The 69,981-nt window shown below is 38.7% G+C and overlaps 6 protein-coding genes across 10 annotated transcripts in view; 3 read left to right on the top strand and 3 right to left on the bottom strand.

The window, feature by feature from the left end:
* The window catches only part of zgc:92313 (serine protease 27), a 4,905-nt gene extending 2,199 nt beyond the window's left edge, over nt 1-2,706 (top strand). The window contains exons 5-6 of the mRNA XM_010751407.3: nt 1,203-1,363; nt 1,561-2,706. Coding sequence (XP_010749709.2) covers nt 1,203-1,363; nt 1,561-1,818 — 419 coding nt within the window. The 3' untranslated portion in view covers nt 1,819-2,706. The remainder of the gene's footprint in view (nt 1-1,202; nt 1,364-1,560) is intronic.
* mapk7 (mitogen-activated protein kinase 7) lies at nt 2,601-9,683 on the bottom strand. Of its 2 annotated transcripts, none has more exons than XM_010751406.3 (7): nt 9,570-9,683; nt 8,083-8,357; nt 7,789-7,954; nt 5,874-7,417; nt 4,669-5,783; nt 4,380-4,510; nt 2,601-2,956 (listed from the first exon to the last, which is right to left on the bottom strand). In XM_010751406.3, exons 2-7 carry the CDS (start codon nt 8,351-8,353, stop codon nt 2,809-2,811), a joined length of 3,375 nt encoding a protein of 1,124 aa, XP_010749708.2. In that variant the 5' UTR covers nt 8,354-8,357; nt 9,570-9,683; the 3' UTR covers nt 2,601-2,808. The 2 variants fall into 2 exon arrangements, with proteins under 2 accessions (XP_010749708.2, XP_027145226.1); XM_027289425.1 differs by lacking the exon at nt 9,570-9,683 and adding an exon at nt 9,455-9,541 and having other exon boundaries at nt 2,775-2,956.
* A 2,633-nt stretch (nt 9,684-12,316) lies between these two features.
* vkorc1 (vitamin K epoxide reductase complex, subunit 1) lies at nt 12,317-14,459 on the top strand. The gene is made up of 3 exons (XM_010751405.3): nt 12,317-12,648; nt 13,022-13,131; nt 13,366-14,459. The coding sequence occupies exons 1-3, from the start codon at nt 12,473-12,475 to the stop codon at nt 13,575-13,577; spliced, it is 498 nt and encodes a 165-aa protein (XP_010749707.1). The 5' UTR covers nt 12,317-12,472; the 3' UTR covers nt 13,578-14,459.
* A 3,803-nt stretch (nt 14,460-18,262) lies between these two features.
* On the top strand, nt 18,263-29,718 carry LOC104940090 (transmembrane protease serine 9). Its single transcript, XM_027289236.1, has 22 exons — nt 18,263-18,310; nt 19,649-19,669; nt 19,815-19,977; nt 20,116-20,384; nt 20,653-20,798; nt 20,877-21,201; nt 21,685-21,847; nt 21,962-22,230; nt 22,328-22,473; nt 22,549-22,870; nt 23,412-23,574; nt 23,689-23,957; nt 24,055-24,200; nt 24,279-24,600; nt 25,142-25,304; nt 25,419-25,687; nt 25,785-25,930; nt 26,009-26,423; nt 26,541-26,706; nt 26,794-27,059; nt 27,186-27,295; nt 27,523-29,718. The coding sequence occupies exons 3-22, from the start codon at nt 19,952-19,954 to the stop codon at nt 27,775-27,777; spliced, it is 4,356 nt and encodes a 1,451-aa protein (XP_027145037.1). The 5' UTR covers nt 18,263-18,310; nt 19,649-19,669; nt 19,815-19,951; the 3' UTR covers nt 27,778-29,718.
* A 150-nt stretch (nt 29,719-29,868) lies between these two features.
* On the bottom strand, nt 29,869-40,539 carry LOC113747848 (integrin alpha-M-like). Of its 2 annotated transcripts, XM_027289243.1 has the most exons (30): nt 40,261-40,539; nt 38,546-38,648; nt 38,332-38,429; nt 37,735-37,805; nt 37,505-37,619; nt 37,084-37,211; nt 36,834-36,976; nt 36,409-36,562; nt 36,107-36,257; nt 35,914-35,987; nt 35,659-35,779; nt 34,972-35,108; nt 34,696-34,842; nt 34,391-34,603; nt 34,135-34,268; nt 33,867-34,009; nt 33,626-33,780; nt 33,269-33,397; nt 32,926-32,999; nt 32,331-32,472; nt 31,878-31,973; nt 31,706-31,785; nt 31,517-31,603; nt 31,352-31,421; nt 31,175-31,273; nt 30,993-31,073; nt 30,587-30,697; nt 30,358-30,471; nt 30,163-30,273; nt 29,869-30,011 (listed from the first exon to the last, which is right to left on the bottom strand). In XM_027289243.1, exons 1-30 carry the CDS (start codon nt 40,295-40,297, stop codon nt 29,928-29,930), a joined length of 3,402 nt encoding a protein of 1,133 aa, XP_027145044.1. In that variant the 5' UTR covers nt 40,298-40,539; the 3' UTR covers nt 29,869-29,927. The 2 variants fall into 2 exon arrangements, with proteins under 2 accessions (XP_027145044.1, XP_027145045.1); XM_027289244.1 differs by lacking the exons at nt 37,505-37,619; nt 37,735-37,805 and having other exon boundaries at nt 40,261-40,533.
* A 1,786-nt stretch (nt 40,540-42,325) lies between these two features.
* Nucleotides 42,326-55,262, bottom strand: LOC109138259 (integrin alpha-M-like). 3 transcript variants are annotated; one of them, XM_027289240.1, is made up of 30 exons: nt 55,089-55,262; nt 53,638-53,740; nt 53,435-53,532; nt 52,532-52,602; nt 52,302-52,416; nt 51,918-52,045; nt 51,645-51,787; nt 51,239-51,389; nt 50,921-51,071; nt 50,728-50,801; nt 50,468-50,588; nt 49,782-49,918; nt 49,551-49,697; nt 49,246-49,458; nt 48,990-49,123; nt 48,109-48,251; nt 47,868-48,022; nt 47,511-47,639; nt 47,162-47,235; nt 46,182-46,323; nt 45,969-46,064; nt 45,797-45,876; nt 45,608-45,694; nt 45,443-45,512; nt 45,266-45,364; nt 45,084-45,164; nt 43,696-43,806; nt 43,479-43,592; nt 43,284-43,394; nt 42,326-43,133 (listed from the first exon to the last, which is right to left on the bottom strand). In XM_027289240.1, the coding sequence occupies exons 1-30, from the start codon at nt 55,123-55,125 to the stop codon at nt 43,038-43,040; spliced, it is 3,411 nt and encodes a 1,136-aa protein (XP_027145041.1). In that variant the 5' UTR covers nt 55,126-55,262; the 3' UTR covers nt 42,326-43,037. The 3 variants fall into 3 exon arrangements, with proteins under 3 accessions (XP_027145041.1, XP_027145043.1, XP_027145042.1); XM_027289242.1 differs by lacking the exon at nt 53,435-53,532 and having other exon boundaries at nt 55,089-55,244; XM_027289241.1 differs by lacking the exons at nt 52,302-52,416; nt 52,532-52,602.
* Nucleotides 55,263-69,981: the final 14,719 nt, after the last annotated feature.

Here is a 69,981-nt window from a genome sequence, read left to right as displayed (position 1 = left end):
TGCCGTTGATGTTTCGTTAACATAAACAGACAACAGTGTCTCCAGACTAGAATGTGATGATAGTACAGAAACATGGGTAATATGGGGTTATCAATGGTGAGGCCAGGAGGGAAGGAAGTATTCAGGAGCCTCTGATGTCTTATGCTGTATTATTTATTGACACTCTGCCCAACTCATCCTGGTGGATAGACTTTAAACCCCAAGATAACACTACAAATACACCCAGAATTAGCCAAAGAGAATGTGTCTTTACTCATGCAGGTGTTATTGTCAGCATATTCTAGTCTGGGGACACTGTTGTCTGTTTACGCTGATTGGAACATCAGCGCCAAGCTATCTATTATGTCTGGGAAGGCAGAAATAGGTCTCTTCGACCCTGGCCACCGCAGTGTTGAGATAGATTGGCACCTACTGTTCTCAACCAAAGCCAAACGACTAATACTGCCGAGGACCTCAAGACCCACACGTGACCCTGTGTAACCTAAGGATAGAAAATTCTAATGATTCATGTAAGTGTAGGTCCATGTGTCAGATAGGTAGTAATACATTTTTAATGATTTATTCTCTCTTTCCTATAGGTATCATTTACAGTTTTTCATCAGTAGAGTGTAGAACAGATGGGTTATAGAAGCCAGTCCTTTACAAGGGAGTAATATCCTGAAGTCATTGTGGCTGGGTTATAATTAAATAATTTGCCTTTTGACTTTCGGTGGAGTCATATCATGATATGATCAGACTGTTATGAAATGTTGTTGTCAAATTAATTATTCCAGCCAGGTTTTTTTTTGTACACGTGAACAGTTTTGTCTGATGTTATGCATGACAGTGGAACACTCGTACTGTAATTGCCCTGAACATCAACTTGTTATTTTACATGTATTATAGCATACATTTGCCATAAAGTAATACATTAATAACATTACTATATTTATTTTTGCACCTAGAAATTTTTAATCCAGAACAAATGCATTTATCTAAGGCCCAGTGTATGCAGCAATATTTACATATTTGCAAAATTATACACAAAACACAATGTGAAGAACAACCATTAGCATGAAACACAGTCAATTGAAGCGTTATTATTACAAAAATGTACACATGTTTTGGTAGCAAACAAAAAGCTTATTGGCCACCTGTTCAGTTGCAGAAATGTAAGTCTCACAGTCCTTTTGTTCTTCCATCTGTCCTCGTATTCCCCTCAGTCCCTCTGCCAGGAATTGGGACTCTGCAGCAAGTGCAGGTGCCAATCATCTCCCAGAGTTCATGTCAGGAGATGTACCAGACGGACCCGTCCAACCAGGTGGACATCTTGTATGACATGATCTGCGCTGGATACCAGGAAGGCGGCAAGGACTCCTGCCAGGTATTGTTGGATCATCCATGCTAAGGTTCACAAACACGCCCTTGCAAAACAAGAATCTGCACTGAAAAAAAACAAACTCTGATCGCTACTTTTCTGTAGTCACCCACTGTCTAGTTTGTAAGAGCTTCCTTTTGAGCACTGATACCTCCCCAGTGGTGAACGCTGAATGCTTTGTGTGTTTGTGTCGTCTTTTAAAGGGTGATTCGGGAGGGCCCCTCGTCTGCCAGATGCTAAATGGGACCTGGGTGCAGGCTGGGGTGGTGAGTTTTGGACATGGCTGTGCTCAGCGAAACCAGCCAGGTGTGTATGCCAGAATGACCAGCTTCTCAAGCTTCATCACCAACAAGATACCAGAGATCCGGCTGTATGGTCAAGCTAATCAGAACTGGTGTGGGAGGACTGCTATGTTGGTCACCTGTCTGTCCATTCTACTGATTCTGGTTCAGACACTTTGAAAACTGTATTTCTGGAAAGTAGCATGCACACCAGGCCAAATGAAGGAGGTGATTAATGATATGTCTGAATAATGAAACTAGAAAACTGTACCTGCCATGCACATGGAGCCATATTGAACATGAAATGTAATATAATCTTATCATTTTTAGAACTACAACCTTGCATTATGATCTTTGATTCAAAGTAGTTTGGATAGGTTTTGTATTTTAAATCACAATTATGTGCTAAATAAATTATGTTCTGTATTTGAAATAAATTCTTAATTTGATTCCTAAAATCAGGTCACTGCTCAGTTCAACTTCTGATAGCTACGTTTGGAAATGTTGTATGTTGTATACGGACCGAAGCTTCAGTAATGCACTTTGAAAGCTTTCTTAAAAGACCAGTGTGTAGAATTTAGTGGAATCTTGTGGGGTAGCTGTTCCAGATTGCAATACTCTTTGTTTCATCCTCCACAGAATCGGTAGATATAAGACTCATTCTAAGGTAACAAAAACATGACAATTATGTTCAGGTGATTATACACTAATGAAAACATAGTTCTACATATTAAATTCCATTACTGCAATCCCACACACTGTTTTTTAAAAAATATTTTCATATCTACTTCTACATCCGCTGACATCTCTAAATACTAAAGCAGTCGCTTTTTGAAATAACCTTTAAAAGTCTCTTTGAATTGCTTCAAAGTAATTTTGAAATGGCCTGCCTCACTGAAAACCAACTTAATCTCCATTGAATTGAACACTTAATTCATTGTAGTTCACAGACAGGTGATGACTTTGATGTTTTCTTTATTATAAAGAAGGCACAGCATGTCATAATAGTAAAAAATAAAATAAAATTAAAAAAAAGGCTGCCTGGTAGTGCCTATTTAAAAAAAAAAAGCTAGCTTTTAAATTAATTTGATCAGTCTTTACTTGAGGTTTCCATGCTAAATCAATATCTAACATTTACACAAATCAGAGTGTGTTTTAGGAAGGGGAAAGTCAGGCATCAGGGGGAATGGTATCAGAGAGGATCATGGGAGAGCCGAGCTGCAACTCCTGCTGCAGTGACTCCAGATCAGCTGGCGTCATGCGGTGAACCTCGCTCCAATCAGATAACAGGGAGGCGGAGAGAGGGGCTGAATCGTAACTGATGGAGGAGAAGAAAAGTATAGAAAGCATTCAGAGTGACTTCTTTTATTATCAAAAGTACCTAGAACAAAACAGAGCGCCACCAGTAAAAGTCACAACTGTCCACTGAAAACTACATGTATGTATGTTTGCAGTCCCCTTCAACTTAAATGCTTCATGTCATTTCCCTCAGATGTTCGACCTTCACTGTGTAGATTATTATTATAGAGGCTGTTTTCACATTCATCTGCTGAAACAGGAACATTAAATCTAAAAAACAAACGCTGAGCATGGACTTCAGTGAAGTAGGAGATATTTGTGTCAAGTAGTTCCATTTTTGATAAAAAAAAAAATTTGTAGTTATTTTAAATGAACAAGCCATTTAGGGTGTAGCTTACTGTGGAAGTAACTGCTGACATAAACAAATACCATAGAAGGAAAAACATTAACAAGTTTGAGAAACACTGATCACACTATAATTAAAGAATGACAGAGATCCAGTATTTCCACTTGACTACTGTAACTTGATTCAGATTTTTTCAGGTCAATTGTAAAGCTATGTTGACACAACTGTAGAGAATGATTTAGTTTAAACAGTTGTCAGAGAAAGTACTAGTTTCTGATTTTGAACATTAACAGTGAACATTGTTCTATATCTCATTGTTGAGACTGTTAAACTAAATAGAGCTAAAACAATTAATAGAGTATCTGATTGACAAACTATTTGATAAACAACTGATTCAGGGTTTTAGTAAATTTTCAAGAAATAATGTCATAATTTCACTGATGCTAGCTTCTCAAATTTGACATTTGCATTCTTTTGTGTCATAATAAACTGGATATAATTTGGTTTGGGGCTTTTGGTCAGACACAGCCCAAGATGAATCTTTTAACTTTGGGTAATTGTGATGGGCATTTGTTGCTCAAATGAAAATAATTGTGTATTGCAGTCCTCAAGCTAAATACTCTTGGTATTTGGGCATTGGTAGATGACCATGGTATAACTGTAATAAAACACTTGCATCACATTGTATCTTGATGTAAATATACCTTGCAATCATGACAAGCAGGAATCTGGTACTAAAAAGACTGCCGTGGCAACGTATTAGCTACGACCGGATTGGACAAGAATTCATTATATGTCCCACATCTCCAGGATGGAGACCTGGCATGCGAGTACTTGAAAACATGTGAACCTGTTTTCTTTGAGTTAACTATTTCTGCTGCACCCATCATGATGAATCTGGTGTGAAAAACATCACACGAGACAGCAGTTGTACAAGGCTGAATAAAAATTTCAGAGCCACGTTTGCCTAAACAACAACTACCAGATATACACAGATAACAGTCTGATATAAATAAGTGTTTTTTGTTTTTTTCCCCCCCCAGGCATCAGATGCTGGATTTGTTTTAAACCAAGCTCACACTGTGTTAAACCTTACCTGTCTCGGTCACAGTGTTGCAGGTCTGTGAGAGACTGGTTGAGAAGGTCATCCAGGTCAAAGCCCACGCCATACCCAGCCCCGCTGCCTTTAGGGGTGACTGAGAACACAGGGGGTAAAACATCCTCTACCTGACAACAGAAAAGGGGTAAACATTGGGTCATCGGAACTTTGTATTCTTAAGATCAGTTCAAGGCAAGCAGAAGATTGTGACATTTAAAATACAGTATATGTATTGCAAAAGGCAATAAAATATTTTACAATAAAACAGAAGAAACCAGAGGCACACCTGGGACTTTGAGAGCTGCAGTGTTACTGTATGGATGTCAGGGGCAATGGACGGCCCTTGCTGTCCAGTATCCGTGAATCCTAAGCTGGGATGAGGTTGTGATGGGACCCCTAAAGCCCCACAGAGAGGGTTTGTGGTCTGTGGCCCGGATTTCTCGCCTACAGAGGGACACAGCTTCTCCATTGGACCTCCATTTGCTGTCGGGGGGTTAGTGTGGGAGTTGGGGTTATTTTGGCTTCCGATATCCACGTTCCCATTTGTCTCTCTGGTCGTCAGTGTTGGAGCTTTGGTCAAAAAACTCTCCAGAGGAAGCAGTTGTGACTGAGGTTGAGGCTCAGGCTGGGTTTGAGGTTGGAGCTGGGGCTGGAGAAAGCCCGATGGTGGAGGCTGCGGTTTCCTGTTCGGTTGTGGCTGTTGCGGTGGCCTCGTCTCTAATTGCTGCCCGCTCCAGTTCCTCAAACAGTTGAAACCACTTTGTCCATTGCTCTCAGTGTGAGGTTTGACCGTGTTGTTCTTACCAAAGCCACCAGTGACAGACATTATATCTATTCCTCCGCTTACAGCAACAACTATATCTGCTGTAGGTTTCCTCTGGCTCATGGAGAAAAGTAATGGTGGTTGCTGGGTGCTGGGAGGCTGAAACATGCCTTGCTGGTTAGGTTTAACTTGAGAGATTAACTGTTCATGAGACTGAACCTTCCTTGCCTCCTTGTCTGTCTTATTGTTCAGTGCTCCTTGAGTGTTATCGTTGATAGCTGCACACCGGTGCAAGCTCACATTACAGTCCTTATTATTTGTTCCATCGTTATTGGGAGTCTGAGATTTCTCACTGCGTCTGTCCATCATCTTTGTCCAACGTTGCAAAAGGCTTTTGTCATTGTCACTCAGTAGAACCCCACCCAGCGAGTCCCCTTGCTTTCCCTCTCTTCTCTCCTTTTCCTTCATTTTCCTCTCCCTCTCTCTTGCCCGTTCCTGCCTCTTCCTCCGTTTCTCTTCTCGTTCTCGTTGACGCTCCTGTGCTGTGACAGGCCGACGCGACTCCGCTACGGAAGACAGGGAGGACGATACACCACCTCCTGCACCAGTGTCGATGCCCAGAGCAGAAGTACTTCCATCTGCAATGAAGATGTCAAATTCAGATAAAGGTGGTCGAAAAAATATGACATGTCAATGATTTTAAATGAATACATTGAAAACAAACTCACCACCCCTGGCTTTATTTCTTAGAGCTGATTTCAGTAAAGCTGCCTTCAGTGCATTTTTAGTATCCTCTGAAATAGCTCCTTCTTTTCTGGTTGCCTCTACGGCACCTGGAGGAGGCCTGGCATTCTTGGACAGTGACTGTGAAAGAGACTGGGACAGTGACTGGGCCTGTGCCACAGAGAGAGAAAGGGAAGGCACAGTGGTGGGTAGAGGTGTTATTGTCTGTGCTGGCGTTGCAGGAATGGAAGTGGGAGCCTGGGTCATGGACTGGCTCTGGGTGGTCTGAGTCAGAGGAGCCTGACTGCTGGTTAGCTGCTCCTGTACCTCACTGTCCCTCATTGTTTCTGATGGAGTGTCCTGACTAGACACTGGTGTCGTTAAATCTATGGTCTCTGGCTGGCCGCTGTCTGAGTTGGCACTGGGCATGTCCACATCAACTGGGCCGCTTTCGCTTTTAGAGAGGAGAGGCAAATTATGGGTCACATGAGGCGGGACAACTTCTAAAAGGGAGGGAGGCTTAATAAAGGCTTGCATCTGATTTGTAAATGTGTGGTTCACTTCTGCTGGTGTGTGGTCTTGTTGCTGTTGAGATTTAACTTGCTGTTGCTGTATCTGTGCTGCTTGTGAGTGCTGTGCCATCGGAACCAGTGTTGGTTTGCTCAATTTAGCAGTCGAGGGCTGAGCAGTGCACTGGTTACCGCCTTGTGCTGCAGCTCTGTTGTTCACTCTCGCCAAGGGCTTGAACTGCAGTCTCTGACGACAGGTTTGTTTATTTTGATGGAAGTCCTGGATCTCCATCAGAATCGCCTCTTTAATTTGTTCCTTGTTCATTGGCAGCTTGTCGAATTCAAAGTCAAAAGCTGGCACACAAACTGGCTCATCATCTGTATCGTGGTACTTGGCAAGGTAAGGATGTTCCAGTGCTTGTGTCACGCTGATTCTCTCACGAGGGTCAAACTGCAACATGTCTGCCAGCAGGTCCAAAGCCTCTGGTTCAGCTTGTGGGTAAAGTTTGGCCAAAGGCACAGCGGACCGTGATGGGAGACTTTGAACGTAGGATCGTACTCTGTCAGCCCTAATTGCACCAATTAACCCATCAGGAGGAGTGCCTAACACGGACAAAATGAGCTGGAGCTGGTGAACGTAGTGCTTTCCAGGAAAAAGCTGTTTGCGGCCCAACATTTCTGCAAAGATGCACCCCACAGACCACAAGTCAATGGCCAAACTATAGTGATTCAGAGAAAGCAGGAGTTCAGGGGCACGGTACCATCGAGTTGCCACATATTCAGTCATAAAGGAATGAGACTCCTCAGGGTGTGAACTTAGACCCCTCGCCATGCCGAAGTCACCGATTTTTAGCTCACAGTTCTCGTTCACCAACAGGTTGGAGGGTTTGAGGTCACGGTGGATGACGTTGGCAGAGTGCACGTACTTAAGGCCACGGAGGAGCTGGTACAGAAAGTAACGTGTGTGTTCTGAGGTGAGCGTCTGAGCAGAGTGTATGATCTGGTGCAAATCACTCTCCATGAGGTCCAGCACCACGTACCTGCACGCGTGGGAAGATGGAAAAGTGTGATGAGCTCACAGCAGTCTCACAGTCTGTTCATTTCTCAGTTTACCTTATTTAAAAGAGAAGTCAACTTGATTAGAAGTGGCTGAACTGTGGCCATGAGAAAAAATATTCTAGTTGTAAAGCGTTGCAGTGGATCGTCATCAAGACTTCAAACAACTAATTACTTTGTATGAGTTCCAAAATTCCCCTTAACCCAGTACATCTCCCATCAACTTTAATCTTCTGGACAAACGCCATTCCTTTGTAAAGGGCAGTGTTTGTTAAGGCCTATGGTCTGATACTTTATCAATAAACTTAAGAATATGCCACCAAACTTACAATGGAAAATTTAAAAAAGTACATACACAGACTTGAAGGCAGAGTGAGGAAGGTTAGGCTGTAAGATGTCTTTGATAGCGATAATGTTGTCATGTTTGAAGTGCTTGAGAATCTTCAGCTCTCGCAACGTCCGCTTGGCATTTGTCACCACTTCAAAAGCATTGGAGATCTTCTTTATCGCCACCTGCTGGCCTGTGAGACGTAAACACAGGAGTTTTTAAGTCTTAATATTAAGTGATAACGAATTTCCACATTAAACGTTGAACACTGTAGTGCACACAGAATGAATTGTGTGATTTCATCATGAAAATAGCCCGTACCATTGTCCCTTCTCCTTGCAGATGAAACAACGCCATAGGCCCCCGTGCCGATGGTTTCTATAACATCATACTCCTCTCCGACGTCGAACTTCACGTCCAGAGAGTGTGCTTTAAGCAAGGCCAGGTTTTTTGCTGTTGTGCTCGTGTCCGTGGCGCCTTCTGCTGCTTCACGCTGGTTCTGGTTTTCTCTGCCTTTGTCAGTGGCCATCCTTTCAGGTGACATGGCCACAGGTTGACCATTTTTCCTTTCTCCACTCTCCTTAGTTGACATTTTTCTGCAAAGAATCACATACAAGAAAAATGAGACAGAAGTATTGTCGGTATAATCTTACAGGTTCTGCAATGGTAGAGACATAAAGCACTGCTTGTACTTGAGGTTGAGTAAAATAAATCGGCATGTCCAGAACGTCAGCACACTGTCACTATTGGATACATTAAAAAAAAAAAAAACACTGCATTTGTGCAAGGTATGATATCGTTAATGATGATACTCTTTTTATAATAAAAAAAAAAAATCAGATCCTGATAATGGCAGTATTCGGACAACAAGCATAGTCCTGAATATAATACAAAATGTATAAAAGTTTGAAGAACTATAACAAAAAATGAATCGCAGCAACTATTTTGATAACTTAAAAATGCCAGACCATTGTTTCAACATTTCAAACATTAGTGTTTGTTGTTTTCCTTTGTCCTATAGGACAGTAAACTGCATATCTTTATATGTTTTGGACTGTTGGTCATATTTTTTTTGACACTTTGATAAAATTATTCAACAAAATAATAATCAGATTCATTAATAATAAAAATAATTGTTAGTGGCAGCACTAAATAAACGTGTTGTGAATCAAACATGAAATACTTTAGTTGTGCTTAAGTTGACCTCCACAGAAAAGCTGTTTGTCTCCCTGCCAGAGCCGAGAGGCCCCCAGGAGCCACTTCAGGACTCAGGAAAAGGGTCAGTCAGTCAGTCACTGATAGACAAGACACATTTCAATAAATCAAGATAATGATTGGGCAATTGTTTAGTTACTGCACTGATTAAACGCGTGCGCCTTTATGTTTGAGTGCTGCACGAGAAGATTGTGAACATTAAAATCAGCTGATCAACACTGGCCAGCAACTTCACACACACACACACACTCACACACACACACACACACACTAGGCCTGTCAGTCAAATGGCCAAAACCTGTAGCTCTCAATCAAACGACGTCTCCAGATTACGCACGGAGTCTGAGGACTAACCGACGAGAAGCTGCGTTTGAAGGCCAGCTTGTTTTTGTACCACACCGCGGTTGAAACAACATTAATTACAGATAAAGACACACAGCCGTACACACTCTTTGACGCAGGGGCGTAGGCTAGTTACCTGAAGCTCAGGCTTTCTAGGAACGTATACCGTTAAATAATGTCTTTTTTCGGTTGTATAACCAAGCCGGACAACACAGAGACGTGTTTCTAACTACCAAAATAAAGACCGTCACCTTGTGAGCCAACCACGACATCCGTAGTTGTGTTTTTAATCCCGTAGTAACGCGGTTATCTCTTGTTTTTGTCTGCCGCTTCCTCGTACGGTTCCGTGTTGGGTTTTGAGTGTCATGTCGCGGACCAATAAGGCGAAGCGACGTCCGAATGACCGTCCAATAGGAGCTGAGAGAGTGGTGGGAGGCGGGACTTAGGGGCAGACAGAAGGGTCTCTGTTTTTGGTGACGCTGTTTTCCAGACTTTAATTATTTAGGAGGGGCCACATTGAGACAAAATTACCTCCATTTAAACACTAAACACCACAAAAGCTAGTTTAATTACTACAACAACACTGGAGCATTGATGTGATGTGATCCAATGACTCACATTAAGTGCTACATTTGATTTTTCCTTCCACATTCCCCCGAATGGATGATCTTAGCTGTCATGTTTTCTGGCATCATGCTGGATGGAAGTTTGATTAAACCCAACTTTATGTAGGAATATGCAGCATGTGAGCACAGTATAAACTAACATTTAAAACGTTAAAAAGTAGAGTTTGACTCTTTGCAATGCAAAGCACAAATATTGGGTAATAAAGCAGCTTAGTAACTAAGTGAACTCTATCTTGACCAACTGCAATATTAAATTCCTGCTTAAAATAAGCCAGTCATATAATGTAATGAGTACTTTTGATTTTTAATACTTATAAACATTTTGCCAACAAAACCATACCATAAGATTTTAAATGCAGTATACACAATACCATCACTTTTGCTGTCTTTACATTATAACCTATTCTCATTTGCTTTGTCAGACGCTCACACTGCAATAAGGGGTTAGCCTACAGTATGTAAACAGTGTGAATCTCACAATTTCCTTTGGAGAAAGAGGAGTGAAAAATAAAATAAATAACGGTTAGAGCTTAATGGTTAGACATGGATGACAATAAGGAAAAAATAGCAGTGTCCTCATTTAGGATCCTAGTGGTCTTAAGGTATAAACACTTCCTGAGCCTATCAGTGCTGGTTTGGTTTGTCCAGAACATTCTCCTAGCCTAATCTTTGCAGCATCTGTTATAGTCGTCTTTTAAGCAGGGTATAGCACAATGTATCTTCGACTGAACTAACTACTCTTTGCAGGGCCTTGCGGTCTTGTTTGGTGCTCTTTCTGTACCTGACAGTGACGTTCCTGTCAGGTTGCTCTCAGTGGTGCCTGGGTCAAAATTCCTCAGCATTTGATGGGATACCTGGAATGTCCTCAAGCGTCTGAGGTGAAACAATCTCTGCTTTGTCTTTCTCACCGTAGTCAGTATGCAGCATCCAGGTCAGGCCCTCAGAGATGTGAACACTATACTTTAAGCTGACCACTCTCATGTTTTTCTTAGGTTGTTGTAACCTAAGCTCAATGACAGGAATCTTCAAGAAAGTTTGTTAATCATACACAATACCATTACAACATGACTACTGTGTGTAGGATGGTTCAAACTCTTCCTGTCTGCTTCTTTAATCTGGTGTCAGTTTAAGACTGTTACACAGACAGAGCTCTGCAAGTAACATGCTGATGTTTCAGATTATAATATGGATGACTGTTTCTTTTCTTCTTTTTTTTTTATGTTGCACACATTTTAATGCATATTTAAAATCTGGGCAAACTGAGACTTGCCTGGTGAAGACTGAATGCAGTTTATCAAGATCTGACACTGGAGATAACCTCTGGCACCACCCTGAAGCCAGACTTTATGATTATTACATCCTTACATCCATGGGCGGACTGGGACAAACAATAATACCGCTTGTTTCAAACATCGCTTAAAACTTGAAGTCTGCTTTCCTCCTCCTTAAATTGTGTGTTTTTTTTTTTTATGATTTAGGATTTGCCATGTCTAGTAAGTCACCCTAAAATTGACTAGAATGCAGGAAATTGCATCTAAGAAATACAAAATTTTCTGGGGGAGGACCCCCAAGCCCCCCTGCTGGAAAATATGTCACATAAATGAAACATTTCACCACCACCTTTGCAGATTCAATTTAATACCAGATATAATCAACTAAACAATGAAGATGTAAGATTACGCCTATAGATTAAGTCAAATTTATTGCGGTAAATTCACAAGCTATCCGGCAGATAAACAAAACCACCATTACCAGCTGCAGCATTAAAGTGATGTAAACATAATGCATAAATAATTATAATCCAGTATTATATATTATTCTGAAACGTGCCATTCTGTATAATGAGAGTTATTGTAAGTATATTTTGTGTCTTTACTTGAGTAAATGTTTGAATGCATGACTTTTAGGCTGCTTGTCACAGAGTATTTCTACACTGTGGTATTGCTACTTTGAGTTAAGATCTGATCATCTGAGTACTTCTCCCACCTCTGCTGAACACTAAACCTCTAATCAGAGTCACTTTAGACTATTGGCAGTGTGCAAAACTGCAGCTGATGACAAACCTGTATCACATATAGGAATCTCATATAAACATGTAAGTTCTTGTCATTGTTTTTAGGTTAGAAAACTGATAGAAAGCTGATAAAGCTGCACAGAATGTAAACAGTGTGATGTCACAGAATTCTTGTATGACTGTGCAGACTGTAAATGGCTGCAGTGGCATGAACAGTGAGGTCTCTTCTTCTTCACATTTCCCAATCAGACTCACGGTCAGAAGTCCACATTTACACAGTAAACACCCCCTCTGGCTGCTTTAACATCTGGACCCGGCTGTCCAATAAAAAGGCACAGACTAAAACCCACTAGACCAATCAAAAGCGAGAGTCTGACTTTTAACACGTCGCCTCAAGTTGGAGGATTATTTGGTGAAGTTTTAAAGCGGATGGAGGCGTTTTTCCTCATCCTTTAGCCCACAGGAGTAATTTAAATTTAACTTTAGAGTATCAGCGAAGTGTCCTGAACTAACCATGGCGTTGGCGATGCCGAAATGGGAGAGACAAACCCGCATATTTCTCTGCGTTTTTGGGTTGGTTTTGTCTGTTTATGCGCTTCACGTCGAGCTGTCCCGAGAAAGAAACCCAAATTATAGGGCGATGTGTGACCTGGGGGAGTCTGTGAGCTGCTCCAAAGTTTTTACCTCCAGGTATGTTTTTTACTTATTTATTTATCTGTATCAACTCGCGTACATGCGTTGCTTTGCAGAGTTATGAATGAGACCTCGACTTCTGGTATTTCAGGTTCTAAATTTATCTCGTAGAATCTGAATATTTCATGGCAGGTCCAACCCCCTTCGCTGCCACGTGTTAAAATCCTCTGCAAATACCTCACATCACCTTTTATTTTTTTTAAACTTTATGTTAATAACTCTTTTTATATTTCCTGTCCAAATGTCATTTATTAAATAATCTGTACGCCTGGTAAGTTTTCTAGGAGTTATGAATAATTTTAGAGGCTATCTTTTCTCTCTCTTTTTTATAATGTGTGTTTCTGACTGTGTCTTCTTTCATTTTTGGCAGATGGGGACGTGGATTTGGCTTGGTCCAGTTCTTTGTTGCCAAAGACAGCCCTCTGAACCAGCCCAACAGCGTGCTTGGCATCATATTTTACACTCTGCAGATGGGCCTTGGTTAGTCTGTCATTGTCTCCTGCAAATTACAGAGAAGTGCTGAATCGGAGGCAAAATAGCTACTGTTTACAGTCCAGCATGTCCATGAACCATATCTGGGCCTGCTTTTCAGCTAAATTCAATACTGCATATGCATATAGGCATATAATATAATAAGATATAACATTGTATTAAGTGCTTATTTAATATGTTTCATTGCCTGACTGAACTCATCTGTGTTTGTCTTCATCGCAGGACTGTCACTGTCCAAAAAAGCAGCAATGTTTTTGGTCTTCTCTTCCTGGGTGTCGGTGGCCGGCTCGCTCTATCTCGCATCTATTCTCTTCTTTGTTCTGGAAGATTTCTGTATGGTCTGTGTGTCAACATACATGATCAACTTTGGGTTGCTCTTCACCAACCTGCAACGAAAGAGAGCAATTGAAGGAATGAAGGAAAAGGCTGGATAGAAGGACTCACTTGTGAAATTCAACACCGCCTTCTTTTTTTCTGCTGAACTGAAGTCTCACTGGATCTGAAAACCAAATTGTAGGCTACACTATTTCTGCATTGTTTATACCTCTTAAGACTTTTCAGAGAAATAGGACTGAAGATGCCTTTCAGAAGATCTATAAGATGTTTTTGAGTACAGAAACTTGATAAAGCAGTGGCCATTTTTAGATGACAATGTGCATTTTTGATGCTGATTACACGTTTGAACACTACCTCTGGTTCTGGTCTCATGTGTTTTAGGCCTGGTTTGTAAAGTCAACAAAAATAAAAGTAGATATACACTACAGTCTACAGTAAAATACAAGGTGGTAAATGATACAGACCCTTGTAATTATTCAGTCCAACCAGTAGATGGCACTAAAGGCCCAGAGTTGTCATTGCATGATCAATGTGGAGACAGGTCAAGTTTAATGCTGTATTTCAGGAACACAGGAGCTACAGTGTTACAAGTATGACTGAATAGCAAAGATAATGTCCAAACTTGTCCCCACTTAATTTTGTCAGCTTTATACCCAAATTATAATTTAAGACATGCTTAAACTGCCTTTAATCTAAACCTACATACGCCCTTACTTCAAGATGAAAATCACACTTGCACACAAATCATGTTTTCAGTTTTAATGAGATGTAAGACCAGTTGGTCACCTGCACACAACTGTAGGTGCCTGCAGGTCTAAATCACTGCTGCTGTAACAGTTTTGTCTGTATTTATGTAGAGCTTATATCCAAAGAACCTTTATACATCCACACATCAACACACATATAGCAAGCTACTGTTCAAGGTGCTCAAGGACACTTTAATTTAAAAATAAATAAAGGATGAGTTAGATATCAAAGCACCAACCCTGTGATGAGTGGATGTTTTAACCCACCTGTTGAGCCACTGCAACCCACAGGTGGTGTTGTTTGCATAGGACTGAGTCTAAAACTGCTGCCAACTCTGCTGGATGTTGGCTGGGCTTGATTTTGGGTGCTTTATATAGTATACTACTATACGAATACAAATTCATCCCAATTGAATTAGACTCTTACAGCATCATATTAGCTTGGAGTGCCTGAGTCAAATACTATGAATTTAGAAACACTAGATAGAAAGCTGAAGCTGCGTGACAAGTATAACAAGTATAAAGCCAAGGACCTGCGGTCAGTCCACTCCCTGTGAGTGTTAAATATCAGCAGGCAGACTCAAAGGCCTACAGTTTTATGGTTGAAAAGTATTGAATTCATCAAACATACCATACAACTACTACTCTATTTATATATACATGCAATATATATATATACTTTGTTGCATTTTTTGCACTTCTTCAAATCATGTCGCCACAAGTTTCATTTGCATTAGTTAGTAATAAATAATATTAGTAATAATATCCGTAATAATTAATCACAATGTACACTTGAGCTGAGAACATAGTCCAACAATACACAAACATGTGAATGACTCACTGCTTTGCTAGGAAATAGATTTAACCTCTAACAAGATAAATTGCAATGGAAAAAATGATGTGAACTTTGACCTGGAAATGTGACTCTTTACTTGCGAAATATTCTTCTACAATTTGTTGTTACGTTGCAAAGAAACACTGTAGAGGAAGTCAGAGAGTCGAGGAGTACACCACGTTGAAAGATCTGCAGCATCTTTTCTTTGCTGTCAATTGATTGCAGTGTTAACAGATGGCACTGTGAAAGATGGTCCACAAACAAAGACTTTGTTACTACAGAACCAAACTTACATTCTTGTCTAATTTTAGCTTCTTTTCTTATTGTCATCATGACGTCAACCCCTTTCTTTTACACCCCCTCCACAAAGTTTGCTTCCTTATAAGGTGAGTTAATTTCTTACTCGGGTTTGATCCATCAGTAACCATGACAAAGTTGTTTTTCCTCTTATGACAAACAGAGACAGTAATTGCCAAAATAAAAATAATTTTGATTTTAGCATCAGACAGTGGTCTAACCTGGACCTAGTATCTGTAAGTATCTGTATACAATAAAAGTATAAATTTAGCAAGTCGCTCAGGATGAATTCCACAAAAAGATATATAGGTCTATCTTCTCCATTTCGGATAAGTAAGAGAGATTGTACTTTTGCTCTTAATAAATTATGCATTAACAATAACTAACTAACTAATGTTTAAAGGCTCTTCTCAGGTATATTTGAGCATGCATTCATTCCAGGAAGTGAGAGAGCATTAAAACGGGTGGGTGGCTTTTTAAAGTTTCCCAATACTGGCCTGCTGAAAGTTTAAAGTACTGGAAAAACTTTGTGAGGACAACGTGCATACGTCATCAATATTTATTAATAATAAAGGATATAACTCCCCTTGTGACAATATTTACCAGCTTTTGATTCTTTGAATTGCTCTGGGTTCCTCTTTGAATAAAGCAACAACCACAAAATACATAATTAAAGTCAATTTGTTTTCAATATCTGCTTATCCTTATCAGGGTCTGTCTCGCCCATCCTCACAGCTAGAAGGTTCCTGGTTCGACTCCCCCACTCTGGGGCCATTGTTCTCCCCATGTCTGCATGAGTTTTCTCCTGGCACACTCCAAAGACATGCAAGTTAACTGGTGAAAAATCTGCACTACCCCTCACTGTAAATGATGTACTCACCTACACTTTCTGTCCAACATACCCCAATAAACCCCATCTTATTATTGTAGTATTATTATTATTATCTTAAATCATGATTACTGATGGCAGTGATTTATGTTGTGAGTTAAGAATAAACATCTTTGGATTACTCAGCAAACTTACTCACTAATTAAATCAGCTGAAATCATACTGTATGATATGCCATGATTAGTATTTAATCTGTTAAACAACATTAGTAATGTATTTACTTTTGATTACTATGACAGTAGTAGTCTGAATAATAGATCCTGTCACAGCCACATGATAACTAATCTGCTCAACACCAGTGACATAACCAGGAGAAATTCTGTTTGTGGAATACTATTTTTTTCTTTTGTTATACCAACAATGGCAGCAGACGTAACTCTTTCAGCCATGTCTTGCAAAAATATTCCATTGTTGGGGTTGTTTCTCAAACATGTGACCTGGTTGATATTTGCACTTTGTCATTCTGTGTTTGCAAAGATCTTATACTGTATGTGACTGCTTTGTCCATGTCTTTGTTATGGGCCTTGAGAAAATGAAGGACGGCCTCATTATTTATGCAACAATATAGCTCTATTGAGTGAGTTCTTTGTCATTAAAACCACATCAACAAAAAATCTCTGTCTTTTTAGCCGGCTAGCCTCACCACACCTTTATCTGCTTATCTTGTCTGTCTCGCCCATCCTCACAGCTAGACGGTTCCTGGTTTGACTCCCCCTTTCTGGGGCCTTTCTCTGTGGAGTTTGCATGTTCTCCCCATGTCTGCATGGGTTTTTTTCCTGGCACACTCCAAAGACATGCAAGTTAACTGGTGACTCGTAATTGCCCATATTTAAAAGTATTATTCATTTTCTTTCATTAACACTTTTTTTTCTAAATGTAACATGTTTTAATCAGAACAAGGGCACAAAAATATTAACCAAGAGTGCAGAATGCTAATGTAGTATGATGTAACATGTTATGTAAGTATCTTTATGTCGTAGCCATAGCATGAGTGCACAGGTACCTGTGTAATATTGTTTTTGTGTCAACAACATGTTAGCAAGAGATATTCATTATTTCTTCACCTTTTGTAAAGGTGCATTTTCTTTGTATCTGCACTACAGGCAGGTGCAGTAGTTATCTTCACAGTGATGATAGCGTACAGGTAGCATAGAGGTGCTGGTGGAAATAACGTACTGTAAATGACATACTCATCTACACTTTCTGTCCAACAAACCCCAATAAAACCCTATCTTGTTATTGTATTATTATCTTAAATCATGATTACTAAAGGCAGTGATTTATGTCATGAGTTAAGAATAAACATCTTTGGATTACTCAGCAAACTTACTAACTAATTAAATCAGCTGACATCATACTGTATGATATGCCATGATTTGTATTTAATCTGATAAACATTAGTAATGTATTTACTTTTGATTACTATGACAGTAGTAGTCTGAATATTAGATCCTGTCACAGCCACATAATAACTAATCTGCTCAACATCAGTGACATAACCAGGAGAAATTTTGTTAGTGAAATACTAGTTTTAATAGTGGAATACTGTTGCAATACACAATTGTTATACCAACAATGACAGCAGATGTAACTCTTTCAGCCTTGTCTTGCAAAAATATTCCTTTGTTGGTTGTTTCTCAACCATGTGACTTGGTTGGTATTTTGTCATTCTGTGTTTGCAAAGATCTTATATGTGACAGCTTTTTCCATGTCTTTGTTGTGGACCAACAAAGACAAAAAATGTCTGTCTTTTTAGCCAGATAGCCTTACCACACCTGTAATTCTTATTTTAAACAGGCTTTACAGGAAGGACAGTGACATCTAAGCTGTGTAGCCTACATATGAAATATTACTGGATTACTGGACTATTAATGAATCAACGGGAAAAAGGAAATGATACAACTTATTGGATATTATGAGGAGTTCCACTTAGGGGAGGCACTTCATGACAGATAACAGTTCACAGCAGGTATAAAAACAGTGAAAACCAAGAACTGTGCAGTCTCACAATGGCACTCAGGAAGTGGCTCTTCATTTTCACTCTGGTAAGCCTGCAATTTACAGGTAAGTCAAAACTTAGATTGTATCTTTGTTGATGCTGGTATTTAGTTTATACAAGGGTATTATTGTGAATTGTAAAGCTTTCTGATTTTGGCTTCACTGAGTATGATACATTTATCTGTTTGATAATAATCCAAACAAGTGATGGTAAACTGGTCATTTTAAAGGTTATTTATTTACTTCTAATAAAAATGTGAACCTCTCACATACCCAAAGTAATAATCATATATACTTATTTTTGTGATTATATTTGTTGTTAACTCAGCATAGATATGAATGAGGATATAGTACAACATATTAGGAAATCAAATTTTACTGCTGTTCCTCTGATAAACGAACATGCCAGCATTAAAAAGACAGTTTTTCTTTTTATTTACAATCAGTAGTTGTAATTTTAAATATAGACAATAGACAATAGACAACAAAAAACCTTGGCTAAAAATATACAGTAATTATTATTTTTGACAATTTATTATTTTTTCTTCTTTTATTTTCTTTTATTTTGTTTTGGCTCAAAATTACGTGATACGTCACAATGGCTAAAAATAAATTTAAAAAATGTACAGTCTTATAGAATGATAAGATAATACATTTTTACATTCAATTATCATTTTAAAGCTTTTAAATATTAGTTCTTACAAGTACCATCAGTTAAAGACAAATGTAATAAATCAAATTTAAATGGATCAGTTATTATGATTGTTTTAATTTAGACATAAGGCACCCTTTATAATGTGTTTATAATTTATAATTTGTAATAAATGGCTTTATTAGTTAAAAATGAATATTTTACAAGTTCTGTAGGGGTCAATTATAAGCCAGAAAGTCTTGCCAGGTTGTGGCCTCCTACACAATTTTCTTTTGTCATTTTGGCTCTGAAGTTCATCAGGAAATTGAATTGAATTTGCAAGACTTTATTAAATACTTACTAACATCTGCATGCATTTGCAGATGGCTGAATAACTTTGGCTGTTGGCTAATCAGAACTTGAGAAACATGTGACAATTTATTAATGATTTTATTGACTTTTATGACAGATACCCAGATGGCTTATTAGAATTCATTAGGCAGCTATTGAAAAAAATATGATTGTTATTGTTTTTTAAAGACTCTTTAATGTGTACTTTGTACATGGTTTATTGACCACTAATAAAGCCAAATTATACTGCTGTGTATGCACCGCTGGAAAAATGTTGGAAGGTGTTGTATTGTCGATGTAAATGTATTGTCAGTCATCAAGATGGGAATCAGATTTCAACTCTTTTTTGTTCTGACAAGTGTGTCATTATCCAATATTACGTTCTATCATATATGACTAATCAACTATTGTCCCTTTCCCAGAATTAGAAGCTCAGCTTGATGGTAAGTTGAAAATATTTTATCTCTAGATTTCATACTATGTACATATATATTTATACATTATTCACTTTAACCTGGTTGATGATTACTTTAAAGTGACTTGATTGACTTTACCTCGAAAGACAAATCCTACTGATTCCTTTCCCAGTATGTGGCATCACTCCCCTCAACACCAGGATAGTTGGAGGTGAAGATGCTCCAGCTGGAAGTTGGCCCTGGCAGGTTAGCCTGCAGAGATCTGGCAGCCATGTTTGTGGTGGTTCCCTCATCAACAGAGAGTGGGTGATGTCTGCTGCTCACTGCTTCTCCAGGTGGGTGACAAAAGCCTCCACATATTAAAGAAATTGTCCAGTCAGGACTGGGATTTCACCAATACTGATCTGAGAAAGACAGTTTTGGACATACACATACACAAACTATTTATATTTTATATTATATTTTACTTTCAGCTCAAGCCCAGCTGGATGGACTGTCATATTGGGTCGTGAGAACCAGGAGGACAATAACCCAAATGAAGAGTCCAGAACTGTTGCTGGGATAGTGTTGCATCCAAACTATGACGGCATCACCAACAACAATGACATTGCTCTGCTCAGACTCTCCTCACCAGTCAAATTCACAGACTACATCAGACCTGTGTGCCTGGCAGCCAGTGACAGTGTTTTCAACAATGGTACTGGTAGCTGGGTCACTGGCTGGGGAGCAGTTAAGGAGTTAGGTGAGGAAGACATGTCAATACCAGATGAAGTGACCCATCATATCTATGATTGTTAACAGTTTGTTTAATACTTGTTTGTCATTTGCAGAGGCACAATCTTAGTTTTATAAACATGTTGCAGTGTGTCTTATTTAAAGAGTCATGCATATCATGGAAGACTTCTTAAGAATAATTTTTTTTTCTGTAGCTGATTGAGTTTTCTTAATACACAAAACATATAAACATATTTGGCATTTTCACAATATCCTTTAATGATCTTCTGTTTCAGAGCCCCTTCCTTCTACTCAAGCATTACAGGAAGTTGAGGTTTTGGTTACTGGAAACAGACAGTGTAACTGTCTCATTGGAGTTGGCATAGTTTCAGACAACATGATATGTGCTGGTGTCCTGGCAGGAGGCAAAGGCTCATGTCTGGTAGGCTGCTTCATTTCTTTTGTCACTTGTTGGTAAATGTGTTTAGGATTCTCTGACATTTCCTCTCCATCTTTTCAGGGTGACTCAGGAGGTCCAATGGTTAACAAACAGGGCCCCGTGTGGATCCAGTCTGGAGTTGTTAGTTTTGGTTTTGGCTGTGCTCGGCCCAATCTTCCAGGAGTCTACTCCAGAGTGTCTCGTTACCAGTCCTGGATCAACTCCCACATCAGCTCAGATAGGCCAGGCTTTGTCCAGTTCAGGTCCAGTGGGCTGGATGTTGACAGCAGTTACACCTGTCCTGGTCTGCCTCCTCCTGTTACTGCTGCTATTACTACTACTACTACTGCTGCAGGAACAATTGTCACAATAAGAGATCCAACATCTGCCATGTCAAGTGCTGAATGTAAGTACTAACAATCCATAGTGTTTTTAATGTACTGTGTATGTGTATTATGCAAACAATTAACCAACTTTAAAAACAGATATGTATGGCCACTTTCTCTTAATAAATTGTTCAGATTAGTTTTTTTGAAAGCAGTTATTCCTAAAATTAGAAAAATTCCTGCACTGTGCACCCCTTATTGTTAGTGTGAAAGATGACACTGTGGTATAAAACTGTGCCACAGGACACTCACATAGCATACTCGAAAGTAGTCAAGGGAGTCACGTTGACTTTCTGAAGTAGTTTGCAGTTATGGAGTCTCATAAAGTTTTATCATAATATATTATGTCAGATTCTTCTGATGGCATCTATTTTTCTTGATTGGAAAATAAGCACATTCCCAGTAAAAACTGCTGTAGTCTGTTTTTTCTTTTTGCCAGTTCTCTAAATGTGTGTATGGATTGTTATTTTGAGATGAACTGAGAAGAGAACATTTGTTTGCAGTGTGTGGCATCACTCCCCTCAACCACAGGATAGTTGGAGGTGAAGATGCTCCAGCTGGAAGTTGGCCCTGGCAGGTTAGCCTGCAGAGATCTGGTAGCCATGTTTGTGGTGGTTCCCTTATCAACAGAGAGTGGGTGATGTCTGCTGCTCACTGCTTCTCCAGGTGGGTAAATGTGATACAAGAAGAGGATAAATTTGAATGTGTCTCAGTCATTGGTTTGGCATTTTTGTCCACCATCTTTTTGAAATCAGTGCATTCTGTCATTTCATATTTTAGTACAAATACGTTTGGATGGCAGATTTCTCTTGGTCGTGAGAACCTGCAGGGCAATAACCCAAATGAAGAGTCCAGAACTGTTTCCAGGATCATTTTGCATCCAAACTATGACAGCAACACCAACGACAATGACATTGCTCTGCTCAGACTCTCCTCACCAGTCAAATTCACAGACTACATCAGACCTGTGTGCCTGGCAGCCAGTGACAGTGTGTTCAACAATGGTACTGATAGCTGGGTCACTGGCTGGGGAGCAGTCAAGGAGGGAGGTGAGTGTGCATGTTGCTGAACAATAGTATATTATTCATGTGTTATATAATCAGTAGATGGATGTTTGAATATTGTCTGCTCTTGATGCTTCCTCAGTGTCATTACCGTTCCCTGCAACTCTACAAGAAGTTGAGGTTCCAGTTGTTGGAAACAGACAGTGTAACTGTCTCAATGGAGTTGGCACAGTCTCAGACAACATGATATGTGCTGGAGTTCTGGCAGGAGGAAAAGACTCATGTCAGGTAGGCTGCTTCATTTCTTTTGTCACTTGTTGGTAAATGTGTTTATGATTTTCTGACATCTCTCCATCTTCTCAGGGTGACTCAGGAGGTCCAATGGTCAACAAACAGGGCCCTGTGTGGATCCAGTCTGGAGTTGTTAGTTTTGGTTTTGGCTGCGCTCGGCCCAATCTTCCAGGAGTCTACTCCAGAGTGTCTCGTTACCAGTCCTGGATCAACTCCCACATCAGCTCAGATAGGCCAGGCTTTGTCCAGTTCAGGTCCAGTGGGCTGGATGTTGACAGCAGCTACACCTGTCCTGGTCTGCCACCTCCTGTTACTGCTGCTATTACTACTACTACTACTGCAGGAACAATTGTCACAACAAGAGATCCAACATCTGCCATGTCAAGTGCTGAATGTAAGTACTAACAATCCATAGTGTTCTTAATGCACCGTGTATGTGTATTATGCAAACAATTAACCAACTTTAAAAACATATATGTATGGCCATTTTTTATACCCCTTCACTTGTTTGAGCCTCAGATTCTGCAGATTTTACTTTTGAAAGTTTCTTTGCTTAAATTGTTCCGTTTAGATTCTTTTGAAAGCAGTTATTCCTAAAACTCGAAAATTCCTGCACTGTGCACCCCCTAGTGTTAGTATAAAAAATGACACTGTGGTAGACAGCTGTGCCACAGGACACTCACATGGCATACTCGAAAGTAGTCAAGGGAGTCATGTTGACTTTCTGAAGTAGTTTGCAGTTATGACGTGTCCTGGAGTTTTATCATACTATGATATGTCAGATTCTTCTGATGGCATCTGTTTTTCTTGATTGGAAAATAAGCACATTCCCAGTAAAAACTGCTGTAGTCTGTTTTTTTCTTTATGCCAGTTCTCTAGATGTGTGTATGGATTGTTATTTTGAGATGAATTAAGAAGAGAACATTTGTTTGCAGTGTGTGGCATCACTCCCCTCAACAACAGGATAGTTGGAGGTGAAGATGCTCCAGCTGGAAGTTGGCCCTGGCAGGTTAGCCTGCAGAGATTTGGTAGCCATGTTTGTGGTGGTTCCCTCATCAACAGAGAGTGGGTGATGTCTGCTGCTCACTGCTTCTCCAGGTGGGTAAATGTGATACAAGAAGAGGATAAATTTGAATGTGTCTCAGTCATTGGTTTGGCATTTTTGTCCACCATCTTTTTGAAATCAGTGCATTCTGTCATTTCATATTTTAGTACAAATACGTTTGGATGGCAGATTTCTCTTGGTCGTGAGAACCTGCAGGGCAATAACCCAAATGAAGAGTCCAGAACTGTTTCCAGGATCATTTTGCATCCAAACTATGACAGCAACACCAACAACAATGACATTGCTCTGCTCAGACTCTCCTCACCAGTCAAATTCACAGACTACATCAGACCTGTGTGCCTGGCAGCCAGTGACAGTGTGTTCAACAATGGTACTGATAGCTGGGTCACTGGCTGGGGAGCAGTCAGGGAGGGAGGTGAGTGTGCATGTTGCTGAACAATAGTATATTATTCATGTGTTATATAATCAGTAGATGGATGTTTGAATATTGTCTGCTCTTGATGCTTCCTCAGTGTCATTACCGTTCCCTGCAACTCTACAAGAAGTTGAGGTTCCAGTTGTTGGAAACAGACAGTGTAACTGTCTCAATGGAGTTGGCACAGTCTCAGACAACATGATATGTGCTGGAGTTCTGGCAGGAGGAAAAGACTCATGTCAGGTAGGCTGCTTCATTTCTTTTGTCACTTGTTGGTAAATGTGTTTAGGATTTTCTGACGTCTCCTCTCCATCTTTTCAGGGTGACTCAGGAGGTCCAATGGTCAACAAACAGGGCCCTGTGTGGATCCAGTCTGGAGTTGTTAGTTTTGGTTTTGGCTGCGCTCGGCCCAATCTTCCAGGAGTCTACTCCAGAGTGTCTCGTTACCAGTCCTGGATCAACTCCCACATCAGCTCAGATAGGCCAGGCTTTGTCCAGTTCAGGTCCAGTGGGCTGGATGTTGACAGCAGCTACACCTGTCCTGGTCTGCCACCTCCTGTTACTGCTGCTATTACTACTACTACTACTGCAGGAACAATTGTCACAACAAGAGATCCAACATCTGCCATGTCAAGTGCTGAATGTAAGTACTAACAATCCATAGTGTTCTTAATGCACCGTGTATGTGTATTATGCAAATAATTAACCAATTTTAAAAACAGATATGAATGGCCAACTTTTATACCCCTTCACTTGTTTGAGTCTCAGATTCTGCAGATTTTACTTTTGAAAGTTTCTTTGCTTAAATTGTTCCGTTTACATTCTTTTGAAAGCAGTTATTCCTAAAATTAGAAAAATTCCTGCACTGTGCACCCCCTAGTGTTAGTATGAAAAATGACACTGTGGTAGACAGCTGTGCCACAGGACACTCACATGGCATACTCGAAAGTAGTCAAGGGAGTCACGTTGGCTTTCTGAAGTAGTTTGCAGTTATGGAGTCTCATAAAGTTTTATCATAATATATTATGTCAGATTCTTCTGATGGCATCTGTTTTTCTTGATTGGAAAATAAGCACATTCCCAGTAAAAACTGCTGTAGTCTGTTTTTTCTTTTTGCCAGTTCTCTAAATGTGTGTATGGATTGTTATTTTGAGATGAATTGAGAAGAGAACATTTGTTTGCAGTGTGTGGCATCACTCCCCTCAACCACAGGATAGTTGGAGGTGAAGATGCTCCAGCTGGAAGTTGGCCCTGGCAGGTTAGCCTGCAGAGATCTGGCAGCCATGTTTGTGGTGGTTCCCTCATCAACAGAGAGTGGGTGATGTCTGCTGCTCACTGCTTCTCCAGGTGGGTAAATGTGATACAAGAAGAGGATACATTTGAATGTGTCTCAGTCATTGGTTTGGCATTTTTGTCCACCATCTTTTTGAAATCAGTGCATTCTGTCATTTCATATTTTAGTACAAATACGTTTGGATGGCAGATTTCTCTTGGTCGTGAGAACCTGCAGGGCAATAACCCAAATGAAGAGTCCAGAACTGTTTCCAGGATCATTTTGCATCCAAACTATGACAGCAACACCAACGACAATGACATTGCTCTGCTCAGACTCTCCTCACCAGTCAAATTCACAGACTACATCAGACCTGTGTGCCTGGCAGCCAGTGACAGTGTGTTCAACAATGGTACTGATAGCTGGGTCACTGGCTGGGGAGCAGTCAAGGAGGGAGGTGAGTGTGCATGTTGCTGAAAAATAGTATATTATTCATGTGTTATATAATCAGTAGATGGATGTTTGAATATTGTCTGCTCTTGATGCTTCCTCAGTGTCATTACCGTTCCCTGCAACTCTACAAGAAGTTGAGGTTCCAGTTGTTGGAAACAGACAGTGTAACTGTCTCAATGGAGTTGGCACAGTCTCAGACAACATGATATGTGCTGGAGTTCTGGCAGGAGGAAAAGACTCATGTCAGGTAGGCTGCTTCATTTCTTTTGTCACTTGTTGGTAAATGTGTTTAGGATTTTCTGACGTCTCCTCTCCATCTTTTCAGGGTGACTCAGGAGGTCCAATGGTCAACAAACAGGGCCCTGTGTGGATCCAGTCTGGAGTTGTTAGTTTTGGTTTTGGCTGCGCTCGGCCCAATCTTCCAGGAGTCTACTCCAGAGTGTCTCGTTACCAGTCCTGGATCAACTCCCACATCAGCTCAGATAGGCCAGGCTTTGTCCAGTTCAGGTCCAGTGGGCTGGATGTTGACAGCAGCTACACCTGTCCTGGTCTGCCACCTCCTGTTACTGCTGCTATTACTACTACTACTACTGCAGGAACAATTGTCACAACAAGAGATCCAACATCTACTATGTCAAGTGCTGGTCTGACAGCTTCCCCAACAACTCCAGCAACAACAAGTACTACAAGACCAACCACAACACGACGAAGTACTACCCAAACTGTAACCAGTTCAGCAAGTCAGTATCCTGAAAAAAGCCATAAGTCAAAATTTTCTCCTATTAGAACTTCTTAAAATTAATTCAGATAGAGTTAATTTATTTCTGCTTATTCATCAAATGTTCTCATTTGGCCAGTGTGTGGCAAAGCTGCACTCAACAGTCGTGCTGTAGGTGACGTTGGTCTTGTACCTGGAGGAGTGTGGCCCTGGATGGTTAGTCTTCACAAAAATGGGGTCTACACTTGTGGAGGAACCCTAATTTCTCGCAACTTTGTTCTCACATCTGCCCAATGTTTCTCATCGTAAGTATAACAACATTTTCTATTCACAACTTATTAAAGACATTTTGGAATGCATAATGAAATTTGGTGCCTTGTCCTTTCCAACAGTCCCAATCCAGATGTCAGTGAGTGGAGAGTTTTTCTGGGCCCACGGCGTGTGAATGGCTCTGAAGAGTTTCAGATGTCACAGGGGGTAGTCAAAATAATAGTGAGCAAATTTGCAGGTTTTAATATTGCACTACTACAGCTGGGTGAAGCAGTCAGCTTCATAGATTATATCCAGCCTGTATGTATGGACACTAACAATGTCAGATCCTTCCCCGTTGGAACTCGTTGCTGGGTGGCCGGCTGGGTGAGGGAAAGCAAGGGCAGAGGTAAGGATTTATCTTAAGCTTTCGTGTTTGTTGCAAATATGTCAGGCATATTATCAGTAGATCTTGAACAGATTAATGATTCCCAAAGGCTGTTGTACTTCATGTATGAAAATGTGATATTTCTAGGTACTAATAAAGCTGGCTCAGGTCTTCGAGACACTGAAACTCAAGTGGCAAGTTGTGAGACTGCTTCTGATTCAGAGAACATTTGCACTTACTCTATGGCACTTCAACAGGTAAAATAAAGTAATCCACTAGTTTTTCTAGAATTGGTCTGCCTTGTCATCAGGGTGGACTTTTAGTCCTTACTCCTAATGATAATATTATAAAGAGTACGGTCTGGACCTGCTCTATATGGAAAGTGTCATGAGCATTGGCACTATATAAATAAAATTGAATTGAATTTACAGATTGGAAGTGTCAGGACCTCCTTAATGATGAATCCTCTGTTTTCTATTTGCAGGGGGATGAGGGCAGCCCTCTGCTGTGCAAGTCAGACTCATCTTGGTTCCAGGTGGCTGTTGTAACAATGAATGGAAAACAATCAGTTCGCGCTGATGTCCAGGTCTTTGCCAAAGTTTCAAGATTTGGGTCCTTTTTAAAGGAGACAGTTGGCGACATGCCAGCTCCAGAAGTAGCTTCAACAGGAAATGCACCACGTTTCTACTCGTTCCTCTTTTTGGCTGTGCCTATTACCTCAATGTTACTGTTATATTGATGTTAGATCTGCTGCTTCCATGGGGTTGAAGTAGATCATTATTGCACTTAAAAGTCAGGTTGACTGATGTGTTTGAACACTTAAGCCCCTATTTATATTCTGTATATGCACAAAAGATACTCAGGTCAAATTTATAAACAAAAAAATATTTTTTGTTTCTTCTGCAGGGAAATGTTATTTTCAAAATATGTCTCACTGATTCCAGTTAAATGAAGATAATATTTAAAATTATTTATTCTATATTTCATTATACCTCTGTGGCATCTCTGTTGCATTATTACTCTTATACCTCTTTCTACTTAAAAATGTGATGTTGAGTCATGTATTAAGTTGAATCTTATTAATTATATATATGCAAATTCGGAATATTTAAATCAGTATTGCTCATTTTTCTGTTTTGTTTTTTTACTTTTTTTAAATTTTATTTCTCAACAAAGCAATTCGCACTGTCAATCAAATAGTTATTTTAAGGAAGTAAACAGCTCTTAACCATAAAATATTGTATTTCAGCATTTATACAGTACAATATGTAATGAAAAACAGAATCCAGCAGATCACGCTAGATCTATGAATTAATATCCATAGCTTACTAAATGCAGTTTCAATGTTGACCAACAAAAGGCTACTCAGTTGAAAATTCAGATAAGAGAAATGTACAGTCATTTTGTAACAAGTTTTGAAAACTCCTACCATACTCCTACACCTCTGGAATCACTCTGTATAATATTTATCTCAACCATTTTATCCATCTATCCATTTTCTGTAACCACTAATCCTCATCAGGATCAGGACAAGAGGCGGGGTACACTCTGGACAAGTCAGCAGTTCATCACAGGGTCCATAGAGACAAATAACCATTCACACTCGAGCAATTTAGAGTCACCAATTGACCTATTAAGAAGTAGACAGATAGAACCCATGCAGACAAGGAGTGAACATGCGAACTCCACACAGAAAGACGAGGTTCGAACCTTCTTGCTGTGAAGCAACAGTGCTAATCACGACACCCCCACAGTTTTATTTGAGTTGAGGTGTCACATAGATGCAGAGTTGCATACTAACACTAGTACTATTATATACATATGGTTTACATCAAGATACTTGTTTTGGTCGCTAGCTGTTTTGATTTTTGTTTTGATCCATCCTGACTTTGAGGTTATTTGGATAGGGGTACCAAAGAACTGACAGGATGGCGACGCTGTCAGGTGTGTTGATGTAAGATGTATTAAAATGTATGTTAAAAGAGTCATATAAGATAGGGTATCTCAAGTCCCATATGGTGTTTTTTTCCTGTGTGGGTTTCCTTTGATGTAGTTAAGGGAGAGGTCAGGTTAAGGCCCATATGTTGGGGTATCCTGGAAGAGGGGCCTCTCTTTTCCTCTGTCCCTCTCTTACACAGATTTATATTATTGTTTATGCTGACATTATGTTGTTGTTTCATGTCTTGGGGGTATAACCTACACGGTATATAAGGGCTTGCCCCGCATAGTTCGGGAGAGTCTCATTATTTGGCTGAAGGCTCTCCAAGTAATGTTTTACTTGATTGCGATACTGAACTTATTGTAATAAATTTGTTATACAACTAAGACAGTGTCGGTAGAGTTTTTCTTTAAACATCTTCAACTGCATCGCCACTGAATATACTACAGAGTCCAAATTCTGAGTGACATTTGATATATACTGAATTTGCAGCTAACTATAAAAGATAATTGTTTATGATATAAATATATATATAGAACAGCAGTTCCTTGCTTGCTTGGTTTGTCACAGGGTGCATATGTGAGATGTGAGCACTGACTGACTGATTTTCCCTCCTCAGACTTTGAATAATTTTTTCTAACTTGTGACCCATTCAAGTAATTTTCTGACATCTTGTTGGGGTTCAGATCTCCAGGTTGGGAACCTCCGTTAAAGAAACTAGTAAATAAGTGAGAGAGGGATTGATTTCAGATGCAGACAAGCTTTCTTTTTAAATAAATTGAAAGTGGTGGCATGGATATTTCTCCTGAAAATGGCAAGACATCATATAGTTTCCACTTCAGATTATAAATGCTACAGGTACTAATGAGAGCACTACTGTGGATGCTGGAATAGTTTGAAAGCGTTAATGTATTAGATCTGGAAACTTATTTGTGAGACATTGAATGATTTTATGCTTCCGGTGCTAAAGGAGCCCCTGGTTCTGCTTCCTCAGCATTGATCATGTCGTTGTATTTACTCTTGAAGAATCCAGCCTGAGAGTAGAAAACAATGAGAATATATAAATAACATGTAAAATAAATAAAAGGATCAAACTGCATCAGTGAATATGGTAATAATAATAATGCTGTAAAATGCCTCTATTGAGCTGTATAATATCCTGAGAATGTATGCACAGTGTCTCACCTTATACAGGCCTGCGGTCAGTAAAGCCAGTAGAGCCAACCCTCCCAGGGATCCTCCAACAATCTCTTTGGTGAAGTCCGGATCAGCATACACTTCCACCTCTGCCTCAATCTAGAGAAAGAGATAAAATTACAGAATGTAGAACAAATACAGGCTCATTTAAAACACAAATAAATGGAAATAATGTGGCATCACCTTGCGAATGGGTGGGTTGTTATTAGACCCTGTTGTGAAGAAGATGTACTGGTTTCTGTCGTACTCCAGACTGGCAGTGCTGGTCAAGAGATACTTGGCAGATTTAAGTCCAATCTGTTTTGGAGTTGGGAAATGGTAGAAATAATAAGTAGTACGTAATAAAAACACTTAAAATGTCACACTTAAAACACAACCTATTTGTTGAATATTATACATAGTCATCATTTACCTGCTGTATCCATCGTGAGCTAAGGTTGGCAGAGATTTTGAGAGTTTTACTCTCCAGTCTTCCCATGAACATATTGCACTTGAACACTTCGCACTGGGCTACAGAGCAGTCCTGTTGGAGATTAAATGGCAGAAAGCAGAGAACACTGTAATGGCATGTCAAAGTTTAGTTACCACGATGTAACTCCAGTTCTTTGAGTATGTGCACAGCGCTCTAACAGACTTTGTTTTCCTCCATCTTAGGGCGTTAGTGCGAAGGTTAGCTGTTTTAGGCCTCATGCAGCTTCATAAGGCAGTGTACTACCATAATTTGTTTTAATGTGTGTGTATGAGAAATCCACTATATAATTTATTGTTGTACATTTCTAGCTTAAATCCTAACTCATAGGTGGTAGAGGAATACTTACCACTAATTTATTTTTCTGTATTTGAGCAACAAAATCTTTGACCAGTGGTTCTTCATCTTTGTCTCTTTGGCAGTCTGGAAACTGAAATACAGCCACTTCATGTCAGTGTAACAGCAAACAAAATGTGGTCCTTACATCTTTTCATCAATGAAATTGTAGCTACATAAAAATTTGCATGTTACCTGCAAACTGCTTGAATCCGCCCAGATATCTTTATCACCGAGCTTTACTGGCACCCTGATCACCACAGTGAAATTCAGTGGTCTGATATCATTTGTCACCTAAAAGAAAAGGATGCTTTAAAGTGAAGTCTGAATCAAGTTTATTAACTGTTACTGGTATTTTGATAAGATATTTACCACAATTGATTGTTGGACTGGTTTCTCCAAATCATCCTTCCCGAAAGTGAAATTGTTGTAGCTGAGGGTACTAAACAGACATATTCAATATTTTAGAAATATTACGTTTTAAAATATATTATTACTTTTTCAAATCATGTCTTTTGCTTCACAAAGAACACAAACCTGTCAAACGTAACAAAAATGCTGTACTTCACAGGAATTGATTTCTGTTTGTAGAGTTCGCTTGACACTGAGTGCTCGTTGTTCCCACTAAAAGAGAGGTGAAATTATTTGTACACATGATGAATAGTGCTATTGCACACATGCATGCTTGCATATTGCTGTGCTTATGGGCAGGCAGCTAAACAGTACCTGGTTGCATTTGCAGTGATAAAAATCATTTTGTCAAGTTGACTATTGGTTTCAATCCCATAGGAGATGATGAAGAAAGCCTAAAATTAAATGAAGGAGATCAGATTAGCTCCTCTTTAGCACGACTGTTTCTGCATCAGTAAGACGAGATCCTTCTGTACAAAGAACAAACCTTGGTGTTGGTCTTGAAAATTGGCTTGTCAATAGAGCAGTCAGTCCTTCCTTCCGACAAGCCTTTACTGTCCAAGGAGTTGCACTCAATTCTTCCCTTTATTAAAAACAAATAAAAGAGAATAAAAGCACACATTCACCAGATTTGCTGTATGATCTGGGAGAGGTGCTGAGCAGAGATGAACTGAAATAGACTTGTGGCTCAGAGGTAGAGCGGGTCGTCCACTAATCAGTTGATCAGCGTTTTGATCCCTGGCTCCTCCAGTCTGCATGTCGAAGTGTTCTTGGGCAAGATACTGAACCCCAAATTACTTCCGAAGGCTGCGCCATCAGTGTGTGAATGTGTATGAATGGGCGAATGAGATATGTAGTGTAAAAGTGCTTTGAGTGGTCGGAAGACTAGAAAGGCGCTATATAAGTGCAGTCCATTTACCATTTGATTTGGACACCTTACCTGCAGAATTGTGAACTTTCTAAAGGAGAGCCCGGCTGGGTATGTGACAATGACATGGCTGTTGTAGGAGTTTTCCTCGCTGTTCTCCACTGACACGGAGACATCCAACAGTTCATCAATGCCCACTTTAACCTCTAAGGATCTGACGCATTATGAGAATATGGAAAATTAAAAAAACAGAAAATTGTTGAGGTCCTTCAAGTAAAAAAAAATTACGACCCTCTAGGTGGTGCTAAAGGGACAGACAAGCTTTCTCTCAAGTATGATACATTCTTAGAATACCCGTAAAAACATTTTGTGCCTATTCTTCTAATGGTTGTTGAGTTTTTTTTTGTCTGATTGATTGATCCTAGCTAAAACCATTACACAATGAAAGTTGGGCTTTTTGGAAGTAGAAAAAAATCATATCCTGTGTAAAAATATATTTCAGCCTTGTCTGAAAAATACAATTATATGAGGGTTTTACCCAACTATGCTGAACCAGACTGAACGAAAAATTAATTCAAAGAGCACACTGCTCCATTAGTGTGCAAACACTTTGAAAAGAGAAAAGCAACCACACCCTTAAATCAGATTGAATTTCTTTTTAACTCACCGAGTGAAGTTGAAATCCACTTTCAGATTATCCACACAATTATTGTCAGTGCCGCAGCTGAATTCAAACCCTAACTGTGGAAAAGAGTATGAAATAATCATGTTTGTTCTGAAAAAGTGGCATACAGTCTGACTGCCTACTCAAACAAACATTTGAACATTTTTTAGGAGGCATGATGATTCCTGCACTTTTCACAGTACTGCAGACCTCCTAGTATGTTGAAACTACTCACAAAAAGTATGTTTTTGCTCAGCTTTGTACAGTTAATGTTCTGACAATGAAGACCACATGTAAGAAGTATGAGCAAGTTCAAAGTGACCAGTAAATGTTAAAGATTACTTACAGGATGAAAAGTAGTTGTCTGAGCCTTCAGGGCGAGACTTGGGCTGAGATTTAATATTTCAGAAGGCAAACCCTCAAAGGTGAATGTGAGTTCATTGGACAGTGCATTGAGAGCATCTTCAGGACAACGCTGCAAGAAGATGCACTACTGTAAAATACTATTTGTCAAGGTTGTGAGGGTCTGACTCTTTAATACAACATGAAACATGTCAAACATGAATGTATGACAGAGGCTGTGGCTTTCTACTTCTGTTGGACTTCTGTATGTATCACCCACATTTCCACTCAGGTATCAATAAAGAATCTTTTTCCAAAGACCAGAAATATACCAGATTTTAACACAGTGTATGTAACTCACCTCAACAAAGAAGTTCACATTGAAGCACTTTGGCTGTCGTAAGTCAAGATCAACTGATTTGTTTGTCATTCGTTGTTTCTCACTGATGTAAGCTCGGTTGTTTGGGGCCTTACGGGTGGAATCCAGTGTAAAATTACAGTTGATTCTTGCACTTGCTGTAACAGATTAGAGTTTAATTAAGAAGTTATTTGTGTACCTAGATACAAGTATTTAAATAGATGGACAGTGGAGAATCAGGAACCTTGGTATACTGAAGAACGTTTGGTCATCCTAAAGCAGATTTTAGCTTTGGTCCTCAATGGTTGTGAGCAGTCTCCTTTTTGAGTAGGGATTTGACTTGGGCTGAAAGACACTGTAGCTTCCACCATTACGATAGGCTTTGATCTGGGAATGCACGGAGATGAACAAGATAACTTATTTAGCTGGTGAACCTTATTGTCGTATGATTAACACAAATGGTAGAATTACACTAAAGAGTAAAATGTATTATAGGAACATCTTGGGCTTACCTGAGTAAAATAACTTTACCCTTTGAACCCACCGCTAAGTCAGGCAGAAGGTCTTGACTCAGGTCAAAAGATGACTGACTGATCGACATCCCGAAGAACTTCAGTCCCGACTGGACTTTAGATCCAGCAATTCTCTACATAAATGTCAATATTTAAATGAATCACACTGAAAATAGTATCCATTGTATATTAAATACAATGGCAAACATGAAGCCATGGATACTGGATCTGTCCAAGCTTATCTGATCTCACTCACCTGGGTATGTAGACGACTGATTCTTCCTCCTGCTTCACCGTGGAATATGTAAATGCTGCCTTGACCATCATCCTCCAAAGGTGCTCCAACGGCCAAATCATTGAGACCATCTGTGTTAAGATCAGGCAGAACAGCAAGAGAGGACCCAAACCTTCCTCTGTCAGATGCTTCCCCTCTTAGTACAAATGGAGAATCTAAGTGACAGTCGACATTCTGGTGAAAATATAAGGATGAAAGTCAATGTTTGCAGGTCATTAAAAAAACAATAGATTATTTTAATCACACTGGATAAAATGCTCATATACCAAAACACTTAAGCTGCAAACGTAAACTCTTCCTTCTCTGTCAGTGTCCATATACATAGGGGCAGATATGAGGACTAGGTCAGTGTAGGTGTCACGATCCACATCCATGGTACAAACCTCTGCCCCAAAATATTCACCACTCTGAAACTGTGTAAGGAACAAATCACCAATAAAAAATAATTAATTATAAGAAGGAAACAACAGTTTTTATTAAAGAAAATAATGTCTGAACATGCTTCATGTTGTATTTCAGGGCCATTTATTATAAACACACACCTGCCATGGAAAGGGATCAATCTTTTTGAAATTGTCGCTTGGATCAACTGCCATCACAACTCCTCTGTGTTGATATCTTGGAGCACCAACAATTGTCATCGAGCCTTGCCTCGTGTTAGCAACTGCCATGGAGTAACCTAGAATTCAGGAGTCAAACCTATACGTTAAAGTATCCGAAGGTTTGGCCGACTGTTGACAAATGCTTTTTTATGCCATTTTATCAGCAAACTAGCAAAATAACAAATCATGATCAATTCCTCGACAGAAAATAAAGTGATACGTTACTTAATTCAGCAAATATAAATTTACTAATAATTATTAAATTATTAAAAGTTATTTTCTTTATTTCTTTTGTGTGCACCATACATTTGAGATCAGATCTGAGATCTTGAGATCATCTTCTTTAGTACATGAGGTGCCCTTCACAGCTTTGAATCTTTCACAGAATTTGTTATTACGTTACGTGTTTCTGCACAACTTAATGTACAGGTATATTGGTGGGATTTGTTTAAATTAAAATTAAGTGACCGCCTTTTTTTCATGGGACATTAAAACATAAACAAACTAATTATTCCTTATTTTTATTTTTCCTCCCATGCTTTGAAAAACTTTTCAACATCTGCAATAGAGCGCTGCACATACATGATGACATCTATATGTGTTAGTTTGTTACTGTCATATTCATACCCAGATAGCTGTCAGACTCCACATTCAAAGGCTCATAAGAGCCACTCTTCATGCCTGAGCTTGTGTATTTCATGTAGCCTCCCTTCCACTGGTTGGCACCAACAATACCCATTTGAAATCCCTGCAATTTAGACAGAACTTTAAAGAACATTTGTTCACCGTAAAAACATCAGCTGAATTCATCACACTGGATTCTATGTACATGTATAACTAAGTCTTTGTGATTTTCAGCCACAAGAGTTTCTGTTGAATTACCTCGGGCACATAAGCTGCACTGAATCCCTCCTGAGACATTTCCAATTTCAGTGACTCTCCATCTGTTTCAGATCCTGTAACAGCAGCATAAATCAGCATGAAAGTGTCTTAATGCAGCATGATATTATGACCAACAGTCATTTTAACTGAAAACACAAACTTTAAGCGGTTATATTAAGTTTATAGTCTGTACCTTCAATGGCAAAGATTTTTTCCTGCAAACTGTTTCTTATTCTTTCAAGTGCATCAAAGTTCCCCACTTGAAACACATGTTCATCTGGGGGAGAAGATGCAATGGTTTTCAGTTCCTCTTTGGCATTTCTTTTATCAAATGCACTCCCCACCTAGGGATGTTGAGAAAGGAGATATAATTTGCAACAGAATTGATTTATTTAAATTTAAATTGCTGACTCCATTTACTGACTCTCAAATTGAATACATACAGCATATGTAGATAGAGATGTGTGTGTGAGAGAGAATATGGATACAACTTACCCCAATAGCGAATCGAACAATCTTTGCATTTTCTGCTAGATTTGTTGCACCTCGCAAATCATTCTGCGAATCACTAGACTCTCCATCTGTAATGACTATTAAAACCCTCTTGACGTTTGGCCTAGCACCACGATATGGTGAGAAGACATCTTGGCTGTCAAAAGAAAGAGATGAAGAGAGGAAAAATCTGTTATATTTTTCTCTGCTGTGAGTGGTGGGTTGGAGGCAGAAATATCAAAAACATATCTCTGCACAGTGCAGGCTTGAATCTACTGGAAAAGTCCAGCTCAACCTGTCTCAAATGGTGACAAACAGCAAACACCATTACAATTTGGAATTTTCAAAATTAAAATATATAATAAAAAAAAATCGTATTGCTCCATAAAATCAGCATGAAGTATTATAAGCATCACGTTGACACTTACACAACATGTGTGATGGCATTAGCTGTGTAAGTTCCTCCACGTAACTGACGTATTCCATCAATTTGTCCTTGCCAATTTTGAGTGCTAAATGTATTAAAATAGTATGGAACTTTGAATTCTGTGGAGAACTGGGAAATGGCAAACTGCAAACAAAAAGAAAACAGCATGTTAATATATATGGAAATAAATAATACATTAAAAAAATGTGCCTGCTGCATCATTTTTTAGTTTCAATAGAATAAAACTCTACCTGTGTATATTGTCCAATGAACAATCCAACCAGATCTTTCACAAAAACCTTCATTCTTTGAAAATCCTTTCGAGATACGCTGCCTGAGCCATCCAACAGGAATGCAATGTCAGCTTCAATTTGACACTCTGTCAAAAATAAGAGCTGCATCAATGTATGAAATATTATTTGCAGTCTCCCTTAAAATGATAGTCAATTAAAGTAATCCAACTTCTGGCCATATCCATGAGGTATCCATGGGGTTGGTTGTATGTGTGAGGATAACTGGGCTTCTGCAGTAAGGACTTAGCCCTGGTACATAGAGGCACACCAGGTGAGCCACTGGGTTTAACATCATTATACATCAAATATATAATATATAAATAATCACTTTTATTTCTTCGACCACCACCTTTAAGATAAGAAAACTCAACATATTAACCTGGAAGAGAAGATGGCACAGCACTTCCAACATGATCATAACGGTCTATGTCAAAGCATACACCATTGTACATGGTAATACTCTGACAGTCCTTTGGGATGGTTGGTCCACATGCCTGGAAAAAGACAGTTAAGTCCTAGTTAATAAATAATGTTATTTGAGATGACTTTCTCTGACCCCTGCACTGATTTTAACATTGTACTGTGAATCTTTGCAGTTTACCAGCTCACCATGGTGTTTTGTGTGATAGGATCACTTGTCATTGTCAAACCAAGGGACATGTTGACTGCGAATTCTCGCTCTGCATTGAAAACATTCATCAGTCATTCAAGATACATTGTGATAGCAACACAACAGTCTCAGCAACGATTACAAACCACAACTACCACAAGTAAAATACTTCCTCATGTAATCTGATAACTTTTACCAGTTCATACTCCATCCATTTCCATACTCACTTATCCTTATCAGGGTTGCGGAGGCTGGACAAGTGAGAGGTTATAGAGACAATAAGCACTCATGCTCACATTCGCCAAAACCAGTTAACCTTGAGAGGAAGTCACAAGAAGAACTAAAAACTCTACACAGAAAAGCCCCACTGAGGTTTGAACTAACTTTCTGTGTGGCAACAGTGCATCTCTGCAAACAGCAATAAAAGTTTTTTCTTTCGTTGCCAAGTTAGTATGACTCGAAGGCTGAATCCGGCGATCCAGCCATTTTCCATCATCGCTTATCCTGGTGCTGCAACTGAGGCAACACATTTTCTTGAAAGGGCAGTAAAATACCCATCTATTTATCTTTATATATAAAAATGTGAAGCTGCTTACGTGGAACTGAAAGTTTTTCACAGGATGTCGTAGAACATTTATATATTTGACCCCTTCTATTCGGTGCATACTGTTCAAGAGGAGCACTGACCAGCAAACTGAGGAAATAAAACCAGACATGTGAAATTAGACACGCATGACAGAAATGCTAGTTGGAAAAAAACACTGGTAGTAGATGTACTGTGGACCAATGCAATATCTAGCTTTGACTTACTCTGATGATCTCTGCACCACCTGGTATCCAAAACCTGCAGCATCATTACTGAGGGACTTCCAAGCCACGGGGTCGATATTAAAACAAAGGGCAGCTTTTAACACTGAAGAATGGAGAAGAAAGAACCATATCATTTTTCTGACCTAAAGAGTTGAGACACAGACTCAGTTAGTTGAAAGTCTATTGTCTATGTGCATTTACAGGGTGTAGTGGTACCAAAAGGGTTTGCCAAAAATGTCCTCATTCTAGGTGGTTCCAAAATAATTCTTAATTTAGAAAACATAGCTTCTTTGTAATATTTCCTCTTTTCCCTTTTACAGTAAAAATTCTGAAACTACACAGTAAAAAAAAAGAAAAAAAAAGGAACTTGCCATGTTGACACAAATAAAGCTTTGTTTTTTTTTTTTTTTTTGGACCTCTGACTGATGCACAAAATTGCATCAAGTCAAAGTTTTGCAGATGTAAAGATGATTATTCACCATGACACCAGTGCCCTGTGGTTCTGCTTTTTCCTGTCACTAGTGCAGCCTTGTTTAGAGTACTGTAGCCTTAATGTCTGTTCTAGTTTTTCGGATAGTATAGTCTCTAGTTTCTATTGTGTCATTTCTGTTATGTGCTGATGGAGTCTCGAATGTACATGAAGTCAGTGTTGTAATCAAGTCCTGCTAAATGGAGACCAAGTCAAAATCATGACCAGACATTATATAGTCAAATTTGTTAGTTAACATGTAGCTAATATTCAATAAATCTCTGTGGCCCACACCTCCCAGCCTCCTCAGTAAGTCCAAGACGAGACCAAGACCTTCGAAAAGTGAACACAATTTTAACACACAACCAGTCTTGAGTACTACAACACTGCATAAAGTCACTAAATATACACCGGAAAAAGAATATCACTAATGCAGCTGCAGGAAGTCTGTCACTTCCCCTGTCATAGGTAAAGGATATGTTGTATTGTGTCTTGTCGCCTGGCTCTCTCTTGGTTTCGCCAGTTGTGTGGGTTTACTAGAACAATAATTTCAACTTTCAAGTGCAGAGTAATGTATTATGCAGCTTGTTTATGGCCCATTTTAAATCAAACAAACTGAGTGTTTGTCTGTCTCCAGTCCTCTAAGAGCCCTGCATAGGCTAAGTGGATATACATGATGAATTGATAATAATTTAGAATAAAACAATATTTTTTGTTTATTCAGTTGACCCTGACTAGGAAATTTTGACGTAATTTCAACGATGTATGTTTAAATGACTATAACTTCTGTTTGTTTGTTTGTTTTTTCCCCCGATACAGACATTTAATACTTGCAACTGGATTTAGGTGTTCCTTAAAAATCAGTCAAAATGTTTTCTGATAGCACTAACATAATAAAGATTTAAAAGACGGCTGACGGCTCTCTGATAATATTTTTACGATCAGGAATGGCTCTGCTGGCCACATATTGATGTTTGATGTTTGATTCATTGAGGAAATTAAATACAAATGTGGATCTGATGACCTTCACTGTTTTTCTACACACTTTTACTCCAGTTATCAATCTTTAACCCTGGTCATTTTTAAAATACCACACCCTGATAATAAGTTACTAAAGGAATATAACGTACATTCGATAAAGATGTTGTAACTGTGATAAAAATGTCACAAAATTAAATGACAAGATATTTTGACTGCTGGCACAAATATTTATAAAGAAACAAAAGACAAAATCAACTTGTCTTACCTGACAAGAATACAATAGTGTTAATTATCCTGTCCATTGTGATGCTCCCATGGAAATTTCTGATGATGTGCTCATGCAAAATAACTTGGAAACTATTGTACTTTCTAGAAAACCGACAAACTATTGCTGTCACTCAAACTGTGAAGGCGGGAGATGTCGAAAGTAAAGTGTCAAAATCATAATGTGACTCAAAGATAAGTCAGCCAGTTTGAGGAACTCTTATGTAGGCGAGGTTACATTATTGACGCACCTCCTGTTTTAGCACCCTGGTCACAATTCATCTGTATTCACTGATCACTCGTAGATATCTTATCTTAGATATTAAAATGTTTTCATCACTTTAAATATGTGACAGTAGCAGAAAATGCATACATGTATATATTTCCTGTTTTTCTTGTGATATTAACATTGTTCCTTCTTCAAAATGCTGAAAAAAAAACTGCCGGTGGAGAGGAAGTGTGTGTCTATGATTATGGTGAAGTTTGTGCAATTTCATTGTACACACACACACGCACACACACAGTGAACTGTCTACACTGTTAACACCTTTTTTATATTTACTATATTTAAACCAGTTACACCAATTACACTGTTCATACTATGTCTTTTATATTGCTCAGAGGAATGTGGTGGATAATTATGCTAACTTGTTAAAACTTGCTAAATTCATCCATGCATCCATCCATTATCTGAAACCACTTATCCTCATCAGGGTCACAATGGGAAGCCTTGAAGCTTATCCCAGCTGACTTTGTGTGAGTTGCAGGGTACACCTACCCTGGACAAGTCGCCAGCTCAAGGCAGGGTGGTACTAAATCCTTTGCTGAAAAATAAGCAACTTGATATGACATACTAATGGTTGTCTTGTTTTTATATACTTAACTGACTATATACTTAGCCGAAGTGATTTCAAGAGATCTTAATTGTGTTTAAATGTCTTGTAAATTTGTGACTGAATGGTGCAGAACTGTTTCCAGAATCATTTTGCATCCAAACCATGACAGTGACTCAGAGTGTTTTGCACTGGTCAACAAACAGGGCCAGTATGGAGTTGTTCAATCTGGTCCAATCTGCCAGGAGTCTACTCCAGAGTGTCTTGTTACCAGTCCTAGATCAACTTCCACATCAGCTCAAGCTTTGTCCAGTTCAGGACCAGTGAACAACTGGGATGGAGAGAGAGCAGCTACACCTATAGTCTGCCAGATCTCCCAACTACTCCAAAAGACAAGCTCTGCAAGTAAGTATCATGAAAAGGCTTTAAGTCCAAAGCTATAGTCAACAGTCAGGCTGTAGGTGACGGTCTTGAATGTGGCCCTGGATGGTTAGTCCCTACAACGGGGTCTACACTTGTGAAGGAATCCTAATTTCTGACAGCTTCATTCTCACATCTCCCCCGATACTTCTCAACGTTAAGTGTAGAAGCATTTTGTATTCACTACTTGTTAAAGACATTTAGGAATGCATAATGAAATTTGGTGCTTTGCCCTCCTGAGAGTCTAAATCCAGATGTAAGTGAGTGGAGAGTGTTTCTCTCTCTCTCTTTTTTTAAAGATATTTTTTTGGCCTTTTCAAGCTTTATTCTACAGAGACAGCAGAAAGATGGGGAATGACATGCAGCAAAGGGCCGCAGGTCGGATTCGAACCTAGTCCACTGCAGCAAGGACTGTGCCTTCGTACATGGGGCGGATACTCTATCAACTGAGCTACACGACACCCCAAGAGTATTTCTCTCTGAAGAGTTTCAGATGTCTCTGGATGAGCTTTGGTTGAGAGGCAGGGTACACCCTGGACACATTGAGACAAACAACCATTCACACCTACAGCCAATTTAGAGTCATCAATTAACCTATTTAGTGCATGTCTTTGGACTGTGGGAGGAAGCCGGAGTACCTGGAGAGAACCCACGCAGACACGTGCAGAACATGCAAACTCCAGACACAAGCCCTCCCGCTCAGTTTGAACTAGAAACCTTCTCGCTGTGAGGCAACAGTGTTAACCACTGCACCCCATCCATCAACTAACCTGTAACCACTTAATATGCAAATTCTAAAATCTTAAATAAGGATTGCACATTTCATATTTTATTTCTTAGTAAAGCAATTCTCACTGTCAATCAAATAGTTATTTTGGGCAAGTAAGCAACTAACCATACAATATTGAATTTGAGGGGTTAGTACAGAACAATATGTAATGACAATCTTTTTTTTATTATTATTGTGCAATGCAACAATGGGCTATTCAGTTCACCAAAGATTAGAAAGAAATTTAGATTAGAAAGAACATTTTATTTCCTGCTCACTATGAAATAAATCATGGGTCTATGATATAGATATATGATTATATATAGAACAGCAGTTCCCAACCTTGCTTGATTTGTCACAGGGTGCATATCTGAGATGTGAGCAGTGAAACTAAGGACTGATTTTCCCTCCTCAGACTTTGAATAATTTTTTCTAACTTGTGACCCATTGAAGTAATTTTCTGACCCCTTGTTGGGGTTCAGATCTCCAGGTTGGGAACCTCTGTTAAAGAAACTAGTAAATAAGTGAGAGAGGGATTGATTTCAGATGCAGATAAGCTTTCTTTTTCAATAAATTGAAAGCGATGGCACGGATATTTCTCTCAAATCATGTACATTCCTGAAAATGGCAAACCGTTATATAGTTTACACTTCAGATTAGAAATGCTACAGGTACTAATGAGAGCACCACTGTGGCTGTTGGAATATTTTGAAAGCATTAATGTATTAGATCTTATTTGTGAGACATTAAATGATTTTATGCTTCTGGTGTTTGTTCGGGTTCACCATCATCCCCTGGATCTGCTTCATCAGCATTGATCATGTCGTTGTATTTACTCTTGAAGAATCCAGCCTGAGAGTAGAAAACAATGGAAGACATTTAAATAACATGTATAATGAATAAAAGAACCACACTGCATCAGTGAATGTGGTAAAAAATAATACTGTAAAATGCCTCTATTGAGCTGTATAATATCCTGAGAATGTATGCACAGTGTCTCACCTTATACAGGCCTGCGGTCAGTAAAGCCAGTAGAGCCAACCCTCCCAGGGATCCTCCAACAATCTCTTTGGTGAAGTCTGGTTCAGAATACACTTCCACCTCTGCCTCAATCTAGAGAAAGAGATAAAATTACAGAATGTAGAACAAATACAGGCTCATTTAAAACACAAATAAATGGAAATAATGTGGCATCACCTTGCGAATGGGTGGGTTGTTATTAGACCCTGTTGAAAAGAAGATGTACTGGTTTCTGTCGTACTCCAGACTGGCAGTGCTGGTCAAGAGATACTTGGCAGATTTAAGTCCAATCTGTTTTGGATTTTAGAAATGGTAGAAATAATACGTAATACGTAATAAAAACACACTTAAAACACAACCTATTTGTTGAATATTATACATAGTCATCATTTACCTGCTGTATCCATCGTGAGCTAAGGTTGGCAGAGATTTTGAGAGTTTTCCTCTCCAGTCTTCCCATGAACATATTGCACTTGAACACTCTGCACTGGGCTACAGAGCAGTCCTGTTGGAGATTAAATGGCAGAAAGCAGAAAACACTTTTATGTCATGCAAATTCCAGTTGGATTAAAAAAAAACACATTCTGATGTTGCTTGCTCCTCACATGGTATGGTGTTAAGTTGACAGAGTCATTCAAGGGCTGCCAACTTTCTCGCAATCACTGTGAGACTCACGCAATTAAACTTTCACATCCTCACAGGCCACACGTTCAGAGATTCAGATTTGTCTCTTTCCTTCTGATACTCTGAGGAACTCACTGCTGCATGGTGCTGCATGTCTGTCTCTCTGCTGATTGTGTCCTGTCTCTCTCTCTCTGCTCTCTGTGTCGTCTCTGTCTCACTGCTGTCTGTGTCTGTCGTGCTGTGACATGATCAGTTATGAATTAGTTTTTAACTGCGTCACGGACCTGTGTTGTCATTTTGAGACCCGGTTTGTAGTTTTGTCAATATGAGAGAACACGTCTGATATGGAGAGTCTCCTGTTGTGTGCTACCTTTGCAAAACAATGACTTTGGTATGGAATTCATCTGGAGTATATGTGTGTAAATAGCTTCATTCAGTGTCTCACCTCCTCCTCTGAGCTACTGTACTATGGGTACAGGAACACTGAAACTTTAGAACGATTCTCAATAAAATCATGAATGTAGCCTGATTGTTCCTCAATGCTGAAATCTTTTATATTAACATAATTATATGTGACATATCTGAAGCCAAGTAGAAGTGAAGCCTCACTGTGTCAGTGAAATGTGCTTTTGTAGTAAATATTAAGTCAGTATGTCTGACCCGAGCCCCTGACATGATGTGAAAAATCTGATGAATCCAAACAAAATTGTTCAGATGTGGACTCTTTCTCTATCTTCTGTTTCTAGGCTGACTTTCTAGTTTAATAACTAGCTTCATTGTTTTCTGGACAATGTTTTGATCTGTGAACAATTTGTCTTTACTGTGCACATAATGTTTTTGTTTGTAGCTACTTCTCAACCATCAAATACAGCAAGAGATTTGATGTTGATTGATTTATCCATCTCTATTGTATGTGTGCATTCAGTCAGTAATTAGTGTGCACTTGTGTGTACAATTTGTTGACTGCACTAGGCAGGTTTTGGGTCCACAAGCGAAATCTTGTTTAGTCCCACTAAAATCCAAGGGCCGGCCGTGCTCATGCATTAATACATCAGGCAGTGTACTATCATAATTCATTTTGCAAACACACTAAATACTACAGTATGTTGTACATTTCTAGGTGAAATCCTAACTCATAGGTGGTAGAGGAATACTTACCACTAATTTATTTTTCTGTATCTGAGCAACAAAATCTTTGACCAGTGGTTCTTCATCTTTGTCTCTTTGGCAGTCTGGAAACTGAAATACAGCCACTTCATGTCAGTGTAACAGAGAACAAAATGTGGTCCTTACATCTTTTCATCAATAAAATTGTAGCTACATAAAAATTTGCATGTTACCTGCAAACTGCTTGAATCCGCCCAGATGTCTTTATCACCGAGCTTTACTGGCACCCTGATCACCACAGTGAAATTCAGTGTTCTGATATCATTTGTGACCTAAAAGAAAAGGATGCTTTAAAGTGAAGTCTGAATCAAGTTTATTAACTGTTACTGGTATTTTGATGAGATATTTACCACAATTGATTGTTGGACTGGTTTCTCCAAATCATCCTTCCCGAAAGTGAAATTGTTGTAGCTGAGAGTACTAAACAGACATATTCAATATTTTAGAAATATTACGTTTTAAAATATATTATTACTTTTTCAAATCATGTCTGTTGCTTCACAAAGAACACAAACCTTTCAAATGTAACAAAAATGCTGTACTTCACAGGAATTGATTTCTGTTTGTAGAGTTCGCTTGACACTGAGTGCTCGTTGTTCCCACTAAAAGAGAGGTGAAATTATTTGTACACATGATGAATAGTGCTATTGCACACATGCATGCTTGCATATTGCTGTGCTTATGGGCAGGCAGCTAAACAGTACCTGGTTGCATTTGCAGTGATAAAAATCATTTTGTCAAGTTGACTATTGGTTTCAATCCCATAGGAGATGATGAAGAAAGCCTAAAATTAAATGAAGGAGATCAGATTAGCTCCTCTTTAGCACGACTGTTTCTGCATCAGTAAGACGAGATCCTTCTGTACAAAGAACAAACCTTGGTGTTGGTCTTGAAAATTGGCTTGTCAATAGTGCAGTCAGTCCTTCCTTCCGACAAGCCTTCACTGTCCAAGGAGTTGCACTCAATTCTTCCCTTTATTAAATACAAATAAAAGAGAATAAAAACACACATTCACTAGATTTGCTGTATGAACTGTAAAAAGCAGTTGAGCAGAGATGAACTGAAACAAATTTGATTTGGACACCTTACCTGCAGAATCGTGAACTTTCTAAAGGAGAGCCCGGCTGGGTATGTGACAATGACACGGCTGTTGTAGGAGTTTTCCTCGCTGTTCTCCACTGACACGGTGACATCCAACAGTTCATCAATGCCCACTTTAACCTCTAAGGATCTGAAATATTATGACAATATGGAAAATTGAAAAAACAGAAAATTGTTGAGGTCCTTCAAATAAAATACCTGTAAAAACATTGAGTTGTTTTAAATCTGATTGATTGATCCTGGCTAAAACCATTACACAATGAAAGTTGGGCTTTTTGAAAGTACAAAAAATACCCTATATAAGATATTTCACCCTGAAAACGACAAGGCTCAAATATATGTGGGTTTTACCCAACTATGCTGAACCAGACTGAACGAAAAAGTAATTCAGAGAGCACACTGATCCATTAGTGTGCAAACACTTTGAAAAGAGAAAAGCAACCACACTTGTAGGAGCCATAATGAATAAAGAATTTGGAGATGAATAAGAATGTTTACATAGTGTGTTTGTAGCACTGTAATGGATATTAAGTTGAATGTTATATGGCTCTCCTATTTGATAATATTTGGTAATTGTTCTGCATCTAGCACAAGCAATTAGGGGCTGGAAATGTAGGAGCCATAATGACAGTTTTAAGAGTGTTTAACAGTTTAGTTGTAAAATATTTGAAATGCTCCTTTAGGTTGGTTGTTAGTGATGTCACAGCCACTTAAACGTCAGATATGGTTAAGCAGCCTAAGGAGCAACATAGTTTTTTGACGGTTCGTTTAAGATTGAATCTTGTAACTTTGTTTTTTGCTTTTAAAGTAAAGTTTTTTGGAAAAGAGTTACTTTGTCGGAAGATTCATTACCAGTCAAGCTTATTGCCGATGGTTTGCTTAATAGTGGCGGTAAAGAGGATTATTGGATCGATAGAAGATTGCCGCTACAACACCCTTAAATCAGGTTTAATTTCTTTTTAACTCACGTAGTGAAGTTGAAATCCACTTTCAGATTATCCACACAATTATTGTCAGTGCCGCAGTTGATTTCGAACCCTAACTGTGGAAAAGAGTATAAATGAATCACGTTTGTTCTGAAAAGATGACAGCATACAGTCTGACTGCCTACTCAAACAAACAGTTGAACATATTTTAGGAGGCATGATGATTCCTGCACTTTTCACAGTACTGCAGACCTGCTAGTATGTTGAAGCCACTCACTAAAAGTATTTTTTTTCCGCTCAACTTTGTACAGTTAATGTTCTGACAATGAAGACCACATGTAAGAAGTATGAGCAAATTCAAACTGACCAATAAATGTTAAAGATTACTTACAGGATGAAAAGTAGTTGTCTGAGCCTTCAGGGCGAGACTTGGGCTGAGATTTAATATTTCAGAAGGCAAACCCTCAAAGGTGAATGTGAGTTCATTGGACAGTACATTGAGAGCATCTTCAGGACAAGGCTGCAAGAAGAGGCACTACTGTAAAATACTATTTGTCAAGGTTGTGAGGGTCTGACTCTTTAATACAACATGAAACATGTCAAACATGAATGTATGACAGAGGCTGTGGCTTTCTACTTCTGTTGGACTTCTGTATGTATCACCCACATTTCCCCTCAGGGATCAATAAAGAATCTTTTTCCAAAAGCCAAACATATACCAGATTTTAACACTGTGTGTGTAACTCACCTCAACAAAGAAGTTCACATCAAAGCACTTTGGCTGTCGTAAGTCAAGATCAACTGATTTGTTTGTCATTCGTTGTTTCTCACTGATGTAAGCTCGGTTGTTTGGGGCCTTACGGGTGGAATCCAGTGTAAAATTACAGTTGATTCTTGCACTTGCTGTAACAGATTAGAGTTTAATTAAGAAGTTATTTGGGTACCTAGATACAAGTATTTAAATAGATGGACAGTGGAGAATCAGGAACCTTGGTCTACTGAAGAGCGTTTGGTCATGGTAAAACAGATTTCAGCTTTGGTCCTCAATGGTTGTGAGCAGTCTCCCTTTTGAGTAGGGATTTGACTTGGGCTGAAAGACACTGTAGCTTCCACCAATACGATAGGCTTTGATCTGGGAATGCACAGAGATTTTAGATTCAATTCGCATTTTTGATTTGGCAAGTTTTACATCGGATGCCCTTCCTAACACAACCCTCTGTATTTATCCGGGCTTGGGACCGGCACAATAAGACACTGGCTTGTGCCCCCTTGTGGCTACATTGCCCCCTCGTGGCTACATACTGGGAATGCACAATGAACTGTTATAAAAAAAACTGTTATACTGACGTTCAGATGTTTTAACTCATATAATGTGTGTGTTTCCTGTCTTTTGCATGTCTCGTGCACTTCCCTTATTTGGACTGTGTTTTGCTGAGGATGGCAGGGCGAGATATCAGTAGTTCAAGGATAGGAGAGACAAGGACGTGAGAAACAGGCCTGAAAAGTGTCATTTTGATACATATTGTTCATTGCTGAGCAGACTCATGAGTGAGGGAGGTGTCTGAGACAGCCCATTTTTAAAAATGTATAAGAACCAACAGTTAGGGCTCCTCAGGTAGCCTTTTCTCTGTAACCCCTGTGCTTGTGTGTTGCACTGTTAAATGCTTCTTCTTGTACACAAATAATAAATTGAACTTAAATTTTGATAATTTGAATCAAGTCTTCCTTATTTAAGAGTTTTTCTTTAAAAATCCCCCTAACATGAACAAGATAACTAATTTAGCTGGTAAACCTTATTGTCGTATGATTTACACAAATAGGTAGAATTACACTAAATGTAAAATGTATTATAGGAACATCTTGGACTTACCTGAGTAAAATAACTTTACCCTTTGAACCCACCGCTAAGTCAGGCAGAAGGTCTTGACTCAGGTCAAAAGATGACTGACTGATCGACATCCCGAAGAACTTCAGTCCTGACTGGACTTTAGATCCAGCAATTCTCTACATAAATGTCAATATTTAAATGAATCACACTGAAAATAGTATCCATTGTGTATTAAATACAGTGGCAAACATGAAGCCATAGATACTGGATCTGTTCAAGTTTATCTGATCTCACTCACCTGGGTATGTAGACGACTGATTCTTCCTCCTGGTTCACCGTGGAATATGTAAATGCTGCCTTGACCATCATCCTCCAAAGGTGCTCCAACGGCCAAATCATTAAGACCATCTGTGTTAAGATCAGGCAGAACAGCAAGAGAAGACCCAAACCTTCCTCTGTCAGATGCTTCCCCTCTTAGTACAAATGGAGAATCTAAGTGACAGTCGACATTCTGGTGAAAATATAAGGATGAAAGTCAATGTTTGCAGGTCATTCAAAAAACAATAGAATAATTTAATCGCACTGGAAAAAATGCTCATATACCAAAACACTTAAGCTGCAAACGTAAACTCTTCCTTCTCTGTCAGTGTCCATATACATAGGGGCAGATATGAAGATTAGGTCAGTGTAGGTGTCACGATCCACATCCATGGTACAAACCTCTGCCCCAAAATATTCACCACTCTGAAACTGTGTAAGGAACAAATAAAAAAGAAAATAATGTCTGAACATGCTTCATGTTGTATTTCAGGGCCATTTATTATAAACACACACCTGCCATGGAAAGGGATCAATCTTTTTGAAATTGCCGCTTGGATCAACTGCCATCACAACTCCTCTGTGTTGATATCTTGGAGCACCAACAATTGTCATCGAGCCTTGCCTCGTGTTAGCAACTGCCATGGAGTAACCTAGAATTCAGGAGTCAAACCTATACGTTAAAGTATCCAAAGGTTTGGCCAACTGTTGACAAATGCTTATTTTATCAGCAAACTAGCAAAATAACTAATCATGATCATTTCCTCTATAGAGAACAAAGTGACGTTACATAAGTTACTTAATTATAATAGTTACTTAAAAATAATACATAAGTTGTTTAATTTAACAGAATAAAAACTCATCCTGCTTTCTTGTTTTGTGGGCAGGGCAGGATTTCCTGATGTATTAACAGGTTTAAATAAAAATTTGGTGATTGTTTTTTTTTTATTTAGAAGATTTTACTTTGTATTTGGATGGATCGACTTCTTTTTCAAAAACATTTCATTTTTGGTGTTTCACATGGGACATTAAAACACAAACAAAAGATACAAAGTCCAAACTTTGACTCCTTATTCCTTATTTTCCTTTTTCCTGTCCCCTTTTGAAAAGCTTTCCAAAACATGGGACGAACATCTGCAATAGAGCGCTGCACATACATGATGACATCTATATGTGTTAGTTTGTTACTGTCATATTCATACCCAGATAGCTGTCAGACTCCACATTCAAAGGCTCATAAGAGCCACTCTTCATGCCTGAGCTTGTGTATTTCATGTAGCCTCCCTTCCACTGGTTGGCACCAACAATACCCATTTGAAATCCCTGCAATTTAGACAGAACTTTAAAGAACATTTGTTCACCGTAAAAACATCAGCTAAATTCATCACACTGGATTCTATGTACATGTATACTGTAACTAAGTCTTTGTGATTTTCAGCCACAAGAGTTTCTGTTGAATTACCTTGGGCACATAAGCTGCACTGAATCCCTCCTGAGACATTTCCAATTTCAGTGACTCTCCATCTGTTTGAGATCCTGTAACAGCAGCATAAATCAGCATGAAAGTTTCTTAATGCAGCATGATATTATGACCAACAGTCATTTTAACTGAAAACACAAACTTTAAGCCGTTATATTAAGTTTATAGTCTGTACCTTCAATGGAAAAGATTTTTTCCTGCAAATTGTTTCTTATTGTTTCAAGTGCACCAAAGTTCCCCACTTGAAACACATGTTCGTCTGGGGGAGAAGATGCAATGGTTTTCAGTTCCTCTTTTGCATCGGTTTTATCAAATGCACTCCCCACCTAGGGATGTTGATAAAAAGTGTTGGAGAAAGGAGATGTAATTTGTAACAGAATTGATTTGTTTAAATTTAAATTGCTGACTCCATTTACTGACTCTCAAATTGATTATATACAGTATAGGTATATAGATATATGTGTGTGTGTGAGAGAGAATGGATACAACTTACCCCAATAGCAAATCGAACAATCTTTGCATTTCCTGCTAAATTTGATGCACCTCGCAAATCATTCCGATCATTAGACTCTCCATCTGTAATGACTATTAAAACCCTCTTGACTTTTGGCCTGGCACCACGATATGGTGAGAAGACATCTTGGCTGTCAAAAGAAAGATCTGCTTTAAATATATTATTTAAATATATATTGTACATTTTATTGGGTTAAAAATGTCTGGTATGATTAAGAAAATAAAAGGTTGGTTCACCCAAATACCAGTTATCACATCGAATCAGAATTTGAATAGATATGTGGAAATTCTCACAACACAATTCAAAGTTTTAACACTTCACTTCCTGTTTGTACATGAAATCACCTTGAGGTAAGGTCATATAATATCATCATGTCTGCACTTACACAACACGTTTGATGGCATTTGCTGTGTAAGTCCATCCACCTAACTGACGTATTCCATCAATTTGTCCTTGCCAATTTTGAGTGCTAAATGTATTAAAATAGTAATGGACTTTGAATCCTGTGGAGAACTGGGAAATGGCAAACTGCAAACAAAAATAAAACAGCATGTTAATATATATGGAAATAAATAATACATTAAAAAATGTGCCTAAAACAGCTGTATTTTTCCAACTACCTGCATCATTTTTTGGTTTCAATAGAATAAAACTCTACCTGTGTGTCTTGTCCAACGAACGATCTAACCAGATCTTTCACAAACACCTTCATTCTTTGAAAATCATTTGAATTTACGCTGCCTGAGCCATCCAACAGAAATGCAATGTCAGCTTCAATTTGACACTCTGTCAAAGATAAGATGATAATGAAAGTCAATTAAACTAATCCAACTTCTGGCCATATCCATGAGGTATCCATGGGTTTGGTTGTGTGTGTGAGGATAACTGGGCTTCTGCAGTAAGGACTTAGCCCTGGTACATAGTGGCACACCAGGTGAGCCACTGGGTTTAACATCATTATACATCAAATATATAATATATAAATAATCACTTTTATTTCTTCTACCACCACCTTTTAGATAAGAAAACTCAACATATTAACCTGGAAGAGAAGATGGCACAGCACTTCCAACATGATCAGAACGGTCTATGTTAAAGCATACACCATTGTACATGGTAATACTCTGACAGTCCTTTGGGATGGTTGGTCCACATGCCTGAAAAAAGACAGTTAAGTCCTAGTTAATAAATAATGTTATTTGAGATGACTTTCTCTGACCCCTGCACTGATTTTAACATTGTACTGTGAATCTTTGCAGTTTACCAGCTCACCATGGTGTTTTGTGTGATAGGATCACTTGTCATTGTCAAACCAAGGGACATGTTGACTGCAAAGTCTGGCTCTGCATTAAAAACATTCATCAGTTAAAACAGTCATTCAAGATACTAAATAGTCTCAGTGATCACTATAACTATATATATACTATAACTGATATATACTGATAACTTTTAGCAACATTGACCAGTATATACTCCATCCATTTCCATACTTGCTTATCCTTATCAGGGTTGCGGAGGCTGGACAAGCGAGAGGTTATAGCGACAAATAAGCACTCATGTTCACATTTACCAACACCAGTTAACCTTGAGAGGAAGTCACAAGGAGAACTAAAAACTCTACACAGAAAAGCCCCAGCTGAGGTTTGAACCAACTTTCTGTGTGGCAACAGTGCATCTCTGCAATTTTCAACAGCAATAACAGTTTTTTCTTTCGTTTGCAAGTTAGTATATGACTTGAAGGCTGAATCCAGCGATCCAGCCATTTTCCATCATCGCTTATCCTGGTGCTGCATCCAGTCCCAGCTGCTATCAGGGGAAGGGTGGGTCACATCGTCGAGAAGTAGCCAGTTAATCAAAGGGCTGACACATAGAGACAAATAATCATTTGCACTCACGTTCACACTCACGAGCAACTCAGAGTCACCACTTAACATGCATGTTTTTTGACTGTGGGAGGAAGCTGAAGCTGAACCCACGCAGACATGGGGAGAACATGCCAATTTGACATACAGTAGAAAGGCCCCAGCTGAGGTTTGAACAAGGAACTTTCTTGCTGTGATGCAACAGTGCTAACAACAGCATCAACACATACAAACGTAGGCAACACATTTTCTTGAAAGGGCAATAAAATACCCATCTATTTATCTTCATATGTATAAATTAGAAGCTGCTTACGTGGAACTGAAAGTTTTTGACAGGATGTGGTAGAACATTTATATATTTGACCCCTTCCATTCGGTGCAAACTGTTCAAGAGGAGCACTGACCAGCAAACTGAGGAAATAAAACCAGACATTTTGAAATGCTAGTTGGAAAAAAACACTGGTAGTAGATGTACTGTGGGCCAATGTGTTACAACAACATTCAGCTTTGACTTACTCTGATGATCTCTGCACCACCTGGTATCCAAAACCTGCAGCATCATTACTGAGGGACTTCCAAGCCACGGGGTCGATATTAAAACAAAGTGCAGCTTTTAACACTGAAGAATTGAGAAGAAAGAACCATATCATTTTTCTGACTTAAAGATTAAAATCTATTGCTTGTGTGTTGCTTTTGGTGCATTTACTGTACAGGATGTAGTAGTACCAATAGGGTGTGCCAAAGTGTCTCAAAACAATTCTTAGTTTAGAAAACATACTGAAGATCACATCTGAGCTGATTCTCTGTAATCTTTCCTCCATTCTGTATTAGCAGAAACACTGTTATAATAATAATAATTTAAAATTCAATTTAGCATCAGAAACTTTAGATTTACAGTCAAGGTTTTGCAGAGAAACGTATTTTTACTGAACTGTTATAATCAAACGCCTTCAATTAAGTGATGATACTAAAAGCTCTGCAAAGAAACACTCTTACACAGACATCAGGGCACAATCACCCAAACACACACCGACGTCACTGTTATCGAGGTTCAGTGTTCTTCCCTGTGATTTCCCACTCTCCTACCTGAGCCACAGCAGTTCAGTGCACTGTTCCCTTGACTTTGCCCTTATTCATTTTACTTTTGTCCAATTTATTGTCATGTATGTGCTTTTATTCACTGGAAGTGGTCAGAAAATTTCAACCTGAAGAGACCAGTGAAGTTCGTTCTCTTTTTAAACAAGACTACACCCTATGTATGATGTAATGAATGTCGTTGCACAAATAAAGTCTTCCTTGTTATACTTTTTCCAGATTGCTCTGCTTTGGTCAATAAATAATAGTTATGAAGATGAAAAAATGCCCTTAGGTTCTGATTTTTCTTGCCAAACTGTTTTTTTTTATGTATATATTTGGATTTTGTGGATTGAATTTTCAAATTTGGAACATGACATATTCAGTTGACCCTAACTCTGACGTCATTTCAACAATTTATGTTTAAATGACTATAACTTTTGTTTGTTTGTTTTTTCCCTCGATACAGACATTTAATACTTGCAACTGGATTTAGGTGTTCCTTAAAAATCAGTCAAAATGTTTTCTGATAGCACTATAATAATAACATAAATGTAAATATAAACCGATAATAGTCTTAGGATCAGGAATGGCTCTGCTGATCGCATATTGATGTTTGATGTTTGATTCATTGAGAAAATTAAATACAAATGTGGATCTGATTATCTTCATTGTTTTTCTACACACTCTTACTCCAGTTATCAATTTTTTTTAGCCCTGGTGGTTTTAAAATACCACACCCTGATAATAAGTTACTATAGGAACATAACGCACATTCGATAAAGATGTTGTAAATGTGATAAAAATATCACAAAATTAAATGACAAGATATTTTGACTGCTGGCACAAATATTTATAAAGAAACAATAAACAAAAAAATCAACTTGTCTTACCTGACAAGAATACAATAGTGGTAATTATCCTGTCCATTGTGATGCTCCCATGGAAAATTCTGATGATGTGCTCATGCAAAATAACCGTTAAACTATTGTACTTTCTGGCCACCGACAAACTATTTCTGTTACTCAAACTGTGAAGGCGGGAGATGTCGAAAGTAAAGTGTCAAATTCAGAATGTGACTCAAAGATAAGTCAGCCAGTTTGAGGAACTCTTATATAGGTGGGGTTACATACACTATTGAACCTCTGTTCACAACACTGATAGAAGACTGATAAATACTGTACAGGTTAAATAAAAGAATAAATAGCAAAAAACAGCACAAAAAAACAGCTGTAATTGGTGAGTGCAGTGCTAAAGTCTTTGCTGAAAAAATAAGTTGAAGTGATTTTATTAGATAATTTTTTCATAGTTTTTTATTTGTGACAGTAGCAGGAAATGCACACATGTACAAATCTCCTGCTTTTCTTGACATATTAACATTGTTCCTTCTTCTTCTATCTTCTTCTTCTTCTTTCTTCTTTGCTGTTGGTGGAGAGGAAGCTGTTTTATAACAAACACATGGAAATTGCACAGATTTCACCATAAACATACACGCACACACACACACACACACTCCTACATACACACGCAAAAATTCATACTCACAATAAACCTACTACCAGAATAAATATGTCCAGTTCTTGTTTTACTTCCTCTATACTGTAGCTCCATAGGTCAGCAAAATAATTTATCAGTGTGCTATTTATATAACAGGCACACACACACTATGAATTGTCAGAATGTTAGTGGATTAAATACCTGCTGACTTTATGTCTCTTACTACTGAACTGTTGAACTGTTTACACTGTTAACACCTGTTTTATATTTGCTATATTCACACTGGTTACACCAATTACACTGTTCATACTGTTTATGTCTTTTATATTGCTCAGAGCAATGTGGTGGTTTATTATACTAACTTCTATGCAAGATCATAAATAACAAAACAATACTACCCCTAACTACAGCTGTCATTGGTGTGTGTAGTGCTTGTAATGGAAAATTTATATTACATGATTGTATGTTCTTTTTATAACCATCCTTCTACCACCTCAGAAATATTGCCAAACTCTGGCCAAATCTCACCTTACCAGACTGTGAAAAACTAGTCCACGCCTTTGTCTCCTCCAGACTTGATTACTGTAACGCACTCCTCATCGGGACCCACAGGAAACACCTTCAGCAATTACAACTAGTCCAGAACAGCGCTGCTAGGATCCTGATGCGAGTCCGAAAATCAGAACATATCACCCCCGTCCTTCATTCACTGCACTGGCTTCCAATCTCCTCTAGAATCAAGTACAAAATTTCTCTTCTCACCCATCAGTGCATCTATGGCAACGCTCCCACCTACCTCAAAGAACTGCTCACCCCTCAAACCCCAACACGATCCCTCCGCTCCAAAAACTTTAACAAACTCTTCTGCCCGAGGACCAAGCTAAGCACCATGGGCGACAGAGCCTTCTGTGCCGCTGCACCCCACCTCTGGAACTCGCTCCCTGATCAACTCAGATCACCACAGACTCTGGAAAATTTTAAAAAAGGACTTAAAACTTTTTTCCACATCGTATTTAACATGATTTCTCTTGCTGTGATTTATTTGTTTCTGTTGCTTGTGTGCATATACTTTGTGTGTATTGTAGCACTTTGAGATTTCATTCAAATGTAAAGTGCTTTATAAATTAAACTTATTATTATTATTATTATATGAAGCCATGTCTGATCTCAGTTTTTAAGTATAAATCTGTGTGCCTTATAGTTCTGTTTGGTTTTACTCAGTACCTTGCACTTGGTTGCAGTCTTTCTCTCATTTATGCAAGTTGTTTGCAGCAGTAGTTGTTTGATGTATAAACTTGACCTTGGTTCACACAGTCCAGAAGAGCTTGTTAGTGAGGTTTGATAGTGATGGGCATATTCCATTGTAGCCACCTGCAACAGTTTGATAAGTAAATCATAATAATGATGAATACTCGTAGACGTGCACAGTATAAGAATCAGCGTGGGACCACCCCACCCTGAACATTTTCTGCAAACTGTCTTGTGCACTTGTAGAACTGTTCCCCTTGCAAGAATAAAATGACAAAGCCATTATGGAGCAATTGATTGACTCAAGATGTTTATTTTGTGTTGTGTTTTCCAGAGAATTTCAGCAACATGCTAAATTAATGCATCTTTCCATCCATTATCTGTAACCACTTCCTCATCAGGGTCACAGTGCCTTGAAGCCTATCCCAGCTGACTTTGGGTGAGATGCAGGGTACACCTACCCTGGACAAGTTGTCAGCTCATCGCAGGGTGGTACTAAATCCTTTGCTGAAAAATAAGCAACTTGATATGACATACTAATGGTTGTCTTATTTTAATATACTTATACTTATTAGTTTTGGCTGTGCTCGTGTGATACACCCTAATGGTAGAACGCATAGTTACTTTTTGTTTGTTCCCGGTCCAAATCTGATGTTTACATGAGTATATAATTTTACACAGTACTTTATTACTGCCTGTAGTAACCAGCTTAGTGTTAAATATATTTTCAACATTTTATTGTGAAGGACAATCTTAACATTGACCGATGGTTAATGTTAAAGGAAGATAGGTCGACTGTTTACAACTTAAAGGGGGGTTATTCCTAAAGTTATACATGAGCTGTTATGTGTCCGGTTTGTGTTTAAAGATGCATTATAAGTTGTGCAGTTGTCCCTGTGTGTACTATGTTTCATGGTTTTGGCTCGAAAGTCATTTAAATACTATTACTACTAATAATCATCCTCAGCTAAAGAGGGTTTGTGATTTACATTATTACATGAATATAGTGGTGGATTTCTTGAGTTAAACAAATGTATAGTTATATAAGCTAACATGATAAAGCTAAGCATGATCCATTCTTTGGATGTTATTGCACTTGAAAGAAAGAGTGATGGTTATTTTCATAATGACATGCCTGTTTCTGTGAAAGTGTGTGGAGCATGCTTCCCACTGACATGATGTATTTAAGTTTAAACTAACAAATGGGAAACCAAACCGGAACAAAAAAAATAACTATGTGTTCTTCCCATTAGGTGTATCACACGAGCACAGCCAAAACTAATAAGTATAAGTATATTAAATAAGACAACCATTAGTATGTCATACAAGTTGCTTATTTTTCAGCAAAGGATTTAGTACCACCCTGCGATGAGCTGGCAACTTGTCCAGGGTAGTGTACCTGCATCTCACCCAAAGTCAGCTGGGATAGGCTCCAAGGCACTGTGACCCGATGAGGAAGTGGTTACAGATAATGGATGGAAGATGCATTAATTTAGCAGTTTGCTGAAATTCTCTGGAAAACACAACCCAAAATAAACACTTGAGTCAATCATTGCTCCATAATGGCTTTGTCATTTATTCTTGCAAGGGGAACAGTTCTACAAGTGCACAAGACAGTTTGCAGAAAATGTTCAGGGTGGGGTGGTCCCACGTGATTCTATACTGTGCATGTCTACGAGTATTCATCATTATTATGATATTACAACTGTTGCAGGTGGCTACAATGGAATATGCCCATCACTATCAAACCTCACTAACAAGCTCTTCTGGACTGTGTGAACCAAGGTCAAGTTTATACATCAAACACTACTGCGCAAAACAACTGCATAAATGAGAAAGACTGCAACCAAGTGGCAAGGTACTGATAAAACCAAACAGAACTATAAGGCACCACAGATTTATACTAAAAACTGAGATCAGACATGGCTTTCAATAATATAATAATAAAAGTTTAATTTATAAGCACTTTACATTTGAATGAAATCTCAAAGTGCTACAATACACACAAAGTTAAGCACACAAGCACAGAAACAAATAAATCACAGCAAGAGAAATCAGTTTAAATACATGTGGAAAAAAGTTTTAAGTCCTTTTTTAAATTTTCCAGAGTCTGTGGTGATCTGAGTTGATCAGGGAGCGAGTTCCAGAGGTGGGGTGCAGCGGCACAGAAGGCTCTGTCGCCCATGGTCTTAGCTTGGTCCTCGGGCAGAAGAGTTTGTTAAAGTTTTGGAGCGGAGGGATCGTGGTGGGGTTTGAGGGGTGAGCAGTTCTTTGAGGTAGGTGGGAGCGTTGCCATAGATGCACTGATGGGTGAGAAGAGAAATTTTGTACTGATTCTAGAGGAGATTGGAAGCCAGTGCAGTGAAGAAGGACGGGGTGATAGTTTCGGACTCGCATCAGGATCCTAGCAGCGTGTTCTGGACAGTTGTAATTGCTGAAGGTGTTTCCTGTGGGTCCCGATGAGGAGTGCGTTACAGTAATCAAGTCTGGAGGAGACAAGGCGTGGACTAGTTTTTCACAGTCTGGTAAGGTGAGATTTGGCCGGAGTTGGCAATATTTCTGAGGTGGTAGAAGGATGGTTTATAAAAGAACATACAATCAGTAATAAAATTTTCCATTACAAGCACTACACACACCAATGACAGCTGTAGTTAGGGTAGTATTGTTTTGTTATTTATGACTTGCATAGAGTTAGTATAATAAAACCACCACATTGCTCTGAGCAATATAAAAGACATAAACAGTATGAACAGTGAATTGGTGTAACCAGTGTGAATATAGCAAATATAAAACAGGTGTTAACAGTGTAAACAGTTCACAGTTCAGTAGTAAGAGACATAAAGTCAGCAGGTATTTAATCCACTAACATTCTGACAATTCATAGTGTGTGTGTGCCTGTTATATAATAAGCACACTGATAAATTATTTGCTGACCTATGGAGCTACAGTATAGAGGAAGTAAAACAAAACTGACATATTTATTTTGGTAGTAGGTTTATTGTAGTATGAATTTTTGCGTGTGTGTGTAGGAGTGTGTGTGTGTGTGCGTGTATGTTTTGTGAAATCTTGCAATTTCCATGTGTTTTGTTATAACAGCTTCCCCCACCAACAGCAACAGAAGAAAGAAGAAGAAGAAGATAGAAGAAGAAGGAACAATTGTAATATGTCAAGAAAAGCAGGAGATTTGTACATGGTGCATTTCCTGCTACTGTCACAAATAAAAAACTATGAAAAAATGATCTATAAAATCACTTCAACTTATTTTTTTAGCAAAGACTTTAGCACTGCACCACACAATTACAGCTGTTTTTTTGTGCTGTTTTTTGCTATTTATTCTTTTTTTAACCTGTACATATTTATCATCTTCTCAGTGTTTGTGACAGAGGTTCAATAGTGTATGTAACCCCACCTAATATAGTTCGCTCAAACTGGCTGACTTATTTGAGTCACATTCTGAATTTGACACTTTACTTTCGACATCTCCCGCCTTCACAGTTTGAGTAACAGAAATAGTTTGTCGGTGGCCAGAAAGACAATAGTTTAACGGTTTTATTTTGTGCAGCCACTCATCAGAATTTTCCATGGGGCACACAATGGACAGGATAATTACCACTATGTTTTCTTGTCAGGTAAGACAAGTTGATTTTTTTTGTTTTTGTCTTTATAAATATTTTTGCCACAGTGAAAATACTTGTCATTAATTTTGTGACATTCTATCACATGTACAACATCTTTATCGAATGTACGTATGTTCCTATAGTAACTTATTCTCAGGGTTTGGTATTTTAAAAACCACCAGGGCTAAAAGAAAATGATAACTGGATAAGATGTGTAGAAAAACAATGAAGATAATCAGATCCACATTTGTTATTTAATTTCCTCAGAATCAAACATCAAACATCAAATGCGGTCAGCAGAGCCATTCCTGATCCTAAGACTATATCGGTTTATTTACATTTATGTTATTATTATAGTGCTATCAGAAAACATTTTGACTGATTTTTAAGGAAACCTAAATCCAGTTGCCAAGTATAAAGTCTGTATCGAGGGAAAAACAAACAAACAAAAGTTATAGTCATTAAAACATAAATTGTTGAAATGACGTCAGAGTTAGGGTCAACTGAATATTGTCATGTTCCAAATTTGAAAATTCAATCCACAAAATCCAAATATATACATAAAAAAAAGCAGAGCAATCTGGGAAAAGTATAACAAGGAATACTTTAGTTGTGCAACGACATTCATACATCATACATAGGGTGTAGTCTTGTTTAAAAAGAGAACGAACTTCATGGTCTCTTCAGGTTGAAATTTTCTGACCACTTCCAGTGAATAAAAGCCAAATACGACAATAAATTGACAAAAGTAAAATGAATAAGGGCAAAGTCAAGGGAACAGTGCACTGAACTGCTGTGGCTCAGGTAGGAGAGTGGGAAATCACAGGAAGAACACTGAACCTCGATAACAGTGATGTCGTGTGTGTTTGGGTGATTTGTGCCCTGATGTCATGTGTAAGAGTGTGTTCTTTGCAAGACTTTAGTATCATCACTTAATTGAAGGCGTGATTTATAAAAGTTCATAAAATAACGTTTCTCGACAAAACCTTGACTTAAATCTAAATTTCTGATGCTAAATTGAATTCTTTGTACAATTATTATTATAACAGGGGTTTCTACATTACAGAATGGAGGAAAGATTACAGAGAATCAGCTCAGATATGTGATCTTCAGTATGTTTTCTAACTAAGAATTGTTTTGAGACACTTTTGGCACACCCTATTGGTACACTACATCCTGTATAATGCACCAAAAGCAACACACAAGCAATAGATTTTAATCTTTAAGTCAAAAATGATATAGTTCTTTCTTCCTATTCATTCAGTGTTAAAAGCTGCACTTTGTTTTAATATCGACCCCGGCTTGAAGTCCCTCAGTCATGATGCGCAGGTTTGGATACCAGGTGGTGCAGAGATCATCAGAGTAAGTCGAAGATGAATGTTGTTGTAACACATTGGCCCACAGTACATCTACTACCAGTGTTTTTTCCAACTAGCATTTCTGTCATGGCGTGTCTAATTTCACATGTCTGGTTTTATTTCCTCAGTTTGCTGGTCAGTGCTCCTCTTGAACAGTTTGCACTGAATGGAAGGGGTCAAATATATAAATGTCTACACACATTGTCAAAAACTTTCAGTTCCACGTAAGCACTTCTAATTATACATATAAGATAACTAGATGGGTATTATTAAATAACAAACCAATTACTACCCCTAATACAGCTGTCATTGGTGTGTGTAGTGCTTGTAATGGAAAATTTATATTACATGATGTATGTTCTTTTTTATAACCATCCTTCTACCACCTCAGAAATATTGCCAAAACTCCGGCCAAATCTCACCTTACCAGACTGTGAAAAACCTCAGTCCACGCCTTTGTCTCCTCCAGACTTGATTACTGTAACGCACTCCTCATCGGGACCCCACAGGAAACACCTTCAGCAATTACAACTAGTCCAGAAACAGCTGCTAGGATCCTGATGCGAGTCCGAAAATCTGAACATATCACCCCCGTCCTTCATTCACTGCACTGGCTTCAATCTCCTCTAGAATCAAGTACAAAATTTCTCTTCTCACCCATCAGTGCATCTATTGGCAACGACCCACCTACCTCAAAAGAAACTGCTCACCCCCTCAAACCCCAAACACGATCCCTCCGCTCCAAAAACTTTAACAAACTTTCTGCCCGAGGGACCAAGCTAAGCACCATGGGCGACACGAGCCTTCTGTGCCGCTGCCACCCCACCTCTGGAACTCGCTCCCTGACTCAACTCAGTCACCACAGACTCTGGAAAATTTAAAAAAGGGATCTTAAAACTTTTTTCCCCATCGTATTTAACATGATTTCTCTTGCTATTTATTTGTTTGTTGCTTGTGTGCCTATACTTTGTGTGTATTGTCGCACTTTGAGATTTCATTCAAATGAAAGTGCTTTATAAATTAAACTTATTATATTATTATATCATGAAGCCATGTCTGATCTCAGTTTTTAGTTAAATCTGTGTGCCTTTAGTTCTTTTGGTTTACTCAGTACCTTCACTTGGTTGCAGTCTTTCTCTCATTTATGCAAGTTGTTTGCAGCAGTAGTTGTTTGATGTATAAACTTACCTTGGTTCACACAGTCCAGAGCTTGTTAGTGAGGTTTGCTAGTGATGGGCATATTCCATTGTAGCCACCTGCAACAGTTTGATAAGTAAATCATAATAATGATGTTACTCGTAGACGTGCACAGTATAAGAATCACGTGGGACCCCCCACCTGAACATTTTCTGAAATGTCTTGTGCACTTGTAAACTGTTCCCCTCTGCAAGAATAAAATGACAAAGCCATTGATGGAGCAATTGATTGACTCAAGCTGTTTATTTTGTGTTGTGTTTTCCAGAGAATTTCGCGCAACATGCTAATTAATGCACTTTCCATCCATTATCTGTAACCACTTCCTGCATCGAGGGCACGGGCCTGAAGCCTACCCAGCGACTTTGGTGAGATGCAGGGTACACCTACCCTGGACAAGTTGCCAGCTCATCGCGGGTGGTATAAATCCTTTGCTGAAAAATAAGCAACTGATATGACCATACTAATGGTGGTCTTATTTATAACTTATACTTATAGTTTTGGCTGTGCTCGTGTGATACACCTAATGGAAGAACACATAGGTTTTACTTGTGTTTGTTCCCGGTCCAAATCTGCTACATACAATATATACACCCCACAACCATATTACATACATATATATATATATATATACATCTATATACGTATTTACACATATACATATGCATATATATTACAATATATGTATGTATGTATGTATGTATGTATGTATGTATGTATGTATGTATGTATGTATATGTGTGTGTGTGTGTGTGTGTGTGTGTACTATATGTATGTATATATATGTATGTGTATATATACACATAAGGAGTAAACATTTATAATCATCACTTTAAAAGTTACATACGTTGTTTCCCAGATATATTAGTGTGTGTGTGAATGGGTGTATAAGAGGCATTAACTTAGAGAACTTTGTAGAAAGGCGCTTTATGAAGTTCAGTCCATTTCCTTGTATTAGTTTACAGGCAGATCTGCCTTATCCAATATGGCGGACCCGTTGACGTATCGCGACCAACGACCAACCCGCTCAATGCGGCGTCTATGGTTTCACCACGGTGCCTAAGGTGAGCGACCCCTCCCTCTTCCCTCAGACAAACTTTACGAGGAGAAGATGGTGGTTTGCTCTTTCGCTCACTGACTTCGTGATTCTGTTTTCCAGGTTGGTACTCGGTCGAGAGTAAGACTAATTCCTCCTCAAGTGTGTAGCGATGTATTGTAGCTGTAATGAGTTTGTTTTCGATATGTGTAGCCGAGTTTAAGAGCCACGTTTATAAGCGCCAGGCGCAAACCTTTGGCGCGAACGGCTAATTAGCATGTGTGATGCTGTGTGCTGGCATGTTTGTATTTCAGTTTTTGAGGTATCCTGACATGTTATGAATGAAAAGGAATATAGGTCGACTGTTTATACTTTAAAGGGGGGGGGGGGGGGTCGTTACACATGAACAGTTATGTGTCCGGTTTGTGTTTAAAGATGATAGATAGATAGATAGATAGATAGATAGATAGATAGATAGATAGATATACTTTATTTATCCCAAGCTGGGAAATTATAGTGCAGCAGCAGCATTACACAAAGTGACAAGTGACAACAAAAAATAAAAATATACTATAAAGCAAACTATACATAATAAAATATCAAAAAGCAATAGTAAATACGATAAAATAAAATATATTGTACAGATGTATATACAGCAAGTTGGCAGTGTTGATATGTACAAAGTAGGGAGAAATGTGATGTGACTGTAGATTATGCTTTAGCTTTTGTTGTACAGTGTGATGGAATGTGGCAGGAAAGATTTCCTGTATCTGTCCCTTCGACAGCGGAGCTGTAGCAGCCTGTGGGAGAAGCTGCTCCGCTGTCTGTCCACTGTGTGGTGGAGAGGGTGCTGCTCATTGTCCATGATGGATAACAGTTTATTCAGCGTCCTCCTCTCCACCACAGTCTCGAGAGACTCCAGTCTCAGTCCAAGAACAGAGCCAGCCTTCTTGATGATCTTTTCAAGTCTGTTGGTGTCGCTGGCTCTGATGAATACCCATCTATGTTATCTTTATATGTATAAATTAGAAGCGGCTTACGTGGAACTGAAAGTTTTTTGACAATGTCGTAGAACATTTATATATTTGACCCCTTCCATTCAGTGCAAACTGTTCAAGAGGAGCACTGACCAGCAAACTGAGGAAATAAAACCAGACATGTGAAATTAGACACGCATGACAGAAATGCTAGTTGGAAAAAACACTGGTAGTAGATGTACTGTGGGCCAATGTGTTACAACAACATTCACTTCGACTTACTCTGATGATCTCTGCACCACCTGGTATCCAAACCTGCGCATCATGACTGAGGGACTTCCAAGCCACGGGTCGATATTAAAACAAAGTGCAGCTTTTTAAACACTGAAGAATAGAAAGAAAGAACTATATCATTTTTGACTTAAAGATTAAACTATTGCTTGTGTGTTGCTTTGGGCATTTACATAAGGATGTAGTAGTACCAATAGGGTGTGCCAAAGTGTCTCAAACAATTCTTAGTTAAGAAAACATACGAAGATCACATCTGAGCTGATTCTCTGTATCTTATCTTTCCCATCCTGTATTAGTAGAAACACTGTTATAAATAATAATTTCAAATCAATTTAGCATTAGCATCAGAAACTTAGATTTACAGTTCAAGGTTTTGCAGAGAAACGTATTTTACTGAACTGTTATAATCAAACGCCTTCAATTAAGTGATGATACTAAAAGCTCGCAAAGAAAACTCTTACACAGACATCAGGGCACAATCACCCAAACACACACCGACATCACTGTTATCGAGGTTCAGTGTTCTTCCTTGTGATTTCCCACTCTCTCTCCTACCTGAGCCACAGCAGTTCAGTGCACTGTTCCCTTGACTTTGCCCTATTCATTTTACTTTGTCAATTTATTGTCATGTATGTGCTTTTAATTCACTGGAAGTGGTCAGAAAATTTCAACCTGAAGAGACCAGTGAAGTTCGTCTCTTTTTAAACAAGACACACCCATTGTATGATGTAATGAATGTCGTTGCAACACAATAAAGTTCTCCTGTTATACTTTTTCCAGATGCTCTGCTTTTTTATGTATAATTTGGATTTGGTGGATTGAATTTTCAAATTTGGAACATGACAATTCAGTTGACCCTAACTCTGAGTCATTTTCAACATTTATGTTTAATGACTATAACTTTTGTTGTTTTTGTTTTTTTCCCTCGATACAGACATTTATACTTGCAACGGATTTAGTGTGTCCTTAAAAATCAGTCAAAATGTTTTCTGATGCAAGCACTATAATAATAACATAAAGTATATAAACCGATAATAGTCTTAGGATCAGGAATGGCTCTGCTGACCGCATATTGAGGTTTGATGTTTGATTCAGGAGGAAATTAAATACAAATGTGGATCTGATTATCTTTCATTGTTTTTCTACACACTCTTACTCCAGTTACATTTCTTTTAGCCCTGTGTGGTTTGTTAAATAACCAAAACCTGAAATAAGTTATATAGGAACATAACGTACATCGATAAAGATGTTGTACATTGATAGAAAGGTCACAAAATTAAATGACAAGATATTTTCACTGCGGTGCACAAAATATTATAAAGACAAAAACAAAAAATCAACTTGTCTTACCTGACAAGAATACAAAGTGGTAATATCCTGTCCATGTGATGCTCCAATGGAAATTCTGATGAGTGTGCTCAGCAAAAAAACCGTTAAACTTGTACTTTCTCTGGCCACCGACAAACATTTCTGTTACTCAAACTGTGAAGGCGGGAGATGTCGAAAGTAAAGTGTCAAATTCAGAATGTGACTCAAAATAAGTCAGCCAGTTGGGAGAACCTTATAGGTGGGGTTACATACACTATGAACCTCTGTCACAACACTGATAGAAGACTGATATTACTGTACAGGTTAAATAAAAGAATAAATAGCAAAAAACAGCACAAAAAAACAGCTGTATTGGTGAGTGCAGTGCTAAAGTCTTTGCTAAAAAAATAAGTTGAAGTGATTTTTTAGATCATTTTTCATCATAGTTTTTTATTTGGGACAGTAGCAGGAATGCACCATGTACAAATCTCTCCTTTCTTGACATATTAACATTGTTCCCTTCCTTCTATCTTCTTCGTCTTCTTTCTTCTTTGCTGTTGGTGGAGAGACTGTTTTAATAACAAACACATGGAAATTGCACGATTCACCATAAACATACACGCACACCACACACACACTCCTACACCACACGCAAAAATTCATACTCACAATAAACCTACTACCAAAATAAATATGTCAGTTCTTGTTTTACTTCCTCTATCTGACTGTAGCTCCATAGGTCAGCAAAATATTATCAGTGTGCATTATATAACAGGCACACACACACTATGAATTGTCAGAAGTTTAGTGGATTAAATACCTGCGGACTTTATGTCTCTTACACTGAACTGTTGAACTGTTTACACTGTTAACACTGTTTTTATTTTGCTATATCACACTGGTTACACCATTACACTGTTCATACTGTTTATGTCTTTTATATTGCTGCAGAGCAATGTGGTGGTTTTATTAACTAACTCTATGCAAGATCATAAAACAAACAATAACTACCCTAACTACAGCTGCATTGGTGTGTGTAGTGCTTGTAATGGAAAATTTATATACATGATTGTATGTTCTTTTTATAACCATCCTTCTACCACCTCAGAAATATGCCAACTCCGGCCAAATCTCACACTTACAGACTGTGAAAAACTAGTCCACGCCTTGTCTCCTCCAACTTGATTACTGTAACGCACTCCCATCGGGACCCACGGAGAACACCTTCAGCAATTACAACTAGTCCAGAACAGCGCTGCTAGGATCCTGATGCGAGTCCGAACATATCACCCCCCGTCCTTCATTCACTGCACTGGCTTCCAATCCCTCTAGAATCAAGTACAAAATCTTTCTCACCCATCAGTGCATCTATGGCAACGCTCCCACCTACCCTCAAAGAACTGCTCACCCCTCAAACCCAACACCGATCCCTCCCGCCTCCAAAACTTTAACAAACTCTTCTGCCCGAGGACCAAGCAAGCACCATGGGCGACAGAGCCTTCTGTGCCGCTGCACCCCACCCTGGAACTCGCTCCCTGATCAACTCAGATCACCACAGACTCTGGAAAATTTTAAAAAAGGACTTAAAACTTTTTTCCACATCGTATTAAACATGATTTCTCTTGCTGGATTTATTTGTTTCTGTTGCTGTGTGCATATACTTTGTGTGTATTGTAGCACTTTGAGATTTCATTCAAATGTAAAGTGCTTTATAAATTAAACTTATTATTATATTATTATATGAAGCCATGGTCTGATCTCAGTTTTTAAGTATAAATCTGTGTGCCTTATAGTTTCTGTTTGGTTTTACTCAGTACCTTGCACTTGGTTGCAGTCTTTCTCTCATTTATGCAAGTTGTTTTGCAGCAGTAGTTGTTTGATGTATAAACTTGACCTTGGTTCACACAGTCCAGAAGAGCTTGTTAGTGAGGTTTGATAGTGATGGGCATATTCCATTGTAGCCACCTGCAACAGTTTGATAAGTAAATCATAATAATGATGAATACTCGTAGACATGCACAGTATAAGAATCACGTGGGACCACCCCACCCTGAACATTTTCTGCAAACTGTCTTGTGCACTTGTAGACTGTTCCCCTTGCAAGAATAAAAGACAAAGCCATATGGAGCAATGATTGACTCAAGATGTTTATTTTGTTGTGTGTTTTCCAGAGAATTTCAGCACATGCTAAATTAATGCATCTTCCATCCATTATCTGTAACCACTTCCCATCAGGGTCACAGTGCCTTGAAGCCTATCCCAGCTGACTTTGGTGAGATGCAGGGTACACCTACCCTGGACAAGTTGCCAGCTCACGCAGGTGGTACTAAATCCTTGCTGAAAAATAAGCAACTTGATATGACAACTAATGGTTGTCTTATTTTAATATACTTATACTTATAGTTTTGGCTGTGCTCGTGTGATACACCCAATGTGGAAGAACACATAGTTATTTTTGTTTGTTTCCCTTGGTTGTTGTGTGTGTGTGTGTTTGTGTGTGTACTATATGTATGTCTATATTGTATGTGTATATATACACATAAGGAGTAAACATTTATAATCATCACTTTAAAAGTTACATACGTTGTTTTTGGTGCTGTTTGTCTCCCAGATATATTAGTGTGTGTGTGAATGGGTGATAAGAGACATAACTTAAAGAACTTTGTAGAAAGGCGCTTTATGAAGTTCAGTCCATTTCCTTGTATTAGTTTACGGGCAGATCTGCCCGAACCAATATGGCGGACACGTTGACGTATCGCGACCAACGACCAACCCAATGCGGCGTCTATGGTTTCACCACGGTGCCTAAGGTGAGCGACCCTCCTCTTCCCTCAGACAAACTTTACGAGGAAAATGGTGGTTTGCTCTTTCGCTCACTGACTTCGTGATTCTGTTTTCCAGGTTGGTACTCGGTCGAGAGTAAGACTAATTCCTCCTCAAGTGTGTAGCGATGTATGTAGCTGTAATGAGTTTGTTTCGTTATGTGTAGCCGAGTTTAAGAGCCACGTTTATAAGCGCGAGGCGCAAACCTTTGGCGCGAACGGTTAATTAGCATGTGTGATGCTGTGTGCTGGCATGTTTGTATTTCAGTTTTTGAGGTATCCTGACATGTTATGAATGAAAAGGAATATAGGTCGACTGTTTTATACTTTAAAGGGGGGGGGTGGGGGTATTCCTAAAGTTACACATGAACAGTTATGTGTCCGGTTTGTGTTTAAAGATGATAGATATAGATAGATAGATAGATAGATAGATAGATG

Source organism: Larimichthys crocea, chromosome XVI, assembly GCF_000972845.2.
Source record: "Larimichthys crocea isolate SSNF chromosome XVI, L_crocea_2.0, whole genome shotgun sequence".
NCBI lineage: Eukaryota > Metazoa > Chordata > Actinopteri > Sciaenidae > Larimichthys > Larimichthys crocea.
Note: the sequence above shows the minus strand (reverse complement) of the source record. Positions and strands in the feature narration are given on the sequence as shown.

Bases quoted from the DNA above. Each gene is read 5' to 3' on its own strand.
- mapk7 (XM_010751406.3), bottom strand. From the start codon at position 8,353: ATGTCAACTAAGGAGAGTGGAGAAAGGAAAAATGGTCAACCTGTGGCC. The intron at 7,955-8,082 runs GTACGGGCTATT...TACGTCTCACAG, and splicing joins TGCAAGGAGAAGGGACAATG to GCCAGCAGGTGGCGATAAAG. The intron at 7,418-7,788 runs GTATGTACTTTT...CCACGCGTGCAG, and splicing joins CACTCTGCCTTCAAGTCTGT to GTACGTGGTGCTGGACCTCA.
- vkorc1 (XM_010751405.3), top strand. From the start codon at position 12,473: ATGGCGTTGGCGATGCCGAAATGGGAGAGACAAACCCGCATATTTCTC. The intron at 12,649-13,021 runs GTATGTTTTTTA...CATTTTTGGCAG, and splicing joins TCCAAAGTTTTTACCTCCAG to ATGGGGACGTGGATTTGGCT. The intron at 13,132-13,365 runs GTTAGTCTGTCA...TCTTCATCGCAG, and splicing joins CACTCTGCAGATGGGCCTTG to GACTGTCACTGTCCAAAAAA.
- LOC104940090 (XM_027289236.1), top strand. From the start codon at position 19,952: ATGTCTGCTGCTCACTGCTTCTCCAG. The intron at 22,871-23,411 runs GTAAGTACTAAC...ATTTGTTTGCAG, and splicing joins TGCCATGTCAAGTGCTGAAT to TGTGTGGCATCACTCCCCTC. The intron at 26,424-26,540 runs GTCAGTATCCTG...TCATTTGGCCAG, and splicing joins AACTGTAACCAGTTCAGCAA to TGTGTGGCAAAGCTGCACTC.
- LOC113747848 (XM_027289243.1), bottom strand. From the start codon at position 40,297: ATGGACAGGATAATTAACACTATTGTATTCTTGTCAG. The intron at 38,430-38,545 runs GTAAGTCAAAGC...TTATTTCCTCAG, and splicing joins GTGGTGCAGAGATCATCAGA to TTTGCTGGTCAGTGCTCCTC. The intron at 31,422-31,516 runs GTTTGTGTTCTT...ATGTCTGTTTAG, and splicing joins ATTTTTGTTACGTTTGACAG to TACCCTCAGCTACAACAATT.
- LOC109138259 (XM_027289240.1), bottom strand. From the start codon at position 55,125: ATGGACAGGATAATTACCACTATTGTATTCTTGTCAG. The intron at 52,603-53,434 runs GTAAGCAGCTTC...TTTTTAATGCAG, and splicing joins TCAAAAACTTTCAGTTCCAC to AGCCAGACTTTGCAGTCAAC. The intron at 43,134-43,283 runs GTGAGACACTGT...TTCTACTCTCAG, and splicing joins TGACCGCAGGCCTGTATAAG to GCTGGATTCTTCAAGAGTAA.